Source organism: Xenopus tropicalis, chromosome 9 (genome assembly GCF_000004195.4).
Source record: "Xenopus tropicalis strain Nigerian chromosome 9, UCB_Xtro_10.0, whole genome shotgun sequence".
Lineage (NCBI taxonomy): Eukaryota > Metazoa > Chordata > Amphibia > Anura > Pipidae > Xenopus > Xenopus tropicalis.
Genome location: NC_030685.2, coordinates 27,842,710 through 27,914,798, shown reverse-complemented (window position 1 = coordinate 27,914,798; position 72,089 = coordinate 27,842,710). Strand labels below are relative to the sequence as shown.

Sequence of the window (72,089 nt, the reverse complement as noted above, 5' to 3'; positions counted from 1 at the left end):
GGCCCTTTCTGTTGTATGAGCTTGACATACCTAGTATAAAGGATAATATATACCTTCTGGCATATCCTAAATCTGTGATTTGACTTTGATGGGGCCTGACGCTGTGATCAGTTGGTTTGTGGTTTGATACATTCATATAGGTCACTTGACTAAATGGGATTCTTCATGTTATACGAATGATCTAACTGTTTCCCTTCCAGATAATGTTGGTCACAAATGATAACTCATGGAATGAAGGCTGGACATGACTGGACATGCCCTTTTATGGAAATGTACATTTATTAGAAGTCATGGGACAAAAAATTAGTATTATATTGTATTATTATATTGTATTAATATTGTTTATAACAAATAATGTACCCATCCTTATATTTTACAAAAGGGGGTACATAATTCACATGAAAGGTTGCCTACTAAGGTAATTAGTTATAATTGAGGCTTAGTGATGTTGTCACATGACTCAATGAAACCTGCGCAGTGTTCCATAAAAGCATGTCTGTCTTATGGTCATGGAACTCATTGTTGGACCTTCAACACCCTACACTGACTTGCTTTTCTTTTCCCTACACAAGTCACTTATACATGTTATTATTTACAGGATATTATAACAGTAAAAAGGGTGACGTATGGAAAGGATGGCCATGTGTCGCCCCAACTATCCCATAAAGAGAGAGGCAAAGGTTTTGCTCCATTCTAGGAGTAATATGAGTTGTGTGTCAGGAGCAAGTAGCAAGTTGGCAAGAGCACTTTGCACTGTCCTTATTTTACTCTTTGCTGTCCATTTGTAAATGAGCCTGAGTTTCCTTTCCTAGCTGAGTTAGGGGCAATTCCATATTGCAGAGCCCAACAGAGGAGAGCTTACCTGTAAGTAGGTGGGTTTCCAGGTGGATCATTGGGGTGTCTGGGCATAAGAGAGTTATAAATCAGCTACAGACATGACATTCTAAGCAGCACTGTAGTAAATATTAATAAGCCATTCAGATAAACAGTCCTGCTTTGTCTTGTAGGGCACCGATTCTTGGAGCATATCTAGAATTCCTGCTATAAAGCCTACTCTCATCTGCCAGAAAGTAAACAGAAACAGTCACATGAGTATCTAGTAACTTATTCTTATGCCCTTTTACATATTTTCTCTTGAGCCACCATTTTGTGATGGTCTGTGTGTTCCCCCAGAGATCACCTGACAGGAAATAATGCAGCTCTAACCGTAACAGGATGTAGTGTGGGAGTTAAAGAACTTTGTCCATTAATTGGCTGATGTAAGCTAACATGTAAGTGTGCCTAACATGGGCTGTTATGCAATATATTGCTATAGAGACCTTCAATGTTTGGGGTTATAGTTTTCCTTTAAAGGAACAGTAACACCAAAAAATGAAAGAGCTTTAAAGTAATAAAAATATAATGCACTGTTGCCCTGCACTGGTAAAACTGGTGTGTTTGCTACAGTAACACTACTATAATTTATATAATAAGCTGCTGTGTAGCCCCGGGGGCAGCCATTCAAGCTGGAAAAAAGGAGAAAAGGCACAGGTTACATAGCAGATAACAGATACGTTCTGTAGAATACAATAGTGTTTTATCTGTTATCTGCTATGTGCCTGTGCCTTTTCTCCTTTGAATGGCTGCCCCCATGGCTACATAGCAGCTTATTTATATAAATTATAGTAGACTTTCTGACGTAAACACACAACTTTTACCAGTGCAGGACAGCAGCACATTATATTTTAGTTACTTTTATACACTTTCATTTTTTGGTGTTACTGTTCCTTTAATAGAAAATAATAGAATGCAGGGAGTTGAAGTCAAGCAACATGTGGGTGGAGCAACACTGCTGTGGAAGGATTATTTATATCCCTTTGGGTAGTTTGCATAATTAGTAGTTGCTACAGAAAGTTCCATTGCTGCATCTTTGCATTTACATATAGTTGGTAATTTTACCTACCAGAACCTTATCTTATATAACAAGACTCAGCGAAAAGGTGATTTAGGAGAAATGGCTTCTCTATTGTAAATAACATGAGATGCACAAAGTTTCTAGTAAGAATCTTATAGGTTAATGCTAACCCACCCAAAGAATCCCATTGGTCAAATCTAGTCCTCCCAAAGACGTTCTGCATAGACAGCATTTACATCATGGCCTGCTAACTACTAAAACTACAGGGCAGAGATAAGGGGAATTAAGCTGTCGTGTCTGTTCTGTATAGGCCTTTTGCCTACACAAGAAAATGGTTTATCTATCCATATTATTTATGTAACACCTCTGTATTATTTAATATATTTGTATATTAAGTATCCCGATATATCTAACCTGCCTTAGGTTGTCTTTCAGGTGACACTTATGGGGGCCTTAAGCCAGTCTGGACTGATAGCAGAGGGCTGCTCTAAAATTCTGTAAACAGTTATATAGGCCCTTTGGGGCATTGTATACTTATAATACCAAGGCCTAATTTAAATTCCAGTCTGGACCTGGACTTAGGTGTCCCTTTAGAACTTACCTGTTATCAGTGAGTGTCTCCATCAATATAGGATTAGGAACTACCCTACTGCTTGAATTGTCTGAGGCATTCTCTGCAGACTGCACTGGAACAACAATCTCAGGTTAGAGGCTACTGTATGAGCACCAGCAGAGAGGTCTTATCATTCCCATGTGAAATATGATAATATTCATCCTGGGTTATATGTGTTATATACTAGCTATATTCATTCTTTACATCCACACGCAGAGTGTTTTGCAATGGTTAAAGGATTGTTATAAGATGCAAAATAATACAAAATACAATCAATATCTGCTCTGTGCGTGTCCTTGATATAGGAAAACTATATTTATTGCTTTATAAAATGTCTGTGAGACTGAAATTTGCTTTGCAATAATGCCAGTATGTGATGGGGTCAGCATTCTCACTATTTGGTTTTTGCTCTTTGTTAACATAATTGTTTTATAAAGTAGACTAAACTATGATGTAATTAAAGATATGCGCGGGTGCCCCAGGCTTCTGGGAATTAGACGTTTGTTGGGGCCAGTGTATTATTTTTTAAGATTAGGATAAAATTTCACATTCATTCCACGGGGGGAGAAGCAACAATTCATGAAGGAAATATAGAAAGATAATGGGACTCTTTTCAAAAGGCAAAGTAAACATAACAGCATGCTTGAAATGTTCCGGAGTGAAAACTGTTTCCTAAGCAGCTTCTCACATCAGTAGGATTAGGTCAAGTACTTTGGGTGAGATGTTTGACATCCCACCATGAAATAAAGGGCTAATCCGTATGATATTTACAACACAGCATGATGAATTGCGGGTTCACAAGGATTTAGTATTTCCTACCACTAAAAATTCTGACCCAGTTACAAGTTATAAAGCAGGATGGTCTAACTGTTTCTTAATGGGCCGAGCACGTAATCTTCATATATTTTTAAACTTTTAAATTGAATTTAAGTTATGATGTCTTATAGACCATGGGCCTACTATGCAATCTATGCAATCTGGGGGCCTTTATGAGGAATATGGATATTACAAATCACCATGTATTTCCGTGACCGTATACAGGTATAGGATCTGTTATCCGGAAACCCATTATCCAGAAAAGTCCAAAGGTAATCTCCCGTAAACTCAATTTTAAAGGAGAACTAAAGCCTAACTAATGAAGTAGGGCAGAAATGTTGTATATAATGTGTTAGGGTTCTGTACCAGCCCAGGGCAACCACAGCCTTTTAATAGGGAAGATCTGAGCCCCCAAAGATGCCCCAGTAGCTCAACATCTTCTTTTCTGCTGATTCACTGCACATGCTCTGTGCTGCTTTCAGTTACTGAGCTTAGGGACTGACTCACAATATACAGCATTTTCTGCTGGATAATTTGCAACAACCCCTAAGCTTAGCGTCTCAACAATTCACATAATTAAAAAAACAATTTCTTGTAATAATAAAACAGTACCTTGGAATATGCTCATATTGTACAACAGGGGCTGCATTTTTTTTTAACACACACACAGTGATGACACCACTAAGCTCCATTTATGAGGATATAATGGATATAATGGATATCATGGCTCTTGTGTATTATAAACCAATATCTTACATTTCTTGCTTCTGAAAAAATCTAAACAGTTTTTGCCTTGATATCAAACCTATTTATGGAGCTTTCATTTATCTCATATTTGTTTAGAATAGACATTTATAAAGAATGATTTCAAATATGACTTTAAAAATGACGCAAACAGCAAATTTCCCTCTTAGAAAAAAAAAGTCAAGAAATATGGCGATTTTGAAGGTAATGACCCATAAACATAAGGTCACAGCATCCAAAGAAAAATGTCCTCCAGGGCGGACTAGCGCTTAGGAATATCATTTGCCTTAAGGTTGGTGGATGAGAATCTAATCTCACTTGGGGTGGTCTCTCAAGATGCGTTTGGAGATACTGAAGACAAAGCAAGCAGTGACAGGCCTGACACCTCTCAAAGTCATCTTAAGAGATATCTAAACTGCCTTCGTAGTTACCATAGTCCGTTTCAGACCGTGCCTAAGAAAGTGTCTAGCATTTCGCTGAGTGGATTTCAGATGTGACACCAAGCAGTTCCGTCAGCTTCAAGAGAACACAAGTGGTCTGATGAGTGAAAGGTGACAGGAAGTTCTCAAGAACATTAGCACAAATACCCAGGGCTGAGCAAGTCAGACTTTTCAGCTTTCTGTAAAATGCTTTATATGCAGTGCCTGACTCCATGCATACCTCAAATTGTCTATATTGTTTCTCTGCAAACACAAGAGCGGCAAGCCATTCACTCCTGATGTCCAAGGCCACAAAAGACTTAATCAAGCTTAGACACTTCCTGAATCCCTTCCTATGAAATTTTACAAGAATAATGTTGCTGTCTCTAATTGTTGGTTGATTAGGCCAGCCCCAGGGCAATGTGTTTCAGGTTTAGAGCAGGCCACCACTTGCTTAATGTCTTTCTTTTTTTTTAATCTTTCGATTTTATAGCCTGGAAGGTGCATTTGTGCGAGTTTGATGTGATAATCCATCTGAAATCCCTTATTCTGTTCAAGCAAGAAATCAAAATGTGTCCAAAGTAGAAAATAAAATGTTGCTGCTGAACTACATTTGCTGGCCTCTTCTGAATGTTATGCAGCAGGATCTTAGTAGTGATCTCCGCTTACACGGCTGTAAATATTGCAAAGGTCCAGGTGGTTATTAATTGCTTAATTATTATTGCTACTCTTATTGCAGAACTATGAGGGGCCATTAATAATTAAAATGGTTCAACAAGAGTTGAGCGAAGGGAAGTACCTATTATAGGTAAATTACTTGTATGGTAGTAGGTAAAGTCCTGAAACCTGGACCCAACCCAGACCTGCAGTCTGAAACTCACAGCCAAAACCCACAACCCGCATATTTACCTGCATGGACTTGCTACCTGACCCAACCCGCAACTGCCTTATTCACACCCGCTTCTCACTGACCACCATGAAATAGACGTAAAAGGAGTAAAATATAGATATAAACTAAGAAATCAAGATAAGACCTGCAACCTGACCCATCTATATGAAAATCTTACCTGCAGGTTACCCACTTTTTTTGCAGGCGACCCACAGGTAACCACCCCACTGCAGGACTTTAGAGGTAGGTTTGCACAATGTATCGAACCCAGCATAGATGGTAGTAACACACTATTGTTATTTGAGTGCCTATATAAAGAAAAGAAAGAATTCTCAGTCATACCACCACCACACTAGGGCCTGACCAGTGTGAGACAAATTTACTAACATAGATTGATTGGGCCCCAGTCCTCAAGAAGAATATTAATGAGCTGGAATGAGTGCAGAGACTTTAAGAGAATAAAAGTTTGAGGTAGGGAGGGGTTATTTTCTCTGGAGAAAGGGAAATTGATTTTTAAAAGTACATAAGAGCACATTATAGACAGTTAGTAGGGGATCTTTTTTGTACATAATGCAGGACAAAGAACCAAAGGCAGCCCCTTTAGGCTAGGGAATCAGGGTATGGCACAGTGATGTTGTGATGGAAGATTCTATTAATACCCCTAAGGGTGGCTTGGATGATTTCTTGGACAAACATAATATCCAATGAGCCCCACTGTATTGGTACATCGCAACCCAACAGCCTCTTATTTTGGTCAATACAAATATCATGAAACACGATAACCCACAACAGGTGCTGCCCATATCTCTCATTGAAAGTCATTTTTGGATTCTTCCATAGGCCCCAATAAACAATGAGAAAAAACAGTGAAACCCAGTAGTCTAAAGCTGGCCGTACACGCACCGATATTATCGTACGAAACCTCGTTTCGTACGATAATCGGTGCGTGTATGGCATGTCGGCGAGTTGACCGATATCACAGGAAGCTGCTGATATCGGACGACTCGCCGATCGGACCAGTTTGAAAATTTTGATCGGGCGCCATAGAAGGCGCCTGACCAAAATTCTCCCTTCAGAGCTGAATCGGCAGAAGGAGGTAGAAATCCTATTGTTTCTACCTCCTTACCTGCCGATTCAGGCCTGAATAGTGTGTGGCGGATCTTACGATGTTTCGTGCGACCGATGGTCGTACGAAACATCGTCAGATCGCCATGTTTATGGCCACCTTTAGCCTACAGATAATGCTCAGTTAAGTCAATGATTCCATTAAGTTTTCCTCCTAAAAAGATTGAGCTCTAGTCACTTTGCCTGTCTGCAGAATCGTCACCAGATTGCAAAGCAAATTGCTTTGCTATTTACATTATGCAAATACACTAATCACTTCGCTAATCAGCCTCAGTAAATTACCACTCATATTTACTTACAAGTAATTGCATGCTGTTAAGTTTCAGGAATCTGAATAGCAAAATACACTTAACATTACTGACTGTTGTTAACCCCTGGCAAATCCAGTAACACCAGCAACGCATGACACTGTACAGCCTCGGGCTACTGTAGGGCTCACAGTCTGTCTATATGTATGTATATCTTATTTATATAGTGCTACTTATGTACACAGCACTGTACAGTAGAACAAAAACAGTAGAACAAAAAAACACAAACAGGGGGTCATTACAATAATAAGTGCAAATAAATACAAAGTACAATAATAAATACAAATATATACAAAGTACAATTGGATTAAAGATTCCACAGAGCTAAGTGACAAAGAGACAAGATGATGGAGGTTACAATCTAAGGCAGTGATCCCCAACCAGTGGCTCTTAGACCCCTGGATGTTGCTCCCAGTGGCCTTAAAGCAGGTGCTTATTTATGAATTCTTGGCTCAGAGGCAAGTTTTGGTTGCATAAAAACTATTAGTACTGCTAAACAGAGTCTCTTGTAGGCTGCCAGTCCACATAGGGGCTTCCAAATAGCCAATAACAGTCCTTATTTAGCACCCCCAGAAACATGTTTCATACTTGTGTTGCTCCCCAAGCCTTTTTACATTTGAATGTGGCTCACGGGTAAGAAAGGTTGGGGACCCATGATCTAAGGGCTCTGGCACACGGGGAGATTAGTCGCCCGCGACAAATCTCCCTGTTCGCGGGCGACTAATCTCCCCGTGTTGCCATAAGTCGCCGGTGGGATGGCAGACGCAGCGGCGCGATTTCGGCAAATCGCCGGAAATGCCTCGCGAGGCAACTTCAGCGATTTGCCGAAATCGCCTGCGCAGCGTATACCATCCCACCAGTGACTTACATGTTCGCCGGTGGGATGGTAGTTCGGGGAGATTAGTCGCCCGTGACAAGGGAGATTTGTTGCGGGCGACTAATCTCCCCGTGTGCCAGAGCCCTAAATGGAACGGTAATTTACAGACTCAAAAAGGAGGGTATGAGAGAGATGGGAGTTAGGGAGGCCAGTTAGTAGTAGGTTAAAGTAGTCAACCCAGGATAGGATGAGAGCATGTTTGAGCATTATAAACATGCAAAGAAATACAAACCTGTAATATGCATGTATAGCATGACAAATAAACCAATAATATGGGTCGGCATATACCTTGTCGGCTGTGATTTATGTGTTTTGGGAGGCTAATTAAAGGTATTTTATATATATCTTGTATAGTAACACTGAAGATGCTGGTATAAATGCAGTATAATACTCCATGCTACATGACAGGAGAAATATAGTACCCATTTAATTTATAATACATCACAGAACAAATGGCAGGATAAATGCTGTGTCTACTCCATGTTTAATGCCCCCAGAATACATGGCAGGATAAATATAGTGCTACTTTAATGTATATTACCCCAGGACACATTGCAGAATAAATGCAGCACCAATTTCATTCATAACTGCCACAGGACACAATGTATAGCCAGTTATATGAATAATACCTTCCAGAACTCTCAGCTGGAGAAATACACTGCCAACTCCATGCACAATACCTCCATCTTTCGTATTACAGGAAGTGTACTGGCATTGTTTTGAGAAACCTTAGCCTCTTGAAGACCTTATTAAAACCCACAATTGACACATATGGGAGACAACGTTTTAACAGGTCCAAAATATGCTTCCGTTATTGTAACCCAGAGCAGCCAATCAGCAAGTAGCAATTTCACTGTCTGATAGAAAGACATCTACTATGAGTTCCAACACCCCGGGGTACCATTGGGCCAATATATATTGAAGCATTTTACTATGCCTCCTATAGAAGCAATCTTTGGGATTTAAGGATTTATCTCATATATAAATAGATTGCTGAAGGTATTAAATGTGGAACAGGATGTGGTTTACATCCTCTGGGAATTCCATGACCATCAAAGTAGCTATACTGAAAGAAATGGTGCTGAAGTACCTGTAGGCAAATGATACCCTTTAGATCAGCTGTTTCACCTCCTCAGTATCTAATACCTTCCCTATTTGGCTGAGAACCTCAGGACCTGGGTGCCGTCTGGATTTAGTGTGAAGGTTGGAAGCCTACTTAGGACTAGCCCTTTGGCAGGTTCCAGTGTTTATACTGTGGAAGAGGCTGTGATGGGGAGACAAGAGCACAAAGTACAGTCAATTAACACAAAGATAAAGGCGGCAGACTAAGAAGCAAACAGACAATATCCAGACCCATGATGGAGTCTAGGAAGGAAACAGGCAGGATAGCACAGGTGCAGTTCTACAGAGCTGGGCACCGGCTGGGTGAGGAATAACCCCAGAAGGGCTTCCCTAGATCCAATGAAAAAACAGTGGGGCATTAGTTAGGAAGTAGGCAGTAACAGCAACCCCGAAACCCAAGAAATGACCAGGGCTCCCTAGCAGCACTACTTTTCTAACTCACCGACAAAGTTACAGCCTGTGTTATCCCTTGATGTGTGTTTATTTAGTTGAGCTTACAATCAAAACATAAGCAGCGGGGTTAATTCAGAGGCCATATCATAACTTGCAAAGGGATATTATAAATAAAAAAATGATGAAGCAGACCTGTGCATTAACAAATATGTGTTCAGAAGCTTTCATTTGGATTGTTTGGTAGCAACATCCAATATAGGGTAGTAGCAGCTACTTGTCGTGGCTACTAAAACAGACAATGCTGATCATTTACTGATAATTGTCTCTATGTGTTTTAGCAGAGGCAATTCTCAGTATTGTCTATGGCAGAGTATTTTCTGGTGTTTAGTAGCTGTGACAAGTAACTGCTATTAAGTAGCTCCATATGTCTTCACCCTTAAGGCAATGACACACGGAGCTACTTGTTGTGGCTACAAAATAGACAATAGTGTTAATACTAATAGTGTGTTTTAGAGAGACAATTCTTAGTTTTCTCTATGGCAGGGTATTTTCTGGCATTTTGTAGCTACGATAAGTAGTTGGCTACAAGCAGATCCATGTGCCCTAAGGTGGCTGACACCAGGTGCCACTAGATGTAAAATATCTGCTAAATAATATCTTAAAAAAAATAAAAGGTAAATCTGTGTTGCAGCAAAAGTTTCTTCCCATCCCCTCAGTATAAAACTACTGTACTCTGAGTCCTGTATAACAAATATTGCCTGTGCTTCAGTTGCCATGTAGAACACTACCCTTGCCCATTTATAACTGTTCATCATACAACATTTGGTTATGCTTTCAGGACACACGACTGGTTCCCATCTCAACCTTCCTTTTATTCCTTTCCAAAATCATCTTTTTTTTTTATAAAGACCACCCTGGGAGTCAGTGTGACATCCCAAGCAGTTGAAAGGCTGTGCCTGTGTTTGTGAGAACTTGCGGGCTGTTGCAGTGTGCACATTAAAAGCACAGGTTCCTCTCACACAAGCAAGTCCCAGCCAGCTGCCTGCTACCCCTCCAGGGCTCCCTAAAATACATTCCCTTTTGAAAGGCTCCCGTAGAAGAGAAGAGGAAGCTAAGATGAAAGGGCGGTGTTCCATGGCTGTGCAATTTCAGGCTATTGTTTTCATGGGTGATAGTTATCACTGCTCACTTGTGTTTTTTGTACCTAATCCACTTAAATGCTACTGGATTTTTTGCATTGGAGCTAAATTCGGCACTCCTGAGATCACTCTCTTTTGTGTCGGATGCCTCCCTTTATAAAGAGCTACTTTATTTTAAATTACAATGACTTTAGTTACTTGACAGCTTGATAAAGTCTATACCCAGTGGCCATTTAAAGCAAGAATTCCCCATTACCCCTCCAGGGGGGTTATCAGCTTATTTTGGGAATGAATATGGGCCTTGTTACATTTGAATATGCAAGAAATTGAATAGTAATGGGTAATCTGAGCATTCTCGGCTTGGGTAAAGATTTGTGATTAGCTAGGCAGGGTTACTCTGGCTCAGGTTGGATGCTTCTTGCTGAGATATTTGAGCTTTGGGTCTAATCTAACCACAGGACTGATATGGACCATAGGGGAGCAGCAGGCTCAATGCAGAGTGGGTACTCAGAAAGAGTGAGAGGGATGCGCAGACATGGGAATAACAGGCTGCACACAGAGCGACAGCAAGGAAAAGAGGATTGAATTGTTGCTAAACCTTTCAGGCCTTCGGTCTTCAGTAATCACAACAAACGTTAGTTTTATGTCTACGTTACATAGAGCCCTTGTGCAACAAATTATGGAGATCAAAACACCCTTCCCTATTTATTTATTTGTTTTTTGGAATAACTGCTTGCATGCCAAATTGACAGCAATATTGGACTTGCCCATTGGTTTTCCAGGAAACATTCCAATGGGCCCCAGGGCTGGTGGGGGTTTCCTTTGGTGGGGCAGGTGGCATTGGTGAGGTGATCAGCGGTGGCAGACCCTAGAGGTCAAATCCTCTGGTGGGCCCACAGATTCTCCACTCTGACACTGTCTGACAGCTCAGAAGGCCATTTGGTATGTCTGAATTCTCATACAATAAAGAGAAGAGCATAAAGCCCTAATTTTTTGAGCGCACAGATGGGCATACATTATTTCAAGCCAGTGGATCTTTACCAGACTGTGGCCACCAAGATGGTAGGCCAAAGTGCTATGAGCCTAATGATTGCCTAGGGAGGACCATTAAGACCACATTGATGCGTTGATATGGTTCTCTCCTGTTGTTGTTTTGTAACCTTGCAGGCTATCTGGGGGGCTGCATACACAGGTCTATAAGGTGCCGACTGGGCCATGAGGGTCTATGTTGGCAGCTTTTATAGGTCTATGTATGGCCAGCTTTTGTTCCTTGCCCACACAAAGCTGAAAGATGCTTTATTAGAGAATGGTTTATAATAGAATGGTGGGTGGAGATCAGTGGAAAAAATGAGCAGTTAACAAAAAGGGTTCATTTACCAAGAGGACAATCAGAGAAACAAATCTTCCATTTTCCAGTATATGTGTTCTGGAGACACTTCAAATGTTTGCTTAATAGAAAACAAATGTTCACTAGAAAGTAAAAAAATGTGCCACCTCTAAGGTAACAGTTATTCAAAAGTGTTCCAAACAATAATATTTCTATATTTAGTAGCTGAGCCTTTTTTAGAGGCAAGACTGGGAAAGGTCACCTATTAATTTGTTGGGGGTGACTGGGTAGGGTAAATCAGATTTTTCTTGACAATAATCTCTGCATTATCTTCCACATACAGATTTTTCTTGAGACAAGACTAATTATAATCACTCACTCTAGTGTATAGGAAACTTGCCATAGACTTTGCTATGACGTTTGTTGGCATGAAACCTGCTCCATAGCAGCCACTTCTTAATGAATGCCTATTGCTATATATTTGCTATTCACATATTAATATTACTAGGGATTGCTCCGTTTATATCCACCACTATAGTGCGCAGAAACCTTACCAGGAAATCCACCTAAAAACAAAAAATTAGAAATTAAAAAAGAATATTACAGTCCAGCATGTGCAAAACAGCCCTTTGTTTACCATCTGCACAAAGAGTATGGGCGGATGATAGTAGGAGGTATGCCTATGTGCCTTCCCATGCCTGCCCCCCATGAATACAGGGCTGTCCAACACAGGCAGTGCTGTATTCACTTGGCTGACACAGGTCCTTCACTCCATGTTGGATTGACAAGCCCTATGGCAATTCTACCCCTGCATAAAAATGCAGATGGCATAATGCCCAGAAGTACCCCTAAGGAATAGAATTGCAGTTTTTCTTCCTACAGACAAAAGTGCTATGTTGTCTTAAATCGCCTTCCATTTTCCTTCTGCGTGGCACTCCTTCCCTAAATCTTTGAGACCACAGTGAGTGCAGGGTAATGTGCTGAAGGAACACAGAAGGCAATTTAGGGTTGAATTAGGGGTGGAATAAGGGGCTTAAGTACCCCAGGCAGCTGGCTATGGGCAGCAGCACAGAACTCCAACTAGCTTTAAAAATTGTTGCCCTTAAGGCATATGGCACACAAAGAATTTGACTAATGCAGTGTTCTACAGATGAACTGTGGCCCTTTCCCTACTGCAAACCAGTTCTGTATGTGGGTCCATTGCTGCTCTTGGCACAGGACCTCCAACCGTCTGCTCCACTGGCCAAATGTAGCATTGATTATGGAAGGGAGGTGTACCAACCCCTTCCCTTCATATCTGCCATTGGATCTAGTGGCAAGTGTCTGCCAGCAGGCTAGGGAACATTATTTTTTTTCATCTAGGGCCTGTCCCCCTTAATGGAATACTGTCATGGTAAGACCATTTATCATTTATTAGAGCTTCTCCAGCAGAATCCTGCATTGAAATCTCTTTTTCAAAAACACAAACAGATTTGTTTATATTTAATTTTGAAGAATGATATTTAATTCTTTATTTCCCAGGGTGCCACAGCCATGTGACCTGTGCTCTGATAAACTTCAGTCACACTTTACTGCTGAGCTGCAAGTTGGATTGATATCACCCCCCTCCCAGCAGCCAATCAGCAGAACAATGGGAAGGGAGCAAGATAGCAGCTCCCAGTAGATATCAGAATAGCACTCAATAGAGAAAATCCAAGAAATCCAAGTCTGGCTTGGGACTCCTCCAGTTACATGGGAGTAGGAGAAACAATAGGGTATCTGAAAGCAGTTCTAATGTGTAGTGCTGGCTCCTTCTGAAAGCTCAGGCACAGCTAAAAGAAAAATACATTTGTTGGTTCAAGAATAAAATTTTAAACAGTAGAGTGAATTATTTGCTATATATACAGTGTTATTTAGAATTAAAAAGTACACCATAAAAATCATGACAGTATCCCTTTAAGCTACTGTCCTAGGCATGAACCCTTGGGTTCAGATAACCCTGCTACAAACGCTTCCCAAAGGTGTTCCCAACCAACATAATAAAGAACCCATCTCCCATTTATTTCTAAAAGGAATGACTACAAGCTCTTTGACTGCAAAGATGCCCATTAGAGGGCTGAGAAATGTCCTTAATGCACTATCTGCAGTGTCTGATGTTCCTATAACATGCACATAGCTAGGGTTAGTTCAGTCACTATGTTATAAATCAGCCCTAGTTGTTCCTTCTGTTCCTTTTCGCGATAAAACCGTACAGAGCAGGTAAGGGCTAGCTGCATAACGTGCTTCCTTTCCTTCTATAGCTGTTTAGTCAGCCTGGCACAAATGTATGTTAAAGGCTGTGTGTGAAACATCGCGCCCTTGCGTTTCCTATTGCTTCCGGCAGAGGGCGCGCTGAGCCCGAGTACCGAGCGCCTCTATCCGCACTGACCATCTGTTCCCAGCAGTTGTGACAGCTGTGTGAGTGCTGGAGTTCGGGGCAGTGTGCGAAGGTGTCTGTGCATCCCATGTGCTCACACTGCGCTGATAATAAGATCCTCACTGACTCATCAGTCTGGAGAACAAGGGCGTTAGCATCTTACTGTATATTGCACAGAGCTGATTCACTGTAGCACTGCCTAGCCCAACATCAGGACCACATGGTCATCCTCAGGGATAACAGTGATTTACTGCAATAATATGGCTAGCTTCTTCTGATGGTATAAATGCTGCTCATGCACATTCCGACAGATTTAGCAGTGTAACTACCAGTTATTATAGCAGCTGAGCCCAGAGTGGTGCCTTCCATAGTCTGACACTGGAATTATGTATTCCCTTCTGCAGAAGTGTTTTTAATCATAGAGAGTCTGTGGGGGGAGGAAATTAGTGGGGTTACTTTTCTTGTATGTATGTATGTATGTATGTATGTATATAACTTTATTTATAAAGCGCCACAAGGGTACGCAGTGCTGTACAATCTTACAATATACAAAATTACACACAGGGAAGACAAGTGTTATAATAAATAAGTATAAATACAGAGGGAGTGCCATGTGGTAAGAGACACAGTAGGAAGGAGGTCCCTGCCCCATAGAGCTTACAGTCTCCATTGCCAACAGTGTTTACATGTGTCCTGCTGGCAACAAAATCCCAATTTCTACCATTTGGATGAGAGCCCATACAGAGAAGCACTGGCTCCCATTAGCTGTGCCATGCAGGGCCTAAGGGCCTCTCAGGGGCCAATGGGGGACCCAGTTCCCACACTTATCCTATTTCCACTCTCTATACATTTCATATTAAACATTTCATTTGGCAAGTTTTAATCACACACTGCCCTGCTGCCTGTTCTACCAAGGCGTTGACTATATAAAGCCACAAGGCCAGTGGCCTTCATATGTAGATTGTAAGCTCTTTTGGGCAGGGCCCTCTTCACCTCTTGTATCGGTTATTGATTGCTTTATATGTTACTCTGTATGTCCAATGTATGTAACCCACTTATTGTACAGCGCTGCGGAATATGTTGGCGCTTTATTAATAAATGTTAATGTAAAATATAATGGAACTGGAACCCCCCAAGTGGGACATGATTTTTTCTAAGAATTATGGGAGGCAAGTGACATCACTAAGCACTGATGACATCACCCAGTACAGTTTATAAGGATATATGTTATGTAAAACACATAGCTAGGAAGGCAAACCCTTTGGAGTAAAGTAAAGCGATATATTTCAGCTAAATTGGGATGAATATATGTATATACACATGCATGGGCCAGTAGCAGGCAGTGACTATGCAGGGGGCCTGTATCTCTCGGCCACTAATAAGGCAGGAGAGCAGCCGTGACCCTCCCATATGTGAGTGACTGCCAGTCACACTTGCCGCCCAGATCCTGCCCACTGGCTGCCTGGAGCTTGTGTTGCTCAGTAGAGAGAGAGAGAGGGGGCGGCGCCTGGGAGCTGGCAGCGCTATAATCCCCACTCTCCCTAGCACAGGCCGTTGCTCTCAGAGCTGCGCTCAGTCCGACAGGAGTTTCGCAGCGTTCGGGATTGTTCGCATTGGCCGATCAGGTGCGACTGCGGAGCGCTCAGGCTACAGGCTGTTCCATCTGGTGCAAGGGGGGAGCAACCTTTGGAAAGTTCATTGATCCCCCCCTATTTAGCGCGGCCGTGCTCTTTGCCAGCTTTGTGCTAACGTTGGATTGAGAGGGGAGGGGGTGCAGAAGGAGCTCCGGCAGACAGGTGATGGGCGTTTCAGTGGATACGTTGGGCTGATCTGAGCGCTAAACATGCACATTCTGCGCCTCATCCACTGCTGAAGGCGCCCAACCATCAGCCAGCGAAACCTGGGGGAAAGGGGGTCTATAGTGGATACACCTAAAACAAACCTGCGCCTTATCTGCCGCTTTCCTGGGCTGTTGTTTTGCCCCTAAGGGATGGTACTGACTCCCCCAGCTACAGGAGCGGGTCTGCGGCTCCTACTGCAAAACGTTGCATTGTCATTGAGCAGAAATCGCAGCAGGACGCAATGAGGATCTGGGCTTGGATTCTGCTGCTAAGCGTCTGCTGCTACCTGTCTCCTTCATTGGGCGAGGTAGGTGTCGTGTGTATGAAAACCCATTTCTCCAGCTGTAACAGCAGCAGTAGGGCGGGGAGATAGGAGAAGCTGCTGCTGCAGAACCTCTTGAACAGGGGCTGAGCCCCCTTGGAAACACTTTTTCTTCCCACCTTTGGTGAAGCAGAACCGAATCCAGGTTGTCAGTCTCCAATCATAAAAGCTCATGTAGATATTTTTTTTTTTAATGTAATTTTTTCAGCAAAGAGGTTCTGCAGCAGCTGTGAGCATCAGTGCACCGGTCACATTGATGGACATGTGACCCTCTCAGGGTGGTCTGCATCATTAACAATGCCACCAAAGGCAGCCTTTCCCCCTGTGCAGCACAGCACATTCCCTCTATCCATGCCCAGACAAGGTTGGAACATGTTCTTGCACATTGCAGGGCTAAATGCTTCTATTTTCTACTATGTCAGTGGCCGCACACAAGTGCTAAATGTGATATATTCTCGCTGAGCACATCTGTCTGCGTGCACCCTGCCTTCCAGGACTAAAAGTTACACGCTGTAATTAATGCCTGGCTGTTTCATCTCAAGGCTGGGAAATGTAATATGGAAAAATGCAATTACAATTAAAATCATTCAAGGGGATAAGATATTTTTTTTTCTAATGAAAAAATTGCAGTTCTAAGCAACTTTCTAATATACCTTCACTTTGGATTTTCAGTGGTTATAAAGTTATTTGTAAGTGTTTATGTCCCTTTGCAACCATGTAGCAGAAGCATGCACGGCTGACTTCTACTACATTGTTTCAGAGACAGAACCAGCAGTGCAGAAGCCAGGTACATTTACAAATAACTTTAAAACTGTTGAAAATGTAAATATATGGGGAAAGTTGCTTAGCATGACATTTTTTTATATCCCCTTTACTAGAGGGCATTGAGTTTAATTCCATATGGGAGGGTTTGTGTGAATCAAGGCTGTGCCGAAAGCCCCCAAAAAGCTCATCTTGCTATTTTCTCTTAATGTTAGGAAATTAATTAAGGTTTAGTGAAATCAGTGAATTCCCCATAGACCTGCCCCTAAGAGGATATGCTACTTTATGTTTTAATTTTAAGAAAGTGCTAAGCTAATTTATTACCCCCCCCCCCCTCAGATTAGGGTTGGCAGGCTGAATACTCCCTTGGGAACAGGGGAACTGCTAACTAAGGTAATGACTGTATGGAATCATTAAACCCCAAATCTGCCTACTCATGGAACAAATATACACAGCAATATGTAACTACATAGCATGGTGTATAAAATAATGCTTTATTATTGGAATTTATTATTGTATTTTGCTCCAGTACTAATAGGGTTGAAGTTTAAGTGATGCCTCTGGGGACAGGTATATTCAGTTTCTCTTTTTAGGGACTCGAGGGGTCCCTAGTTAAGATGCAGGCTTTAGATCTCTCCAACTCCTACCCTCCACCTTAAATAGGATTATAATGAAGGGTAACAAATCCTCCAAATCTTCATGGCAACACCCAGATTGTGGCTAGTTCTCTGTAAAGCCCCCCAATATACCCGTTTCCCCCCTTGATGTGGATTTTCATGACTTATTGGGAGGCGGTAACCTGGCCTTTTTCAAAGGGCTTTGATTTACACACTCCTAGATACGGTCTTCAAAGGGACCAATCATTTGTCATCTACAGTATAATGGCAATTGTATGTGGCAGGGTCAGTCTGACTTAGCCTTTCAAGCTGGTTATGAAAGGGGTGGGGGGGGCCCTTGTGATTGAACATGCTGCTGGGTAGCATATACTAATTATCCATATACACTGGGGCACAGATCTTCCACCTGTAGCTCCCCAGCTGTGCTTGTACTTCTGTGAGGCTGTGGCAGGTTGTTGGGGCTGAAGGTGCAACAACAGATGGAGCTTTACTGTGCTAGGGTGGGGAGGATAGCGCAGGAAAATGGAGCAGGCATTAATATATTTCACCAAGACTTTGCTCTTACTTGCCATGCTGCATGGTGCTGCTATGTTGCCCTTCCGCTTCTTGTTGCATGGCAACTTAAGGGCATGTTTCTATAGGCGAATACATTAGGGGGGTCCAAGTAGGGGCAGATTCCCTCAGGTCTTTCTCGTGCAGTAGGGAGAGTGTAAGAAGACCACAAAGCTTACAGATACAGGCAAGATGGTGATATATGTTTAAAATAAATTTATACTAGTCTGACAGTTGAGTAAGTTATAAACCGTAAATGCCAATACACTCCCCATGCCAACTCGGTGTGCTGCCCTTTTTATTCTATTTGTTTCCAGACTGCCGACATCCTTTCTTAGAGGGGAAACTGATTTAACGCAGCCTCAGAGGCACTTTCCAAGTCTGGCGAGTTGGGGGTTTGTCTGTCTCTGCTGTCCGGGTGGGGGGGGGGGAGTGAGAAATCACTTTCCTTGCACTTGTGAGCAGCAGGCAGTTGCGGTTCTGTAGCACAATAACACAAGCCTGGTTACAAAGGTGAAACCGCGATAAGGGGCCATAAACACGAATGGCACAATTATAAAGCATTGCTGTTTTATTTTTACGTACAAACAGATGCTTTAGCTTTCCCTTTGTCACATGGGCCCTGGTGTAATATTTGGGTTTGGGGCACCAGAGCCTAGGTTCTCCACTTAAAGGCCCATTAGAGCATAAAAACACAAAGCTAGCTGGTTGCTAAATGTTAGTGGGTCGGTGCAAAGTTGCACCCATGTAACAAATAGTGACTACTTGTGTTCTCAGTGCATGAGCTCTGTATAACAGTTCTAGTTAGGCAGGCAAACTTATATTCTTGGCTGGACTTAAAGTACCTGAAACTGCTAGATCATTATCATTGACCCGAAACTGGTTAGCGGGATTATGCCAAGATTCTGTAACATTGTTGGGTTGGAGTTCACTAATGTTTGCATCTACTGAGAGTAAATATCAGCCTATTCCTTTTCCCCTATTGAATTGTTAATGGAAAATGGGCTTTAATGGGATGCAGTTAACTGTGCTACCCTCCAATTTCCCATCCAGATTGGTCCATGCCATAGGTTTAACCCCCAATTAAGTTTTTCTGTTCTTTTTTGTCATCAAGTTAAAGCACCACTGTCCCTTTATGTGAGACTTAATTAGGTTTGTCTCTCTACAGTAGAAATTCTGCTTTCTGCAGTATTGCACCTCAGATGAGCATGCTGGGAAGTGTAGTCTATGACAGCTATGGGTCAGTAATGGTGGAGAATACGCTGCAGTCATTGGTAGATGCTGGCGTAGTTTTTTGAGGATCTGTTAAAAGTGCTCCGTCATGCAATGTGTCTCACCCTGCAGCATGTTCAATAGGACGGGAGGGAGGGTCCTGCCTTTAATATTAGCCTGAGTAGTGGGAGTGGATTATGGTGGGGAAGTGTTTTTTTGTGTGCGTTTCTTTTTTAACATGTTTATTCCCTGATGGCCTGAAGGAAGCAGAGATCCCCCAGGAGCTGATCGAGAGGCTGGCTCACAGCGAAATCCGCAGCATCAGCGACCTGCAGCGTCTCCTGGACATTGATTCCGTAGGTAAATTCAGTTTATTTTTTTTATTTTAATGTTTTTCGTCTTCATCTTCCCCTGCCACACAAAAGGGTGGTGCCCTGCTCGTTTCCCATGTCAGGCTGCTGGCCCTGTGTTTGCCTTGGTCTCTGCCTATGAATGGCCAAAGAATGGGAAGAAAGGTCACTTTTCCGAAAGCAATAAACAGCAGCCAAGCTGAGTCAACCAATTGATAAACCGATGGGGCTCATAATGAGTGGGTGTGGTGATGCTTTATTGGGCCAGGGAGTCCAAACATCACTGCATGCACTAATAAGTCACCTATGTACAGCGTATTGCCTTCCCTGTATCCAGGAGTCATTTTCTGCTCCTCACACTGCCAACATTACAGTGCCATTAGCTGAAAAAGGCAGAATTAATCATATTAACATATGATATTTACAATCACTTCTGCACCATTTAGGCCATATACTATGCGGCAGATTTGTCAAAATGAATTTAGAGCTCAATACATTAAAAACTCACCCACGTTCTATTCATTCCTATAGGATTTTTTTGAAGCTTATTTATCAATGACTGAAAATAAGAACGCACCATTTGATAAATATACTTCTAAATATCCCATAGGAATGAACTGAACATGGGTAAATTAAGCTTTAAACCCACATTTTGATAAATCTGCCCCTATTAGTTGGTGTTTAACATGTTCTTAGCTGCATTGAAAATTTGAGTTTCAGTTGAGAACTATTGGTCACTTAGTGGCAAAATATATGGGAGCTATCATCCGGAAAGCTTGGGACCTTGGGTTTTCCAGATAAGGGGTTCTCCCATAGTTTGCCCCACCATTCCTTAATTTCTTATGGCTAGTAAACAGTAAGAAACCCAGTAGAATTATTTTGCCACCAGTACGGACATGCACTTATTGTCTTATTACAAAGATGAAGGAAGGCTTATATAGTACTGTATGGAAAATTACATTCTGGATAATGGGTTTCTGGTTAATAGATCCCATACCTGTACTTTGTTGGTAAATGATTTAACAAGTTATCCATAAGGCAAATCATTTTTGAGCATTTGTATCGATGTTATGGTTTCTCATTACTCTCTGTGCCTTGGAGACCCGGTGGCAATTATCATGGGTCACATCCTCAGGGACATCAGTGTTCCCAGTAACTAGGCCATAACAGATATAGAAGTTTGGGCTGTTCTTTTTCTCCACAGCTTATTCCATTTATCCTCAAGTTTCCATAATAAAGCAAGGATCAAGAGAGTGTGTGTGTGTTTGTTTGCTCCGCACATAAATAGGCTTATTCAGGTTACTGCTGAGCTATTGTGCCAAGGGATTGTGCTGAATGGAAAACACTGCCTTTTGTGTGCTTTTTTGGAATAAAGAAAAGGGCACCCAGGTTTATGTCTTTCTAGCATGTATTGTAGTAACTAGGGCTGCAATTCGCTATTAAGTCTTCTACATTACAGCATGCATATTTCAGCGCATGGTTGGCACAGACACTTGATAATATCAATATTATCCTTCTTTGATGGTTGTCTCTTGTGTGGATTTTATGTTGGTGCTGAGCAGTTGGAAATACTAAGAGATGGGGTGGGGGCAAGACTTTGGTAGGAGATAAGACCCATTCACACTACACACACGCAGTTGGTTCCTCTGCTGGATTGCACTTGCACCCTATATGTCTCAGGACTGATTGAAATCTGTTATAAAGAGTGATATAAGTAGAACACACCTTGGAGCTCCATTCCCTATATAAAACCCTTGGCTTGGTGCCATATGTTCCTTGGTGGCTTCTAAAAAAACAGGATATATTATTACTTACTTAGATTTGGCTAAAATTATGGAACAGACCCAAGTTAGGTCTGATTTTGGGGGTTGAATTACAGCATTGTAAGAATGAGGCATTACTTGGTGTAACCTTAATCCCTAGGCAATAAATAGTGTGTTGGACCCACACAATAGAATTGATTTTCATTTCACTAGTGAGTGGGCATAATCCATTCTGTGTATTATACTAAATTGGATCATGTTGGCTTAATATTAGGTCAGGAATTAGAAAAGCTATGGATTCTGGAAAATTACTTCTTTCAAAAGCCCTTCCATTAGTTGAAAGAGTGTGTCTGTAAATTGTAGTTTAACAACATCTGGAATTCCCGGCAGTGGTGCAACAATAAAGACAAACCTGGCAGGTATAGACAAGGGACTAAATGGGGGTCCTGACTAAAGAGCAGCTTTCAGTACGGCGGTACAAAACGTAATCTTTCCCACTGGTTGAAGGAATGGAGCATGGACTTACCAAGAGTCATTTCAATGCTTATGGCAGTACCTAAATTAAGCATTGCAACCCAGAAAATTGGTTCCTGTACCTCATTTTAATGTCTGTTTATAGTGTAAGTTGTATTGTAACAGGAGCTTTTACTCTAATCGTGGCCCATCATAAAGGGCACGGGGACCCATTTTTGGTCCTGACCCATAGAATAAGAATCCTTGTCTATGGGCAACAACACACAGCATAGTTTCTGGGTCTTTTGCTACCCAAGTGTCTATTAACTACATGGGTGGGTGGCAGTATACCCAGAATAGGGTCCGGTTGTTTACAGTAGAAACTGCTTGGCCCTGCAAGAACAAAATGCAAGAGCAAAATGACCAGAATTGCAGTGTTGCCTTTGCCCTTAAGCAGTGGCCCCTAACCAGTGGCTCCGGAGCAACATGTTGCTCACCATCCCATAGAATCCTGTGGCACTGACAAAGAGAACCTTCTGTAGGCTGCCAGTCCACATAGGTTATTTAATAGTCCCTATCACAGCCCTTATTTGGTACCCCCGGGTAGATTTTTCATGCTTGTGTTGCTCCCCAACTGTTTTCACATGTGAATGTGGCTCACAGGTAAAAAAGGTTGGGGATCCCTGCCCTTTGGGTTACAGCAGTAGCAGAACTAAGAATTTCACACATGCACATTGATATTTAAGTTATGGTAACTGGGTCTTGGTTGGTTCACAGATTGCCTGACAAATGAAGAGTGTCCTTAGTATGAGGAATTGTATTATTGCTAATAGTTTTTCCTAAATGGGGATTCCAGCCCTGCATATTACATGGAGGTCCATGCTCTGCATGTTATTTTGGCCCCCTGTTCCTCCAGCCCCATAGGGAATACAGATTGACATTTTCAGTTATAGCAGCAGCAGCAGCAATGCTTATAGTAGCAACCTGATGACTTCTTCCAAGAATTTTTTTCTTTTTACCTTTAGCGTTAGAAATAACGATTGTAATTATATGTATGCCGCCTCTACTCAGAAGCCCATATTGATAGTGTAATTGCAGTGTATATCCCGCTTAAAGCTATTAAATAATCATTCCAATTATTTGGGATTACAGAGCACCAGATATTTTAAAATGTTCACCTGTTGACAGGAGATGTTTTAGTGAGCTATCAAATAAAAACACATTATCCCCGGTGGTGAAAAGAGGCAGGAGACAGGGGCAGGCAGCGCTACAATTTAGCCTTTAATGAATAGGAAGGATTCTTTGATGACATTTTGGGTGGCACCTCTCTTAAATAATCGCCGCCAGCCATCTCCGAAGCGCTCCCTTTGAAGCTGCACTCAGAACTCCTAACTGTGGCCGTAGGCATAAATAATAAAAAGCAATTATTTGCTGGGTATTAGAACAAATCAATGGTACGTAATCAAGACCACAGGGCCAATTTCCTCCCTTTCCATAGAATAGTTGTTTAGCAGGAGCTGCACAGCACAGAAATCGACATCTCATTTGCCTGACTATGGGGGGATAATTGCTGGACTAGGGTGGGTTTTCCGCTCCACGAACTGCCTTGCACTGCATTGCTTTAAGCAGCCGATGAAGCAGCACTGCCGCACTCTGAACCGACTGTGTCAATTGAGGGACAATAAAAGGTGCTTTTATCTTGAAAGGGAAAAGTGATTTCCCAATTAACAATAGAAACATTTGTCATTTAAAATGGTGGAACATATGTTCATTGTCCACTTTTGTACTGTTTTATGTAAGTGTGCATGCACACACGCTGAGGAATACATCTGTAGGGCTATCTCAGGACTATGTGGGGGGCTTATTGTACAAAAACAACATTTAATGTAAGGGTTGCCATAAATGAGTTCTGCTAACCTGCTGTTCTACCATATACTGTATAGCAGAGATCCCCAACCAGTGGTTTGTGAGCAACATGTTGCTCACCAACCCCTTGGATGTTGCTCCCAGTGGCCTCAAACAGGTGCTTATTTTTGAATTCCTGGCTTGGGGGCAAGTTTTGGTTGCATAAAACCCAGTGTAATTGCCAAACAGAGCTTTCTATAGGCTGCCAGTCCCCATAGGGGCTACCAAATAGCCAATTAAAGCTCTTATTTGCACCCCCGGAACCTTTTTTCATGCTTGTGTTGCTCTCCAAATCCTTTTCCATTTGAATGTGGCTCATGAGTATAAAAGGTTGGGGATCCCTGCTGTATAGGGCGGTGTGGTTGCCACTGACTGCTAACACAGGTAAACGTATAGTGCAAGTAATTGTTATTACAGCCCCCCACATACGGCTGAGCTAAAACCCCCAGCTTTCCACTGAATGGGCCCCATAACAGATTAGTTTAAAAATATTGTCAGGTTCTTGCTCTGCTTATTACATTTAAACGACTATAGGACAGTTTGTTGGTGTATCTGGCTCTTTAAGATCCATTGGGGTTGCCCCCTTTCCTATCCTCAGCATTACTAAGGATGTTCACATTTAAAGTAGGGTATAGCTTGCCCTTTTATTAGCAATTTCAGGTTTTATTTTTATATTTTTCCTTCCTGCTTGCAATTTAAAATATTATTTGGATGTCAGGGTCACTGACCCAAGCAACCAAAAACCAATGGTCTGTGAGGCTTTAATATTATTGTTAATTTTTTGCATATATTCCCACAAAAGCCCTTTTCCTGCATGTTCTCCATAATGACTCTTGTGCACTGCCTCATTATTCACATCATACTAAGAGTTAATTTTAAATTGTCCCTCCCCTCAAGCTGTTTTGGGACTTTTTTAAACAGTGGTGTAGATATCCAGGGTGCCACCAGTGAGGTAGAGCTGGGTCTCAGAACAGTACCTAAACTGGGTCCCTCAACTGAAAGGAGGCCTGTCCAGTTCACATCCCTACGTTAGCATTGGCTGAGGATTCTGGGAGCTGGAGTACTCATCAGCAGAGCCATAAAAGTGTTATCTTTGCTTTATAGAGTTCCGTGTTTCTGTCATCAAGAATGAATGTAGGTGCGCGTCTTTTTATCCCTTTAGGAGAGAAGCGAGCGTTGTTATTTGCAAAGTGTTAAAAGAGAGCTTGCTTTGGCTTAGTCGGCTGATTCATGTCTCACACAGGATTTAGGGGAAGTAAGTGGTTGTTATCCCCTTTCTTTAAATATAAAAGTGATAGGAGAGCAGGAAGAGATTTAGGCTGAAATTGCTCGTGGTACATAATTACATTGGAGAAAGAGGCCTACCTAAATAGAACGGATTTTGTTTAAAATATTGGCAAGCATGTTAGTAATACCTGCCAGAAAATGCTTAGTGTAGTCTTGATAAATATTCTACCCTGTGCTTAGACCCTGGGTGCCTCATACAACCAGTACATTATTAGGCTCTACTTGTTCTGATGATGTATTATTATTTTACAATGGCTCTGTTATGTTAGAAATTGTGTCTTTTTCTGTCTCCGTAAAGTGGCTTGTTTCTTAAATCTTGTGTCTGTAAATCTGCCAGTTGGACAAGGGAGGAGTAGAAGATACATGACCATTGTAAATAAAATGCAAGCTATTTGTATATATACTCTGTGGGCAAAAGTACCCGGACATCTGCCTGTCCAATGTGTCTCATTCCCAAACCAAGAGGATTAATATGCTGTTTAGTTTACTCTTTGCTGCTGCACCATCCACTACTATTCTGGGAAGTCTTTCCATGGATGTTGGAACATTGTTGGTGGAAATCTCTTCCATTCAGCCACAAGAGCATTGAGGTTGGGCACTGCAATGTTGGAGATTAGGCTCACTGTTGATGTTTCAGTTCATTCCACAGATGGTCAGGATTCTGTTCAGGCCAGTCAAGTTTTGCCATTTCCATCTCTGCAAATCTTTTTTATATTGACCTGACTCCATAGTTAGGAATGTTATTGTATACTGTAGCCTCAAGTTTTACTTTCTTCGGAACAGGGAGACATAGCTTAAACCACGGAAAGTGGCCCCAAAGCATTGTTCGTCCTAGTGACCCACGTTTCCCATCAGCATTTTTCATTTAGGCAGGTAGTGTTCTGGAATTTGCCAAACCCACACCTTCAGACGCCATTTATCTCTCCAGAGGACACATTTGCAGTGACTTTTAAGTTACCATTACTTCCCATATAGAGTATCTGTAAGGCCTAGTGTCTGTATGCCAGTCAGTAGTTGTAGCAGGGAATTGATTTCTGTGGCATGGATACATTTGGATGTTGATTTAGCTCAACATGAATATAATGTACATTTTAATGTATGTGAGTGATTGTGATTCCTATCATGTTATGTCTATCTGTCGCTATAGATCAATTCAAGGAGCCTTCCTATCAGGCTTCTGAAACTGTAATTGCCTTTTCTGGCTGTTGTTCAAATGGAAGTCAATATCTGAAGCATTCCGTGCTGGGTTGCCTTATTATTTAGTTTACTTGGCACCCCTCCATTTTGCCATTTTGCTGGTAATGCTCGGATTGCATTTTCAGATACATTATGGAACAAGCCAGAACTAATTGTCATATATTTTATCCATTCTCTAAACATCGGCAGTACATCAAGGACATAAAAAATTCAAGTGAAACTCTTTGGTCCCTTGCCACAGGCGCATTCTAAATGAACAGTTGGCAACGTTCCCCCGGTCCGAAATGAGTTCAGTTCAGAAAATACCAAGGTATCTAGATTCAAGGATAGAGAAACAATAGGCGGCCAATCAAAGCGCTTATTCATGGCTTGAGTTCCAGAAATAGAGGATAGTAAAGTCACTCCCCACGCTAACGGATGTTAAATCCTTCTTTTCCATGTCTTTTTTGGTTCCAGCCCCAGATTGAGGTCCAACATTTGGTCTGTTCTCAATTTATAAGGTTACATTATATATATATATATATATATATATATATACACACAGATGAAACCAAATCTAACCCTACTTTTTGGATTCAGTAGTACCAGAACAAATAGACATTTCCCGAAATGTTACCCTGATTTATTCAAACTTGGGTCTCTTTGATGTTTTAGGTAGAAGGTGTTTTAGTGAAAAGAATATATTGATCTGCATTTTATTACATCCTTTCTTAAGCAATGACATCCTTACCCTGCATTAATTTATTATCTACCTCTGTGATAACAATGCTGATATAAAGGGTAATGCATCATTGCTGTGATTGTACAGTTACCAGTGATAAGTTCTGTGGCCATATAAAGGTACACGGGAAGGTCATGGAATATCATAGTGGTTTCTACCATACATTATTATACATCAACAGGACTTGTAATATCATTATATAATATATAATAGGAGTCTCGGCATGTGAAATTTGGGCTTTTTTCTATATTTTCCAGTTTTGGAGTTTTTTAAGCTCCTTTGTGGCCTCAAATATTTATATATAGGGAGTAAATTATTCCCTATATAAACTGCTTTTTTATAAGTTCACTTGTTCAGACTCCCATTATGTATTACATATGATACTACAAGTACTGCTGAAAATGATAAGGCATGGTAGAAACCACCATGGATTTCCATGACCTTTTAACATTATAACATTATATAATGCATTGTAATAACCTTATCTTTGCAGTGTGCTGTTTATTATCTATTTTGGATCTTGGTTTAATGGTGATGTCATGCAAAGAAGTATCTATAGGCTTTTTGGCTTTGGCTAGGGGCCAGGAAGCCTACATCACCCTTGGACTTGTCCAAGTAGGACATTTGTGCTACCTTTGCTTTACCAATGCCCTGTTCAAATCTAAGAGGGCAAATCAAATTATGCTCTGCATACCTATTGGTCAGGGTTTTTTGTATTAGATAAAATTATCTTTCAGTCTCATATGTTTCCTATGTTTCTTACCCCATAGGAGGAGGCGAGGATGCTTCTGGAGCCAACATAAGATCACAAACACGCGACTTTCGCCATAATAGGCTTGTGCCAGAGAAGCGTTCTGTTCCCAGTCGCAGAAAAAGAAGTGTTGGTAAGCTCAGAAAATAGAATTATCGCTTATTTTATGCCTTTGGATAATTTCAATGAACTTTTATAACCTGCAAACTTTTATAACCTGGGAGTATTCCTTTTATGTATTGCAAAGGGAAAGAACTTGCAGCGTGACGTAGACTGTGGTATTCTAAGACTGTTTGTTTTGTGATGTGGAGATGTCAGTCTTGGAATTGCTGTCTGGTTTCTAGGTTTTATTTACTTTAGCAACCATGCAACAATGTAAAAATGGAAGATGAATAGGAGAGGGACTGATTACAAATACAAGCAATAAACATTTGGCATAATGAAAGAAAATCTCATTTTAAGCAACTTTCTAATCTACATTACTTTCACATTTTCAATGGTTTAAGGCTCTGGCACATGGGGAGATTAGTCGCCCGCGACAAACCTCCCTGTTTGCGGGCGACTAATCTCCCCGAGTTGCCATCCCATGCCATCCCACCGTTGAAAAAAAGTCGCCGGTGGGATGGCACACGCAGCGGCGCGATTTCGGCAAATCGCCTGCACAGCGTGTACCATGCCACCGCCGACTTACATTGTAAGGATGGCAATTCGGGGAGATTAGTCGCCCGCGAACAGGGAGATTTGTCGCGGGCGACTAATCTCCCCGTGTGCCAGAGCCCTTAAGGGTGATTTGTAATTGTGGTTGAAAGCAGCAGTTGTTTATCTGCAACAGTGTAGTAGAAGTCAGGTATCCGCAAGGTCTGTTAATAAAATCCTGAAACAATTTAGGGTAAAGACACACAGAGCTACTAGTAGCAGCTACATGTCGTGGCTACTAAAATAGACAATGCTGGTCATTTACAGATAATTGTCTCTACGTGTGTTTTAGCAGAGGCATTTCTCAGTATTGTCGATGGCAGGGTATTTTCTGGCATTTAGTAGCCGTGAAAAGTAGCTGCTACTAGTAGCTCAGTGTGTCTTCATCCTTACTCTGTTTACACTAAATTGTTTCAGGAGTCTATTTGTGCATTTTCATTTTGGATCAACTTTTATTGACCGCTCAATGTCCCTTATTCAGTAATACGGAAGCGGAATGTAGAAGGCACAGTACAGGAAGTATCTGCTCGCTCCACAGTTAGTAAATGTCCTGCAGCTTAAATATACAAATACATTATCAAGTTTAATGTTACGTAAGCAGATGCCCTTGGTGAATCAGAGTGTTCACACCATAAGGTCAACTGAGCTCTTGGTTCTCAAAGGAAATGTACTCGATTGCTTACAATGCCCTGTTTTGTGAAAGGGGGGCACGGTGGATGCATATTTAAAAATGGTTCTGTCCCCGATTATGTTCATTTCTCTGTACTGTTTTTTCAGCTGCGTTTGTTAGCGGCAAGGGATACCATTATGCAGGTTCTGATATTTGTCAGCCTGTCAGGGGACTTTGCGGTAGGCAGAAGTTTTAGAGACCTCTATGTAACTGGAATACGTTAGCCATACGTACCTGACATCTCGCCGTTATTGGCCTTTAAACTGGGCCCCCCAGCTAATGCATTCTGATTCACTAGGAATTAAACATTGTAATGGCTCCATTGTTGGTTTTTAGATTTCACTCTTTACAAATCTGTTTTCCCTAATAGTGACAAGAACAGATTTCTTTAGTTGCTGCTGAGCATTGTTCTGCCTGTCTATGCAAAGCTGTTACACAACATGAGTACTCCAATTAACACTTATTGAGTATATATATATGAGTATATATATATATATATATATATATATATATATATATATATATATATATATATATATATATATAATATAATAAAGAAGTGGTGACATATTGCATAGCTAGAATTCCAGACAGGTGCAGGGATGACTCATGAACTCGAGTAGTGTGTGTGGAACGGGAGGTGCAGGGAGGATCAGCAGACAATGAGTTGTACATTTTCATAGGATTAAAGCTAAAATGTTTATTGTCTTGCAGTATTTGCATCATGAAAAAGAAAATGTCATTCTAACCAGCTTTCTGCTAAACATTTATGACGCATTTTCATTTGTTCTGACTACTAAAAATGTGTAGCTGAACCTGGAGGAAAACTAACTCCCGCTGGCTGTTTGAGACCCAAAGAACAGAAAACAATAAACCAAACAAATACAATTTCAGTAGCAATTAGATTTACAAATAACTTCAATGTTCAATTAATGTATATTGCAAAGTTGCTGTTTGGGTACTTTATGTTGCTTTGTGTTACTGTCGGTACCAATGTTGTTTTTTCCTATTTTCTTTGTGCCAGAAGAAGCAGTTCCTGCTATCTGTAAAACAAGAACTGTTATATACGAGATACCTCGTAGCAAAATTGATTCGACATCTGCCAATTTTCTAATCTGGCCTCCGTGTGTGGAGGTGAAACGATGTACGGGATGCTGCAACACCAGCAGTGTCAAGTGCCAGCCATCAAGGATACACCACAGGAGTGTCAAGGTAAGGAATACATGCACCGCTTTCCTCATATAATGAAGAATATATGCATATTTATGTTTCAATAGAGGAAGCCATATGGGCATTCCCTAACAGAAATATTAGCTGCTCCTATGAAGCTGGGATTTTTGCATTAACAACTCAAAGCATCCTATAAAGGGGGATGCAAACGCAAACATAAACTGAAATAATTTGTAATGATAAGCAACTTTTGAATATACATTACTTACACATTTTTAGTGTGTTTTAGGTTATTTGTATATAATTGTTGCATTGTGGGAACCTAAGTTAGAACTAACAGTGTAGAAAGGCAATTATATGTACAAATAACTGTAAAAGAGGGTTTCTTTAAATCACTATTGGCTATCGTAGACTGCAGGCTCTATCAAAGGGGCACACAGGGACCCATTATAAACAGCATGGGGACCCAATTTGGGGTCCTAGGAAACTAGGCAGCCAGTCTGGGGGGGGGGGGGGGGTCACTGATGACTTGATCATAGACCATGTGATGTTGACTTCATTGTAGGACATGATTGGCAAGTGGATATTCTTTCATACTGAAGGTTTCCTTGTCCTTTAAAACCATGCAATGCATATAATAAAGTTGCTTACATTTTTTTATTAATCAAGGCTACATTTTTGGGTGTACATCCTCTTTATGAGCTGAAGAGGGATAAAAGTTGTCCATGCACTGGCGGCAGAGCAAGCAGTATGGCAGCGAGTGCACCTCTTAGTAACCAGGCAAGGCTTATTATCCAGAATAAGTCAATGCCCAGGTTTTTCTAAGTTTTGCTTGCTTGGCAATATTGTATGGTTACTTTAAGGCTGTTTGTTGTTCTGTAATCTATCAGCTGGTCTCATAACTTAAACATAAAAATTTCAGACCCACGCTTTGCTTCATTTACTGATTCTTGTATCTGCCTCTCTGGGTTGCAAAAATATTTGAAGGATTGGAACAAGCAAGCGTTCAAGTCAAGTATAAGGGCAGGAGGTTAAAGTGGATGCAAGGAGAAGGCTGGTAATTGTTGAACTTCCATGCTAACCACATCAGCTCTCCACGGAACAATGGGACCCAGTGTGTGCTGCTGGCCCGGCGCGGTGCCCTTTTGTAGGCCTTTGATGCAGATGACTGTTTGAAAGGCAGCATTTTCTAACTCTGGCTCTGGGACTTAGATGGCTTAGTGTGTCGTCAGTTAGCAAATTGTAAGGGAGGGTCACGCAGGATGTGGTAAAAAGTGCTATATATTGGTGGCCTTCACGGAGTATTCTTGGAATGTTTCTCAGCTTGCTTTTGCTTGCACGACGTCTAGCTTTTATAAAGGCCTCTATTTTCGATGAAAATAGAAGCGTTTCTTTTTTCGGAGACCAAGGTACTGAGCTCATAGTGCGCGGGCAGCAGCCAGGAAATGGTATTTATATCTGGAGATCAATAAAAGATAACGCTAGCGAGCCAGACAAGGATGTCTAACTAAATATTATGCTTCAGGCTGGCAAAAAGGATTTTATTTCAAAGGCATAATTACCTCTATAGCTTCTTAAAGGGAAAGTAAAACTGAATCACAGATTGTCCTCGCATGGCATCCCTGTATAAAACAGCATTATGCAGAACTGAAATTAAAAAAGCTTGATAGTCCCCCATTTAAAAAAGTAAAACATTGCTTGTTCTGTCTTTAGTCAGCTGATTGACAGACCTGTGAGGAAGCATGCAAAGCATTCTGGGAATTGTAGCTAGACCTAGATGCGCTCATTTGGTGACCTGAGGTTGCATGTTTAGGAGCTAACCTATTGCCTCCGGTGATGGTGTACAATGGGATTATATGGAAAGCTTCAGAGGAGGAGACTCCCCAATGGTTACTATAATTTTCCTGTAAAAGCTGTACAATAGCTCTAAGGAGAGATAACATCTTACAAATGTTCAAGTTGTCGTAATGGAATGGTAAATGAGTAGTGCTGTGTTGGCCTGAAACCTGTGGGGGTTTTTTTAGCGGGTGGCTGGCCAGACTCTGCCCAATGGCTAACCCCAACCCCTTTGTCATTTATCTTTTGCCCATCTGCTGTCAATGATTTATATACTCTCACCTGCCCGGCTCACTCTGGCAATATAATATATGGATGGGTCTGATGCAGGTATGGAAGTACAACATGCACGCCATGTTGGTTTATGTTTGGGTTGGGAGAAGGAGGGTTAGGGAGCATTACTATGGAGACCTGTCAGACAAGAACCACATCAACGCTACAATATGGACCTCACCCACCAGATTTTTCAAACCTGTCCATTATAGATATTGGTCAGGCAGACCTGCCCCAGGGCCCCATACATGGACCAATAAGATGGCAGCTTGGTCTAAAGGGGCCAGGCTAGCAGCTTACATCAACTTGTGTTTAGCCAGCTTTAGTTTATATGTAACAGCAAGAACTCCCCTTGTGCATGTTCTTCTATTCTCATCTCCGTGTAATGGAAACGTGTTGTTGCTCATGGGCTTGGATAAGGATTAATAAATTCTTGCTTGACCTGGTACTTCAGACCATTCAAGGCACAGTATTGGGAACCAAAGTATTTTATGCTGCTTATTAGTTGTGTTCATGCCTGTGTGATGTGTATATAGCTGTGTTGGCCTTACACATTTAAAAACCTGCTGGTAGTGTTGTTTAGCGATGCATCCTCTCTTATGTGGCCCTCCCCGGTGAGCAGTCTTAGTCTTAGGTTTGTCTGGTGTGTGACCACGTGAAAAATACAGTGAACATGTAATTATTTCTGATATGAACAGACTTGACTGTAGCTAATAGCAAGAGAGTGGTGTTAACAAGGACCATGAACTGTCCTAATAACTAGAGTGCAGGTTGGTGAAAGCTAAATAGGTTCTTAGGAATTGCTGCATGTGAAAAGAAAGAAGAATATTTTATAAAGTTCAGATTTGCTGTGGCAGTTCCAAAGTTATGGGCCAAACCTGCGCTTCCTTTTAAACATCATAACTGCCTTGTGGGTTGCCCGAATATCTGTATGTCTCCCCCTACACCTACAACAATAACATTATGCAAAATTTCTTGACATAAGTCTCAAGTTATTGCAAGGAACTTTTCAATAATTTACATTACAGTCAGTCCATTTTTCCATTAGTAAGCAAATTAGAAAAAAGCTCTGCTGTTCTTTTCCCAAATGCACCGACCAGTGAAAATTGGCGGGGTGATGGGAAGGTTCTAAAAGACCCTGCCCAGCAATAGCCATGTCAGAGTTCCATTTATTCTAGCACAGCGGGTTTTGAACTATTCCAGTTCATGTACCCCATTATTTATGCAGGGCCCCCAAATTGAACACCGCAAGGTTGCAGATGTATGAAAACATTGCTGTATCAGCTATTCAGCCTTGGTTCCAAGAAAAGAATAGGATAACACATAAGTGTTTACTCCATATTCCACCCTAACTCGCACTGAATCAGCAGATTCCAGGAGTATCTAGAACAACTAGACACTCTGCAAAGCTCTTTGTAACTGGCCTTCAGACTGGGCTACATGCACAGATCCTCACGAGCAGGGCTAGTCGCTGTTCTAGAAGCTCAGACTGGTCTGTAAATAAGCAGATAGTGCTGGGGAACACTGGCCAGTGTGTGTCTGGCTCAGACTGCAACTGAATGAAAGATGAGATGGTGTGCACCTGACTGGGTTCCTGCAAATATATTCCAGTGTGTCTGCACTCGGGACCCCTTCTTACCTGCCCATGTAACTGAGACTTTGTTTGTGTGTGTGTGTGTGTGCACTTCACATTTTCTATCACTTTTTTTGTTGAACCATAGTCCCCATGACTTAAGAAAGGGCCCTGGTGGGTTCAAAATGTTATACATAATGTGTAGTGAGACGGTACTGTTAAACTACTATGTTGTGTGTGTGTGTATATGTCTATATAACGGCAAATCAGCTGTTACTGGTGCATTCTGGTGTTGATGGTGTACAGTACCCTCCTTCTCTGCGTAGTTGCCCAGATGAAAGCATGACTGTGGGATATGGTCCATCGGGGACTTCGATGGCTCCCAGTCTGCCCGAGGTACCTACAGATATCTGTGTATCATATTCAAACGTAAATGTATCTTTGTCTATGAACCTGAACTGTACTGGGTTAAAGGACCAGTACTACTGAAAATGGAAATGATTAACTGACCTGACCTTATATCTATTTAGTACTTGTAATCATTTTTTCTTTGATGTGTAAGTCCCGGTTTCTGTTGCAGTGTGTTATACTGTATTTGTATACCTCGTGCTTAAATAAAGCCCCACCTAGCCTATTGTGTTTAGGAAAACTTTAGATATTACATATTCATGAACTGCCCTGACTGGGGAAAAAATAATTTTATCTAAAAACATCTCCTACCGCGCTTTCTAGAAATGGAGGCAAATTGTCAATTGTGCAGAGTAAAGTTGGGCATACATTTCAAGATCTGCTCTTTTGGTGTGGATCTTAAATGAGAACTAATGAATATGGCTAAAAATGCTGTACTTTATATGGTGCACTTACTGCAGCAGCAAAGTTTCAGCATCTCTATAGCAGCAATGATCCAGGCCTTAAAAGTTGTATCATGGGCTCCCCATCTTGGAAAGTGCCTGCGATGCTCAGTGGGCTCTGGGCAGCTACTGGGGGCTTCTTCACTGGCACAGATCTTCCATGTTAAAGGGCTGTGGGTGCCTTGCTGTCGTATAGAATCTCAAACCATTATGTACATTCCTGCCCTATTTTTTTACTTCTTCTTCTTTAACTCTTAACACATCTGAATGGTCTGATCATTAGGCCCCTGGAGCAGATCACAGTTGGGGCCTATTGAGATCCTTTGGAGACCTTGTCTCATTGGTTAAATAGGCTGTTGGAAGAGTCTCATATACATTACAACAGAGGTCCCCAACCTTTTAAACCCATGATCCACATTTAAATGGAAAAAGTGTTGGGGAGCAACACAAGCAAGAGCTATGGTTGGTTACATGGTAGCCCCCGTGTGGACTGGCAGCCTACAGAAGGCTCTTTTGGCATTAAACTGGGTTTCTTTGCAACTTAAACTTGCCCCCAAGCCAAAAATTCAAAAATATTCACCACTGGGAGCAACATTTAAGGGGTTGGTGAGCAATATGTTGCTCTCAAGCCACTGGTTGGGGATCACTGCTGTACAATAAACTACTGACTTTGTCTAGAGGGCAGCTTTTATTGGCCTGTGTATGGCCCAGCTGAAGTGAAATGATAGAAATCACACCCCTTAGTGCTCATACAGAAATCCCCTCTTCCTCTGGTTTGGCTGTGCTCTGAACCTCTAGACTAGATACAGAATTGGGCATGGTGTGTGTGTATATATATATATATTTAAGTGGAAATGTGAATAAGGTCTCTGTACATACATCATGGATGTACACAAAAACTATGCTTATTTCTGAAACCAACGTCTGCAACAATCCGAAGGTTTTTGATGTGCCGCTCACAGACTGCAGGCAACAGACAATATAATCTTGTTGAGGTAATTACTTGGGTAGGCTCTTATTATCATAAACAAGTGATCCTTACCCGAAGGAGTGGACAAGTTCTCAGAAACAGAGTTTTAATTGGCCTTTAATTTGCAACCTCTCATTAGCATTTCTATCTGAGCGGCTACCTCACCTGAATCTGTGTCAACAAACACTCATGTTTATGTATAAACTGGATCGTTAGCTTTGTAGCTACAATTTGTTTTGGGTCCCAAGCTTTTTTTGATATTGGTCGGATATCTGTAGGGCGAAACTGAATGGGCAATTGTTGAGGCTACAGGTTTATTTCTTCAGCAAATTATTGGGGGAGGGAAATTGTTGGGTAGGTTTTACAAAGCATAGCATTTATACCGTTAGAGATATTTTCAAATGAAAGTAGACTTGTATATTGCTGTGTAGAAAGTATCATCATTCGTTAACAATTGTCCAATGTACTCATGCCTTTAGTGATTAGTTACTGAACCCAATGCAATTGGTTTGCCAAGGTCTTATTACTCAATCCTCCATGAAGCTTTCCTGCTTAAGGAAGACAAAAAAAAATAAACTTTGGAAGGCTACCACACAAAGAACCTCCCTAGAGCTCCTGTGTTGACATTGTTGTGGCCAACCTTGCTACCCTTTCTTATGACAGCAATGACCGGCAGCAGGCTAGTGTTGCACAATAGAGCTTTATCTGTTGGTATTTGGTAGGGGTTAAAGGGCAGACTGGAAGAGAGCACTGGGTTAGCTGCTGTATTTTGGTTGGATTTATAAACCTGCAAATCAAGTGGCTGATGTTTTTAGTGTGGTGCAAGGAAAGGATGCCCAACTTGTGTGCCTCCATAACTTTAGTGGCTCTTGGAAGAATCCTGGTATTGTGTTTTATATCAAGTTGAGACTGATATGCATTTTGGCATTCTTTTCTTTAAAATCAGTGGTTTTTCATGCTTCTTCGGTTTAGGATCTCCTTTGAGAACCAACATATGACCAAGGTTCCCATTTAGTTGAGGTTATGGACCTATGCAAACATTGCTTTACCAGCCCCATAAATATATAGAACATCACATTTCTCTGCAAATCCTTCTAACATTCAAGAAGGAGTATCTAGGGCTGAAAATAAGCATTCTTCTTCAAGACTCTGAGCTGCCCAAGAGCAGTCAGACACATTTTGGGAACCACTGCTTTAAAAGACCGTCTAGTAATTCAATGTCTCCCCCCTCCTTTTTTTGAGTAGGGGAAAACCCATGACTTCAAATAGTTTGGCTATATATTTTACAGGAAGGCAAAAATACTTATTATCTAATCAAAGTACAACTTATTAGAAGTTTCCATGAAAAAGAAAAAAAACAAACAAAGTGCCTTTTATGGTGATCGGCTTAAACTTGGCCAATGTGGGAAGAAGTGACTCATAATTTTACCATAAACTATTTTGAGGAATAGCAGACACTGGAACGCTGCATACATGATAATGACCATATATCAGAAGCATAAATTCCGCTGGATGCGGCTTTTACTAATAAAGGCATATTGCCACCATGGGTCGTACTATGCGCTAGTTATTAAAACAGGACAGATGCACAAGTTGGTTTTTTTTTGCCCAAAATTATTAATATCTTGGTCTTTTCTCCGCTTGTGAGGAAAGTCGATCACATAATAAGTTCATTTTTCTGCTTGAGCCTTAAAGGCTGGGCTTTGCTCGATAATTACAGATCCACTGAAGCGTCGGGCCTTTTACCTCCAGTTAGAAGTCTTAATCGTCGTTTCATCTTCTAGCGTTTTACAGATTAGCCGGTCTTTCATGCTGGATGAGTCGAATTTATCCAGCGTCTTGAAGAACATTAACAGAGGGAATTCATGATAAAAGAAACGAAAACATATTACTTCGACCCAAAGCTGACCCTTTTTTGCAAGAGCGTTCTTGCTTGTCACAGACGGCTTTGACTCGCTCAGTGGAAATCTGACAGCCTTGGAAAATGCCTTTAAGTTGGGGGGGTTCTGCTACTGTCACTATAGGACTTTTGTTTGCAAGTCTAATAAGCTCGGCTCTGTGTCCTGTTGACAGAAAGGGCTGTGATTGAGAGCTGAGGTTCATGATATTCATGCATCATTGTGTGAATGAGTAAAAAGTGAGACCATGGTTTGGATATTAAATTGTGGGGATCACATAGAACTTAGCTAAGTGGGGGAAATCTAACAGGGATCATGTCATTCATTTCATTTTCTTACTGTTAGAATAAGAAATTCATTTGGGATTGTCCAAATGAGGTTTGTTATAATTTAAATATGACTTGCAAATAAGGGTGTTAAAGTAGATTGTGTTTTTCCTAACTGGTGTGTATCTGTGGCAGTAGGTTCACAGGGTCTGCATTGTGCAGCTCTTGTTTATGCCAAGGACTAAAGGTGATGACCCATTGGCTGCTAGAGCCCCTCTGAAGCAGTCAAACATGTTGAACCTTTTCTTTGGTCAGGGCTCCGCTTGGCGCAGAACATGATTTCAGATATAGGAATATCATCTGTATATTGGGCTTTTCAGGTGTATCTAGGAGAGCAAATTGTCATTCTCATAAATCGTACCCCAACTGGCAATCTACAGCACTCTAAGACCCCCTAGAGGTCAGTAAGGGAACCGCTACTCTAAAGTCATATACATTTTCAGTTATTGGTTTTAGTTAAAGGGCCATTATAAAAATAGATTTTTTTTTACCTCTTTGCATTTTTTATATGTAAATATTTTTAATATTTAGGGAGAGATGGTGCCTATAGTAGCAGGTGGGGGATAATAGCCTCTGGGAAAGGACTGGGGCTGTGGGATAGCAGGTATAGTAGGGAGAGATGGTGCCTATAGTAGCAGTGGGGATAATGGCCTCTGGGAAGGGACTGTGGCTGTGGGATAGCAGGTATAGTAGGGAGAGATGGTGCCTATAGTAGCAGTGGGATAATAGCCTCTGGGAAGGGACTGTGGCTGTGGGATAGCAGGTATAGTAGGGAGAGATGGTGCCTATAGTAGCAGTGGGGATAATAGCCTCTGGGAAGGGACTGTGGCTGTGGGATAGCAGGTATAGTAGGGAGAGATGGTGCCTATAGTAGCAGTGGGATAATAGCCTCTGGGAAGGGACTGGGGCTGTGGGATAGCAGGTATAGTAGGGAGAGATGGTGCCTATAGTAGCAGTGGGGGGATAATAGCCTCTGGGAAGGGACTGGGGCTGTGGGATAGTAGGTATAGTAGGGAGAGATGGTGCCTATAGTAGCAGTGGGATAATAGCCTCTGGGAAGGGACTGGGGCTGTGGGATAGCAGGTATAGTAGGGAGAGATGGTGCCTATAGTAGCAGTGGGATAGTAGCCTCTGGGAAGGGACTGGGGCTGTGGGATAGCAGGTATAGTAGGGAGAGATGGTGCCTATAGTAGCAGTGGGGGGATAATAGCCTCTGGGAAGGGACTGGGGCTGTGGGATAGTAGGTATAGTAGGGAGAGATGGTGCCTATAGTAGCAGTGGGGGGATAATAGCCTCTGGGAAGGGACTGTGGCTGTGGGATAGCAGGTATAGTAGGGAGAGATGGTGCCTATAGTAGCAGTGGGGGGATAATAGCCTCTGGGAAGGGACTGTGGCTGTGGGATAGCAGGTATAGTAGGGAGAGACGGTGCCTATAGTAGCAGTGGGGGGATAATAGCCTCTGGGAAGGGACTGTGGCTGTGGGATAGCAGGTATAGTAGGGAGATGGTGCCTATAGTAGCAGTGGGGGGATAATAGCCTCTGGGAAGGGACTGTGGCTGTGGGATAGCAGGTATAGTAGGGAGAGATGGTGCCTATAGTAGCAGTGGGGGGATAATAGCCTCTGGGAAGGGACTGTGGCTGTGGGATAGCAGGTATAGTAGGGAGATGGTGCCTATAGTAGCAGTGGGGGGATAATAGCCTCTGGGAAGGGACTGTGGCTGTGGGATAGCAGGTATAGTAGGGAGAGATGGTGCCTGTAGGGTAAAATTATTTGGAAAGGGACAGTGGCTTTGGAATCAATAAATGGAATTGATTTTCTATGACAAAGAACTTCTGTAGAAATAATATGTTGAGAGCATGTCCCACATATATGTGCTCAATATTTTTGGTTGCTTCTAGATGCACAGCTGCATCTCATTCTAATAGAAGTGTTAAAAACTGTGTATGTATATTATTTATCCCCCCCCCCCCATGCAGCTATTACAATTATTGTTCTCTAACTCTATACATGCTTTGTGCCCCTCTGGGTTTCCCCTGGCTGTGGCAAATTTTAGTTTTATGTCTGTGAGCAAGAGCAAAGCTTTATTCAGTATTAATATTCCTTAAGTGCACCCTGTGCATTCTGGAGCAACTCCCAGCATCCTTGTGTTGATGAACTAGAGGGTTGCAAGTTTGACATTCTTAGACTTTAAGCGACACTGGGGCAGGGACTGGTGTAAATAATGGGCGATCTCTGTAAATCAGTGTAAACCTTGCTGGCTCTATAAAAATGTAGAATAATAAAATATGTTTAGCATAAATAACCTCAGAGAACTTAGTAAGTAGACATTAAAATGGCCAGTTTTGTTGCCAAGCAACCGTTTCTGATATTATGGCAGGATTCTGTTTTTGGAGTGACATTTTGTATTCTTTAAAACTATCCAGGGGAAAATTATAGCACAATAACCTCTTGTTATTATGGTTGTAACTTGTAACAGCAATGCTTTAGTTTTATTAAGAAGTGCAGGAAAATCACCATGATGTTGCTATTCTTTTTATTAAGCCATATAAAGTTGCAAACTCTCTACAGAAGGTCTAAAGCTAAGTGCTGGTTGCTAAGCTGTCTATACATATACCAACTATACTTGTTTTGTACAACTATTTGCTTGTGTATAGTGCTCTGCCGACCTTCCCGAAATTCATGTGCTATGAGTATTGGCTGGTTTTGGAATATTTCACCTGCTGATGCACCATATTTGCCAGTTAATGGTTTATCAATAGATGAGAAAGTGAAGAAGAGCCACAGCTCCTCTTCACTCCTTAGTCTCCCAGGTCTTGAACAACATGACCTGGGCAATAGGAAGGAAGCCATACTATGTTGGGATCCCACATACCCACCCTGTCCATTTGGCTTATGGGCCAATTAAATGAAGGGTTTACCTGGTTATCCCTGTATTGCTGCCTTTACTTGTCAGAGACAACCATTATGATTTTTCCTAAGATTTCAGCAGTAATAACCCTGAGGCTTCTTCCTTGCTACCCTATGCCCTGGACCCAAGTCAATATAAATTAAAACTATCACTGGTACTCTGTAGAGCAGGGACAGTAGAGGGTTGAAGTGCCTACATAAATTGCCTATGTGACACTAGTTTAAAGAGACCTTATTATCTAAATCAGTGCTGTCCAACTGGCGGCCCGCGGGCCGCATGCGGCCCGCGACCCCCCTCTGTGTGGCCCCCCACCTGTCTGGCTGCTTTGATGGCTTACTCTTGTGTAAGCTTTAAATGGTATCAGTACTGAGATTAACTGCCCCCTGCATGGTTCTCACCTCAGATTCAGGCTGTAATCCCTCTGTATTGTTTAAATATGTAATCCCCTGTGTTGTTCACACCTTTTAATCTCTGCATTGTTCACCCCCTGCAGTGTTCACACCTCAGGCTCAGGCTGTAATCACCCCCATTGTTCCCCTGTTCACACCTCAGGAGCAGTAGAAACCCACAACTAATCCCTGCACACTACAAAAAGAACATATACTGAGGTGGTACTGCAATTAAAAAGTTTTTTAATATATAGTTATTGTGCAGACTGTAGGAGCAGTGCCAGCATTGTGTCACTGTATGCTGCCTGTGTGTGCCATACAGTATGGCACACACAGGCAGGGTAAGGAAGGCTGAGTATGGCACACACACGCAGAGTAGGGCAGGCAGAGTATGGCACACACAGGCCAAGTATGGCACAAACCAGCCAAGAATGGCACACACAGTGAAAGTATGGCACGCAGGCAGGGTAGGGAAGGCAGAGTATGGCACACACAAAGGCAGGGTAGGGTAGGCAGAGTATGGCACACAGGCAGGGTAGGGCAGGCAGAGTATGGCACACACAGGCAGGGTAGGGAAGGCAGAGTATGGCACACACAGGCAGGGTAGGGAAGGCAGAGTATGGCACACACAAAGGCAGGGTAGGGTAGGCAGAGTATGGCACACAGGCAGGGTAGGGTAGGCAGAGTATGGCACACAGGCAGGGTAGGGCAGGCAGAGTATGGCACACACAGGCAGGGTAGGGCAGGCAGAGTATGGCACACACAAAGGCAGGGTAGGGTAGGCAGAGTATGGCACACACAAAGGCAGGGTAGGGTAGGCAGAGTATGGCACACAGGCAGGGTAGGGCAGGCAGAGTATGGCACACACAGGCAGGCAGGGTAGGGCAGGCAGAGTATGGCACACACAAAGGCAGGGTAGGGAAGGCAGAGTATGGCACACACAAAGGCAGGGTAGGGTAGGCAGAGTATGGCACACAGGCAGGGTAGGGCAGGCAGAGTATGGCACACACAGGCAGGGTAGGGCAGGCAGAGTATGGCAGGTTTTTGCTGTACTACAACCATTAATATGGGTATGGTCATGTGATAACATGGGTGTGGTTTCAAGTGGGTGCGGTTTCAAAAAGGGGAGTGGTCAAAACTGGCTTCCATTATCGGCCCTCCACCACGTAGGTCGGAAAAATTCCGGCCCTCGGTACAACAGAAGTTGGACAGCACTGATCTAAATAGTGTTTATTTTTAATTTTATTTACTTTAATTCTACTAATAGTGCATTTTCCTGTCTTGATGTGTATTTCATGATAGTCCTGTTACACTGTCTATTTTGTTTTTGTCAAAACACTAGCAGCAGGGTCATATTTTGGACTGTGACTTTTTTTTAGCCAGTTTTATAATATAGAGCATGAGTCAGCGATGCCCCATCTGAAAGACTCAGTGTTTATACTGTTTACACATCTGCTGCACGGAAAGGAATTAAAGGAACACTATATCCTTCAATTTGCCTGTAGAATTGTGCTTAGCACAGGGAAACGCCTGGGCTAATATTCTGTTGAAGCTATTCCTTTTGTATGTATATTTTTTATCCAATCATGTTATACCAGTTTAGCCAATTTCAGATTTAGCGAGTTACATTTTCATAGAAGCTAGGGGGACAAGACAAGATAATAATTATAAGTTCAATTTAAGTTATTAGACAAAACCAAAGAAAACAATAAATAAAGGTATCGTTGCCATATGGCAACCAGTGGTGGGAGAATCAGTACTGTGCTGAGCTTCCCAGTGTACACAGTGGCAGGACAATCCCCTTTATGTCACTGCACACACAGTACACAATGCACTAAGTGTTCATTTTTGGGCCACTCAGACTTGTGTATGCAGTGCTAATGTGCTCTTCAGTTTGACATTGTCGTTTGCCTCACCAAAAGAGTTGGCTGGTTAAATCCAGATAACTCATTAATGTGCTTGGGCCCATTAGTTGGATTGAAATTTTGAAATATGAGCTGCTGGCCGTTCATTCATGAGCAGCCCATCATGGTGACCTGTCAGCATTGACATATTAGGGACTCAACTCATAGGTTAAATCAGTGGCTGTCAAACTTTTTCAGTTTATACTTTCACTTGAAGTCCAACTTTTGGTTTGGGTTCCCCTTAGCTCAAGAAATTATTTCAGATATAGGAAAATACTGGTGTATTTCTGTATGTAGGACAGCAAATCATGTTCCATGTGTATCTAGGAGAGCAAATGGTCATTCTCTTCAGTTCTTACACTAAGTGGTCTTCAGGTTGAGCCGCTGCTTGAAACCCACCCAGAGTGGCAGCCCCATAGTTTGGGAATCACTGGTTTATAGTCTATAAGTTTAAAATTCCAAGTTTTATTCATGATTAAATATATACATATATTTAATATATTAAAAAAAAAAAAAATATATATATACATTTTCATGGTAAGTGGTCAGTACACCACAACTAAATGTTTATGTGTATGCAGAAAGGTATGGTATGAATAGTGTTATCTAAATAATAAGATCAGGAAAGATATAAATATGCTGGAAGTTTTCCTGGGAATTGCAAAGTCCTGACATCATTTTCATCATATTTTAAAATACAAAAATACGTTACCTGGTTAAACTAAATATGAGAACTGTAAAATGTGACGCCCCATCCAGCATATACTGATGACCATAATCTCCTAAGCAGATCCTTGGCTAACTGCCTAACTCTAATACTGCTATATCACCTATAAGACCTACTATAATTGAATAGAAGCTGAATAATTGCAATCACAGTCACAGTCGTACCAACCAGATATACTTTATTACTTTATTACGGCCACAATCAAACTGTAAATATCACCAAAACCAAACATGTACCTAATTCCACCGCAGACCGGTATGCTGTTTTACTTCTCTTATGTTAATTTTGTTCTTTGTTTTTGATTTGATGTAGTTCGTTAAAAAAAACCAATAAAACATTACCTATTAAAAAAAAGTAAATATGAGAAAATATGTTTATCTAAATATGTGGTCTCTTATTTTACCACAGGTGGCAAAAGTAGAATATGTAAGAAAGAAACCCAAATTAAAAGAAGTTCTTGTGCAGTTAGAGGAACATCTGGAATGCACGTGTACAGCAAACTCTAATTCAGATTATCGAGAAGAAGAAACCGGTAAGTTCCATTAGGTGTAGATTGACATGAGATGATGAGCAGGAAAGGTGATCTTGGAACAGCTTGGGTGGAGTTCAGATTTTCTCTGTGTGCAGTTCTAAATTTGATAGTGACCAAATGCGGGAAAATTACCAACAGTCTCTGAAGCTAGAGTTTGAATGAAGAGGAGAAGACTTTAGAAAGGGTTTGAAAAAGTGTCCAAACATTGGGCAAAAAGTATCACTTTACACTTCCCCCCTTGACATTTCTTTCTGCCCTGTTTTTCTCTTGCTATTTACATTTCATCATAATTTTCATTAAAATCAGCATTCCATTTTGTTTTCATTTTCTTTCTCTCTTGTTTCTCGTTTCTGTTTGAGAAAAGTCTCTTGTCTCTCAATATATATTTTAAAAATGGAATATGATTGGGGAAAAGTGGTTCTCAGACACAAATGTTGCCTCCAAAACTTCTCCCCTATATCCTCCTCAGATAGCTTATAACCTAGTTGTTGGTTGATTTGTCCAGAAGGTGTTTGATGTTTGTTCCTTAATATATTTATTATTCTACCAAAATTGTTGCTAATTAAGAAGTTGTGCAAGACTTTGTTAATGTGGTAGGTGGCATAAAGTAGGATGTTTTTATGTGAGAGTATTATTAAAACGTAGATAATCTCTGATCTCCAGAGTTATCATCAATTACCATGAATTTTAGCATATTGACATAATAAGTAGAGGTGTTCATAAATATTTAAGTTTTTCAAGCATTGTCATGCCACTTTTAGATTGTTTTGGGTTGAAACAGCCTTGTGTAGTGGTGGTTCCTTTCAGACATTTGTTCTGCTGTGTCTTACCTGGCAAAAAGAGGTTAGAATAGGGGATGAGGCTTCGTTGGCTGCAGATGGACCATGGTTACATACTGTATTTTGCGGCTTCGACATAAATAAGTTAATAGTTACATATAGTTACATAGTTACATAGGGTTGAAAAAAGACCAGTGTCCATCAAGTTCAACCCATCCAAGTAAACCCAGCACACTTAACCCACACCTACCAATCTATACACTCACATACATACACTATATATACAACCACTAGTACTAACTGTAGATATTAGTATCACAATAGCCTTGGATATTCTGATTGATCAAGAACTCATCCAGGCCCCTCTTAAAGGCATTAACAGAATCTGCCATTACCACATCACTAGGAAGGGCATTCCACAACCTCACTGCCCTCACCGTGAAAAACCACCTACGCTGCTTCAAATGGAAGCTCCTTTCCTCTAATCTAAAGGGGTGACCTCTGGTGCGTTGATTGTTTTTATGGGAAAAAAGAACATCCCCCAACTGCCTATAATCCCCTCTAATGTACTTGTACAGAGTAATCATGTCCCCTCGCAAGCGCCTCTTTTCCAGAGAAAACAACCCCAACCTTGACAGTCTCACCTCATAGTTTAAATCTTCCATCCCCTTTACCAGTTTAGTTGCAGTCTCTGCACTTTCTCCAGCTCATTAATATCCTTCTTAAGGACTGGAGCCCAAAACTGCACTGCATACTCAAGGTGAGGCCTTACCAGGGACCTATAAAGGGGCAAAATTATGTTCTCATCCCTTGAGTCAATGCCCTTTTTTATACAAGACAGCACTTTATTTGCTTTAGTAGCCACAGAATGACACTGCCTGGCATTAGACAACTTGTTATCAACAAAAACCCCTAGATCCTTCTCCATTAAGGATACCCCCAACACACTACCATTCAGTAGATAGTTTGCGTTTATATTATTTCTACCAAAGTGCATAACTTTGCACTTATCAACATTGAACCTCATTTTCCAGTTTGCTGCCCAGTTATCTAATTTTGTCAAATCGCTCTGCAAAGCAGCAGCATCCTGCATGGAACTTATAGTTATACTTATACTTGTCTAACTTTCGTTGAGACAAGTATGCTCAAACAAGGAGTCTTGCCTGTGTCTGGCCACCACTGAGAAACCCTGTGGAAGAGCAACTTTCCTTCCTTAAAAATATGTCTTAATCAAAAGCAAATGTAAATTATTAAATATTCTGATCATTTATTTATATACACATATCTATGGGAATTTCTTGGACTTTGTTATGCAATGATTAGTTGTTTGGCTGAAAGCTTTCACTATGATTGAACATCAAAACCACTTTCCAGCCAAGGTGGCTTGGAGCACGTCCTTCTTGTATGCTTTTAGCCGTTGTGTGGGCAAACAGAGAATAACCCACAAGCTAACCAGTTTTATTTCAGGACATCAGGAAGTATTTCTATCCTTAACTGAGCGAAAAATACATTTCCTTAGGCCTTTTCACCAGCCCTGCCCTTGTGTTAACAGGAAGGACTAGGGAAACAGGTAAAAAACGGAAAAGAAAAAAACTAAAGCCAACCTAATAACCGTCTGGAAAATAATTTTGAACGGCAGGTAGGAACCTCAAGCTGAAAATAACAGCACCAAGCACTGACAATTAAAGCCTTTTAATCAATTGCGTATCACATCAGCATAATCACTTGTTTCAATCTTGACACTTTGTTACCTGAAGGCTGCAAAGAGATTAGATATGATTGGCTTTGATAATTCTACCTGCTGGTATTTGTTCCTTCAAGCTATACATCACCCTAAACATCTCGCATTCCTCGGCTGTCTCACCCCCTTTTCACAATTCTCATGCTTCACCTTTTATGATCTGGAGAGTCCTGCACTCCTTCTCAGTGTGTCATTATGGCTGATTTGTGGGGTCATTGTGCATGAATGAATTCCAAGATTTATCATTGTTTTCTTGCAGGATAAACAATATGCAATTTTTAAGTGGAAATGGGAAAAGACATTGAGCAGACCTAAAGCTTACTCAGTCCATAAAATATGTTTTTTTGTGTCTTTTTGTGATATTTTTGATAATGTCTTTATTCAAAAACAATAATACATAGTTCATAGTAGATAACTGAAAAAAAAACAAAACGACCCACCAAAAGTAGAGTGTGGCCCAGGGGCACAAGCCCCAGACGCTTAGCAGGGGTAAAGGAAACAGAACATGCCAAAAGCTTTTTGATTGGCTAACCCCCTTTTTCTGGTGTGTTTTTATATATATATATATATATATATATATATATATATATATATAATATCTAATGGGCAAGAATATAGGAAATATTTTTGTATAAAATTAGAAATAGTGATTTTTGTGGGAAAAAAAACACAGCAAAAAACACCCATTGACTTTTTTTGTGCTAAATAAAACCCCATGCAATAAACACCTAGTGATTTCTATGCATTTAGTGGAAAAAAACAAAAAAAAATGCCTATTGACCTTGAATTTGTATTTCGCTCATCGGTAACTAGAAAACCTCTACGTCTTTAAAAAATTTACTTTCTAACAGCATTACACCATTTCTTTGAGGACTTGCGGCACATAGAGAAGCCTTTTATTTAGATGAATATCTCTTTAAAGCTATTTGCTGGAGGTCGGATGGATCTCAAAGGCATTGAATTAAGCTTCCCTGTGCCAGGAAATGAAAGGATGATATAGAAAATGTGAGCTAGCACATTAAGAGTTTTCTCAGGAGTCACATATTAAATATATATTAGATAGGATAGAGCTTTGCCAGGGGCAGTATTGTCAGCCCATCGGTGCCCTGTAAGTACGACTATGGTGGTCAGATATTTCTGTGAAGTCTAAAAATAATTTCAAAGAGGATTAGACCATCAAGCAGTTTGTGAGAAAGTAAATATTAAGAATCGACCTAGGAAGCAACATTCATTTTAAAAAGAGATCATCTAAACTCCACTATCATTTTTTGCAGCCTGCTTAAATGGGAATTATTTCCCCTTTTATGAGAAAATATGCAATGTTCCCCTCTCAAAACTGTATAATGTTGAACTCTTTTAGCTGAACAACACATTTGCCTACAGCAGCCAATCAGATATTTGCTTTCAAGCGGTAAAATCTGCTAATTGGTTCCTTGGAAGCAAGTTTAGTTCATGTTGATGAATTTTTATCTCCAGGATAGTCAGCCGATTTGGCTGCATACATATAAAGTGTTTTGATAACAATCTCCCAGGTGTTCTCAGGTAACACTCCTACATTGAGGGCTTGCCGGAAAAATTCACAAGTGTTGCAGTGGAAAGTGTCCCACGGCAATAATGAGTTTTTTGCAGCTGCTACTTAGAAATTGGGATGAATGCATTGTATGTTTCATGGCCCTTATGGTGATTCCTTGATATATTAAACAAACCCCCTGTATTTTTCATTGATATTGGTGGAAAATATCCAAAGTAAAATCAGAATGCTCTTTGGATTATGCCTAAAACACTTGTAGCCACTGACATGGCCAAACCACGTGTAGAACCGTATGGGCATGCTTCTGTATATGGTGCAGTATCACCTATATAAGTCTATTTAAATGTATTTCCACCAAACTTTATATAATTTTTTTCCATATACAAATCATAATAATTAGAAAATATTCATGATACATCTGTTGGGGAATTCCTAAAAATAAAAGCTGGTGTATCTTCAATTTTTCCAGATTGAACTTGAAAATCCCTTAAAAGTATGGTCTACAGTCTATCGATTATTTGTTGTTTTGTAACAACATTTATATGAAGGAACAAAGCCCTTGCCGTATGTTTAGATGGAATCAGGTGTTTTTTTTCAGTCTTTTGTATTCCTTGAGCATAAGCGGAACTGATTGTTAAAAGCACAAAGCGATCCAAGTTTTTGCAGCACTAATCTCCTAATGCACACTTTTTGTTACTTAATGTTCAAATATTTGTTTTAGATCAAGGAGAGAAAGCCTTTTAGTCCAGTGAGGGTGGGAATATTTGCGTGCCATGAAACTGAACTTAAGAAAAAAGTTAAAATCAAGTTAATGGTGCAAGATTGTTTAATCCCTTGACTCTAATGAGGCCTGAAGAACCAGCAGTATAAAAAAGGTTAAATTAAACTTGGGTTTACAATTCCAAGTCATAAGATAAGTAATGTTAACTTCTGAATTTCAACATGGAAAATGTTAGGGACTATATTTTTTTGAAGCAGCCATTGCAGATTAACAGAGGAATGCTAGGAGTTGTCCTTGTGCAATAGAGTGTTGCTTACTCTTGACCTCAGAGCTCAAGAGTAAGCTGGCCATACACGTTCAGATTCTTCCAACGAACGTTCGGATATCATGCGTACATTTAAATGTTGCATCTAAAACTAACATTCAGATTGAAATTGTTGGATAATGTCCTAAAAATAACAAATCAGAGGATGTTCTGAACATAGAATAATTGGCAGACAACAATCGAAAGTGACTTCCATTGTAGGTCCCCCAAGGATATCGTCAGATAGATAATGCATGCACAGATTTTATCCTTATCTAACCAAAATTGTCTAACCTGTCCGACTAAATGACCGATCGGCATTGTAGGGAAATTATTCTGAGCCCACACACGGTCCAAAGATCGGACAAAACACATTATATTATATCGGTGTGTATAGCCAGCTTAACTGATACGGAGAAATTGATGACCTCTGTGATGATTGGAATGACTGGCAATACAATTCCAGTTAGCAAACTATTCACTCACGTGTGAATCACAACTCATTTATGGGTCACATGGTGGGCTTGTTATCGCCATATCCATAGCAAATAGTCACTTTTTCAAAGGTCGTCTTGAGTAGAGCATGTGTCCATCCTCTGAAATCCACAACTGGTAACTCAGCATTTCATAACGGGAAGGGATGTCATCCAATTTATATTTGCAACTGGAAATGGTCAGGTTTCACTTGAAACCAAGTACAGGTGCGGGATCCCTTATGCGGAAACCGGTTATCCAGAAAGCTCTGAATTACGGGAAGGCTAAAATGTATTTCCTTTTTCTCTATAGTAATAAAACAGTACCTTGTGTTTCATCCCAACTAATTAATCCTTTTTGAAGGGAAAACAATCCTATTGGGTTTATTTGATCTATAAATTATATTTTAGTTGGTATGGAGATTCAAATTATGGAAAGTCCCTTTATCTGGAAAACCTTAGGTCCTGAGCATTCTAGATAACAGGTCTCATACCTGTATTTCGCTGTTCCTCACTATTTGTTCTTCTAGAGGACATAAGGCATAAAGAAACTTGCATATCCAAGGTTAACATTACCGAATAGTTGCCCTTTTTATTGAACAACAACAGGGATCACCTGACAGAAGCTGGGAATGATAGGAGCTGGCCACTGCTCTTGGCACAACAGCTATGCTTCAAGCTGCAGAGATCAAAACCCCTCTGATCACCATGAACGTTTTAAACTCTCTTGAATAGAAATAGGGTGTTGACAGTTTTTATAGACATATTTCAGAAAGGAGAATGTGGAAAATGCATTCTTTTGTTCCTTTTTTTGACAACTATTGTGCCATGATTAATAGAAAACAATACCCTGAGGGAATCATTCTAAAAATTCATCTGAGGTTTGTTAAAAGTACAAATATTAATGGCGTTCTATTAGGGTAAAGTACAAATTAAAAACATTGCTGAGGATAAAAAAAATCATTTTTAAATAGAAATATCAAGAAAGCAAACACTGATATTGATCATTTTGTGGACTGACTAAGCAATGAATGGGCTTTTGCAATTTCCACACATTTTTTTTCTTTAGAAGTGACATTAAAATGTGTTCTGATTCTTTACTTTTTTTTTCTTCTTCTTTTTTTTTAAATTTCATTTGCAGATGTGAGGTGAAAATAAGCTAGACAGGATCATCTGGGACTCGGATGTGTACTCCATGTTACATTCCCGAATCTTCTACGTATGGTGCTTTATTGACTGTTTCGTTTTTGTTCTCTTGTGCAGAAAGACAGGAAAAAAAAACTTGTTCAAACGACACTCTGTGAGAACAAAGGAACAATGTACATTTCTTTAATGTGACATCAAAGCAAGTATTGCAGCACTCTTACAGAGAAGAGACCGCTTCCCCTGTCAGAAAAACTGCAGCAACAAAACAAGATGGCGGATGGCTGAAAGAAGGATATCACATTAAAAAAGTACTGCAAACCATAGGGATTGAATAGAGGCCTGATGTCCAAGCAACGGTGCTTTATGTCAAGAGATGTGCCTGCTTTTGCTGTTTTCAAGATGGATGTTTATTGATAGAAACATGGCAAAGAAAAGCCAGGAATGTATCAAATGAATGTGTCGACGCAGAAGCTACAAAAACAATGCATCCTTGCTCAGTGGTGTTTAAAGTCTTCACAAAAACCTGGGAAGCCTTAAGTGGACTTTTTTTTTTAATTAAACATAGCGTAACTATTAAGCTTTGGGGTAAATAAAGTATAACAGCACCATCCTAGCACTAAGCAGCCATCTGCCTCTATAGTGGTCGATGACTGCTAGACATAGCCTAGTCCTATTGGGCAGAGGAAGAGCTCTCTAGTGTTGGATTTGTTTTAGGTGGATTCACTCTTGCTGGTTATGCAGGTATAAAATATTCGATTAAATAATATTTCTGTTATTTTGTAATTATTTGAAAAATTCCAACTCAACAGTTTCCGGGAATACAAAAAGCTGTCAAATGATAAAGTTGACTATTATTGAACAAACTAACAAATGTTGATGTGCAATGTTACAAAAGAGAAATAAGACCCAGCATAGCTGTTTGAATGCTGATCTGTGAGCACCTATTGCAATCATTTTAGGTTTTGTTGTGTAGAATGGGATTAGAATTACTCTCTAGAGTAGTAATTCCCAAACTGTGGGGCTGGCCCCCAGTGGGGACATGGAGTAGTGCCGGGGGGCCTGAAGTAGAGATTATTAGGGTGAGATTTGGGCTCAAGAACATATTTGCTGCCTAGATATTCATGGAACTATGGCTAAAAGAATGATCTACCAAGGTTTTACCAAATCTGTAACCTTGTTATGAGATAATGGTTGGACTTCAAAGGAAAGTTTAAACTGAAAAAGCTACCAAGCACTGTTCTAGAGCATTAGAAGTTTTTTAGGTGAGAGATCTAACAGTTCAACAAAAAGTAAATATGATGTTTTCTGTATTAAAATGAGCAGACTCCATTGGTCCAGTAACCTGTAGAAACCAATCAGAAGTTAGCTTTTACTGGCCTAGCTCAGATAAAATGACAAAAGCAAACATCTGATGTGGGTTACTCCAAATATGGTCTAAACCTGGAGGCAATCAGATAATAAAGAGGGGAAATCAGATAAGAAATAGGGTGCATATTATACTTGCAAGAGTGAATCTACTTAAATTGTTCCCTAGCCACCTTCTCCCTTGTTTTAATGTCCAATGGCAAATATTTGCAAGGAACGTGTAGAGGTCTGCTATGAATCTATAGTATTATTTTCTAGCAGGATGCAATCTAATGAACTGTATTCAAATATAGAGAAGCAAAGGTATATATATATAGCTGATATCACCCCCCCCTACTTTTGTTTCCGTTGTGTCTGCATAATTTAATAATTTGAAATAAAATGTACCTTAATAAATCATGGGATATCCGTGAAACATCACACTTGTGCCAGTTGCCTAATAGCGCTAATTTTTCTTTCTTTTTATTTCTGGCAAGTTATTATTTTATCATACACAACCAACATTTTCACATAGCAAAAAAAACAAAACAAAAAAAAAGCGTGAAATGGACATTTTTATTCTTGTAAGTGCATTGTACAGTGTCACAGTAGCAAGGGAAAAAGATATTTGCTACATGTGTTTGAACAAATCCTAAAATTCTTTATTTTTGGTAAAAAAAAGTATGCTTATGTGTATTCAACAGAATTGTGTTTTTTTTTTTTTTGTAAAGTTGAAGTTTGTATTTTTATCTAAAATTAACATTTTTATATAAGTAAGAAAGCCTGCTATGTTTTCTTGAACCAAAAAAAAAAAAAATATATATATACATACTGTGGTCATATTTTTGTAGCACCATGTCCTAAACATAACAGATATTTTTAGCTATATTGTAGCTTTTGCCAATAAGTGTTTGAGCACAAGGTGTATGATATCCTATGTCTTACTGCTGTTTTTGAAAAATTCCTTTGGAAACTGCTCCTCCCATATGGCAAATCTACAACGAAACTTCTCTATCTCTATATATATATTTATAAAACTATATTTCCAAATGTCACCCTGCCTTTGAACGCCATTGAGCCTGGCATGGTTTTAAGTGAATCTGTAAAGGTTTCACTGAATGATACCGTTTTTTCGGCTTCCGCTAAGATTGCATCCAGATTGATGTGGGAGATAAACTGTGTCATAAACATCAGGTAGTGAATAACTATAGTCCTGTCCTATCTTTATATGCTTGCTGGGCATACTCTGTCCTCAATCTTGTTGTTGCTCCATTCAGTCTCAAAGGGTGGAACTTAATAACATAGGGACTTTGTAGCTTGGATCAAGACATATCGATCCAAATTGGTTATGATATTAGTACAGAGTTGCACTTATGTTCAAACTTCCCCCTTCTAGGTTGCACGTTAAAAAAATGACCAGGGACCTTGTAGAACTGAAAATAATGAACGGGTATCAGTACACCTAACATATTAACCACTTGATGCACATTATCCTTTGTTTCTATCTAAAAAGATTGTTTCTTCCTCCTAATACTGACACCAAGATTGTTCAAATATCAAAAGGTCCAACTGACTCATCCCCAGCAATGAAATCCATACAAACTAAAACTCCATAATATCCCATTCATTCAGTGGACCGTATTCTTGTAAATTTATGACAACTTTGTAAAGAGGCAAATTGGTCTATGGTGAAGTAAGGCCTTATGGGGGTCAAAGTCAGTTTGGGAATGTCAACTGCGAGTTGTTACTACATAATGTGTCATTTGCATTTAGAGACTTTGATAAAGGAAAACACTTCTAGAATGGAAACATGGCAGTGTGAGATGCAAACATGAACACACAAACAAATACACACAAATAAACTCATGTTTTATTATGCTGGCTGTGTGAGTAACTCAACAGAAAAATTACACCCTGTTTATAAACTTTAATGGTATTTTTCCTTTATGTATATACTCTATGGTTATGTATAAAGCTTAGCCTATTCTGTGTGCAGAATATTCCTTCTTCGCAAATTTGCCTTTATAAATGATAAAAAAGGGGTTCATTCCACGGGCCTCAATATCAGACATTCTTGTTGTCATTATAAAAGTCCCATTCGGAAAGAGAAATCTGCCGTGGTAGGCAGCGTGGCACCTTAAATGTTTTGGTGATAAGCTGCAGAGGAGGGATATTTTCTACAGATAAATGGGTTTTCGTTGTTATTTTTGTATCTGGTTTATTGTTTATAAATAGGGTATAATTTCACTTTCAAAACAAACGTGAGCAAAATAGGGGGTCAGGATCTGGATCTGTAGGTTGCTGCTAACTGGACACATGAAACAATATTTCTGCCATCGCAGATAAATAAACAATTTCATACTGCAGTAGACCTTAAAACCTAGAAAACTAATTGTGCTTTTTCTCAGCAGGGTATAGAAAATCCTTTTTTCATTCTCTGACCCCTAACATCAGGAGGACCATCTGTGCTCTTATCATGGTATATAGAGTTGTATGCACAAACCTAAATCATTCACTATATGGGTGTTTGCTCAAACCTCTCCAATGTACATCTGTTCCCATAGAGGAATATGCTCTTGCATGGCATCTCTTCCCTGTAGCAGCTATGTATTCTGTAGACAGCGCGTTTTGCATAGTTCTCCAAGGGAAGAGGGCACTGCCACTGTTTTTAAACTATTTATAGTATGAAAACATCCCATATGCCATGGCCCAGTTGAGGGGTATAAGTTTTGTGGATACAGTTGTGCATCACATGATAAGTATACGTACAGATCTCCTGTTATTGGGGGCCTGACATCCAGGCCTGGTAACCAAGGCAATAACATGTGCATTAGACAGAGCAAATGCTTTCAGCAGGTGTTTTAACTAATGTATAGTCATAGACTGAGTCGAAGAACACTACAAAAAAGTAAAATATATAAGGTTGTGTTTAAAAGTTTTTCCTGGTCTGTAACTCATAGCAGCCAATTAACCTATAGATTTCATTGGTCTACTGCAATCAGAAGAGAGACAGCAAATGGTTGATTGGTTGCTATAGGCTACTGGGCTAGGGAAGTGTTTGCCATAACCCTGGTAGTTTTGTTTTAGAGCCCATCCCCAGTTTTGATGAGATTTATATTATTTTTCATGTTATGGGGGAAGATGATTATACAGTGTAAATTGGTTGATTTTTAAAAAAATATTTTTATGCTTCCTACTGGAAAATAGCATGGCTGAGTTTGCACATCTTATGGGTCTATTGTAGTAGGGAAACTGTCATGTATATACATGTGGCAAATTTCACATGTAAGATTATATATGTTAATGTGTCTTTAAAAAAACTGTGCCTGTGTGAGCCAAAAATGTAGTTTAATCATTAAAAGCCAAAATGCATTGTTGGCAAAAGAAACCCTATAGTAAAGAAATATAAAACTGACAAACTTTATATTTAAAATCAAAGCACCTCTAGTCATCGTATTCTTTAGAGAACATTCCCATAAGCCATTGCCATTTTAAGTTTCCACAACAGTCTTAAAAAAGAAAACCAACAACATGGAGACTCACATAGCTCTTGTAGCTGTAATTGACTTACAATCCTTGCATCCTTTCTGGGGGCTTCTGAGTTGTAGTTTATAAGCTAGAAGTGTCAGTTTGCTTGTGCCCCTAGTTAACCTGTACGTAGGGGTGAATACCCTATGGACCTCTGTAAGTTTTCATCACAGTTAAAGGGACGCGGACTGGTCGTTCCTGCCTTACGCTGTAATCATTTTCTCACAAAGTTGCATCCAAAGCCCAAACTGGAAATACATGTATTCAGTTGTGTGTGCTCTTCTGCAATTAAGTGTACAATTCATAATGTTATGCACATGAATGTCTGTGTCTGCGTAAAGAAAAAGAAACCCTGTATAAAAGTGTAATTTATATATTTATGTTTCGATGGGATGCCAATAATGTTGCTCAGTTTGTTTATTGCCTAAAAATATCTAATGAAGATTTGTATATCCATTAAACTGATGTAGATGGAAACTTGTGCTGCACCTGCCATGCTCTTGTACTGTGTGTGTAAAATATTTCCTCGCTGCTTTATAGTTACTCATCAGCTGGGCAGTTATGTAGGGTAGGCCGGGTAAATACAGGAAAAATCCTACTGACCAATCAGCTTATATTTTATACCATATTAAAACAGGGGGCTGATTTATTAAAAAAGTTCAATCTTTTGGCAAAAAAAATTGCAATCTTTTTTTCCCCTCCCAGAAAAAATGCAGTTTTATAAAAAAAAAAATGGCATTTTTGCTACTTTTACACTTTTTAGAAAATAAAAAATCTTTTAAAAATTCAAATCTTGCCAGCAAATACCTGCCAAGATGCCATAGCGGTCAACAAGACTTGCATTTTAAACATTTCAGCATTTTTTACTTGAGTTTTTTTTTTTATTTCATTTTTAAATGAGGAACTAATTGCTTCACAGGTAAAGATGAATTCCAAAACACTTTTGTATATCATAGTAAAAAGATGGAGGTTGATAGTGTGTCTACATTAGAAAATGGAAATTATTTGGTGAAAAAGCAAATATGCTGAATCAGTAGAAAGCGTATACAATAGGAGTCATAGCTTCAAGACCCACTAGGTAGGGGCACAAATGGATTCACTCTATAAAGGCAATGGCTTACAGAGTACAAAGTACTTCAATATATGTTAAACTAAACAATGCACGTGGGACTGATGGAATACATCCTAGAGTACTTAGAGAGCTTCATTTAGTTTTAGCCAGGCCACTTTTCCTGATTTTCTTTCACTTTTTCACTTTTGTCTGGTATAGTATCTATAGATTTGAGGAAAACTGATGTAATTCCACGATTTTAAAAAGGATTATGATCTCACCCTGGCAATTATAGGCCTGTAAATTTGACATATGTGGTTGGCAAGTTATATAAAAGTTTGCTAAGGTATCCCAATGAAGATTATGTTCTGGAGAATGGCATTATAAGTAGTAGTCGGCATGGTTTCATGAAGGATAGATTGTCTCAAACAAACTTTATTGCTTTTTTTTTAGTAAGAAGTGAGGTTTCACTAGATTCACTATTGGACAGGGGTCCCCAACCTTTCGGATGGAAAAAGTTTTGTGGAGCAACAAGCATGATAAAAGTTCCGGGGGTGCCAAATAAGAGCTATGATTGGCTACTTGGTAGTCCCTATGTGGACTGGCAGTACACCTGATTTTGATGCAGCCAATACTTGCCAGGAATTCAAAAATAAGCACCTGCTTTGAGGCCACTGGGAGCAACATCCAAGGGGGTTGGGGAGCAACATGTGTATTAGGATTTTGCCCAAGCTTTTAAAACAGTGCTGCATAAACTACTATGTTTGAAACTTTAATTGGTTCATTAATGTTGGACAAGTATCTAGAGTTACTAATAAAAATGGAAACCAAAAGTAAACAATGCCAGTCAGCAAGCAGTAAGGTATTGCCCTGTATTGAAAGCAGTACAGAATTGCAGGACGTGGGGGTCATTCTTCCCCTTTACAAAGCACTGGTCTCAAGTGCTCAAATGGATATTATTGAATTATTTAGTTCAAAGAAGGGCAACTAAGCTGGTTAATGGTATCTAAAGTCTGACTTGTGGAAGAAAGGATCACTAAGTTGGGTCTGTTTACAAGAGGCGCTTTCCAGTCTGACCTCCAATCCGCTCCATTCTTTGTGCCCACACTTGGGCTATTGCCATCGTTTTTAATGCAGACACACAGAGGAACGTAGACAAGTGGATCACTGGCTGAAAAACGCAGAGCTGAGAGAAGCAGATATGCACACTGCGTGCCCTCGCACTAAGATCAATAGCAATTTTAATTGAAGCAGCTTGAAAAAAAAAAATGTAACGTTGCCTATAGATTCTATAAAAGTGGGTGTCCCAAGTCAGTCATTTTGCTTTCTTTTTGTTTGGTAAAAGGAATCCTGAAGTATAGGACATCGATATACTTGATGTTGATAAATATAACAATTGATAAATAATTTCTGGCCAAATGCAATTAATTCTAATTAAATGGAAACTTGCAGGATTGCTGTCTTGAATTTTGATAAATCAGACCCTAAAGGTGACCATACACGTTCACAATTCAGTCTTCTGCCGATGAATGTTCGGATATCGGTCGTACGTTTAAATGCAATGCTCTAAAACATTTAGACTCAGATTATAGGATAAAGCCCTAAGAATAACAAATCAGAGGATGTTTTGAACATGAAGTAGTTGGCAGACACCAATCGTATAAAAGTGATTTCCATTGTAGGTCCCCCCTAAGAGATTTTGTCCGATACACAATGCACCGATTTTATTGTTATCCGACCGAAATCCTGCTCGATCGTTTACATGACACACAATCCGAAAATCGTACTAAACTAGGTTCCATAGTATTTTATTGGAATGTGAATGGCCAGCTTAACCCTCATATGTCATAAAAGGCGCTAAGTTTGTCCAGGTGCATAGTAACCAATAAAATATTTACTTTAAACAGGTGGCTAGTAAATAAGCTACCTGCTAATTGGTTGCTATTGGTTACTGCACCTGTGTGTTTCTTGAACTGCTTCTGGCCTAGTTGGTTTAACCACACCCTCCAAATTGGAGCTTTTTATATTATAAGTGGAAGTATAACAGATTAAGGTTTAGTGACCAACAGTGGTTTTGTTTTTCATGCTGTTTCTTTCTGTTCTTCCACAATCTCACCCTGGTAGTGAAAGTGCTATAAACTGGATTCATGAGATGTTTTCCCCCTTGTAAAATCTGATTTTTGTTATGTCTTAGGCTAAACTGGTAAAACAGGGAAATTAAGGTACTCCATGTTTGGTCGTTGCAAGGTAGAAAATTAGATTACAAGCCCACTTGCGTAATAGGCTCTTGAATATGTGTGCCACAGTAGCTTGCAAGAGCAAAACAATGTAGCAGAAGTCAGTCGAGGTCTGTTAATTGTTAATCTTCTACTACATTGTTTGAGGAGTCAGACCAGGAGTGCAGAGAATGTAAACGTTAGAAAAGTTACATTTTCTTTTAGTATGTGATAGGCAAAGTTCCCCTTTAACAGCCCAAAGAATAAATAACTTCATATAGAAAACGGTTAACATGCATAGCAAAATATGTAACCGAGGCTGTAGTGTTTTAGGGTCATATAAGGGCTTTTTGTCCCCCCCCCCGCCTCCACTGTTGGTTGATTTAATAGGCAACATAGCCTAAACTATGCATGCTACTGGCAGCATCATATGGATTTAATATTCCATCAAAAGGAAAGGACAGAAAAGCGTTGAGTGAGGGGCTTTTCTCTCAAAGTGGGGAATCAAGAAGTGTCTCAGACAGAGACAAATAAAGCAGGACCATGGGATTGTGTCTGCCTGTCTGAGCCAAGAATGAGTCAAGTCCACAGTAAAGATTAAGTTATTTCTGCTTCTTTTGGAGATCTTACGAGCAGAAGGCACTTTGTTGGACAGAGATGTGACACAGAGGCGTGACTAAAGGGCATCTTTCAGAGCCCAGGATTCCCTCAGAGACTTTCATAGTGTTTCTCAGAGTCCACAGGAAGAGTCTAATTATATGCTTGTATCTGATCTTATGGCCTCTTTATAAAGGTGCCCTACTTATATATAGTGCATTATAGCTAAAGAAACCGGGGCCCCAACAATTTAGATATGTTAAACCCCACATCTGCGGGTACAAAATTGTCAGTAAGGGATGCCCTGGCTGTTGTTAAACTCATTTATGGACATCTTTAAGGGGAAGATCCCCATTAATAAATATTTGGTATGTTGTTAATGATTGCTTCTTAACCTTTATATTAAGGAACCCAAATTTATCTGTGGAAACTAGCTTGATGACCCAAAACATTTTTATATACCTTGTGTTATGGCATATTTTGTATTGTATTTTCTACTGTAGGAGAATATTCATATATACCCATCCTAAACAGTATGGGGTCCATTTCTGGGCCCCAACCCACAGGTTAAAAATCACTGTAATAAATGGCCCTATCCTTAATGAATTTAGGTATATTACCCCATATATGTAATAAAAGACACTAAGGGGCAGAGCTTTAGCAATCATAAAGAAAACATTGCTTGGGACTTGGGAACTTGGGTGGGGTTTTGGGGTAAAAACACCTAAAAGCTGCTAAACTTTATCTTATTCAAGAAAGCCCAGCTGGCCAAAAGAAAACTCATTTCCCTAAGACCCTGCTTGCTCACGTGGAGTTTCCTTTATTATTGCTCGTGCAGTCATTAATCTACCCCTAAGTTTGCTGTAACGTATAGTTAAGTGATTAGACCTGTTGCAGACTTTGCACCTATTATTAAATAACCCCTTAAATGTTCCCTTTCTGCCTACTTCAGACCTGAGGATGAAAAGGGCGTCGCTGACCCTGTCAACCAAGGCTCCATATTTTTTTCTGGTAAGATCATCTTCTATTCATCTTACTTTCTGATTTTTAAAAGGCCTTGTGGTTGCTAGGATAATTAATATATAGCAACCAGTTTTCATTCCAGCCCAAACTTAAATAATTCAAAACATATGCACACACACGACTAGTCTTTTACAACTTCTTGCAACTTTGACACAATATAATATATTGTACTTTTATCTGTGTTTTTTTTCCTTCTCCCAAGGGGCTTCTTTAACGTTGTGGGCCCTGGGAACCTTAAAGTGGCATGTCAGACCAGCTTTAAAGGGATTAGCTGAAGCACAGTGAAGCAGAATCAAGAGTCCTGCGGCTGTCGCGGCTCTTATTGAAACTGTACAAAATGCTCTAAATTTTGATTACAGCAGTTATCGTTCCGGAAATATCAGTGACACGCGAATGTGTAGGTGAAAGATGACTGGGCGATCAAAGGAGCTATTGCTTTAATAAATTAGCTACGTTTGTTAGGGAGTCAGAAGCAAGCGGCCTCCACATCTGGAGCTGATTCATTCTGTGGCGCAGTGATTAGCCGACTTTATGAATCGCTTAGTAGCACAATGGAGATTTCTCCATGCTTGAAATGGAAATTCTCCCCCCGCCCCTCAATGTGATTTTTGTGTGTAAATCTATACTTTCAGTCTCTCCTAGACGAGCGTGCTTTTAGGCTGTCATGCTTGGATACCTACATAATTTTTAAATGGTTTAGAAAATTTAATCTTCCAGTAAAACATCTGCGTAAAGTCCGAGGTCACCTGTCCTTGGCTGGAATCGTTCATGGTTACAGAGCATGAAAAAGCGGCATCTTTTTTATTCCCATGAGAACATAGAGGGGATAATTTCGGTCAGGACAGGTTTATCAACACATTCCGGAGTGGCGGCACATCCCAGTACTTGGGATGCAGTTCTAATCTCAGACTCAGTTGTCCATTCCTTTCCCCATTCTGATGGATGAACAATGGCCCGTTGTTAGCAGGAACAAATCCCCTCGTTTTAAGAGTTATGCAGCATTTGGAAAATGTAACTGCTAATTATTTCAATTAGGCATATCCTGTATGTGATCCATAGGAAGAAATTGTTTTAATGTCTTATAAGAAGCCATTGTATCCGTTCAGCCCTGTAGCCACAGACAAAGAAATGGTCTCCAGTCCAAACAGGGGCCAATAATACAGACCGACACCTAGACATGCCTTCAAAACCCCCCTTAGCTGGATTGTGGGAATTACAGCTGGAATGCTATTGACTGACGTGGTCTAATATTACATACATATTGCATAAAAACATTACGAGTCAAAGTTGTTGCCGATGAAATAGTTGCTATAATTCAAAACGTAGCTATTTTACCAAGGTTGCTTGATGATGAATTTCCCATCATTCAGAAGTTTCATCCAGGATTGCTTCCCTTGAAACCCTTAGAAACACAGTAGTGGTTAATGTAAAAACGTGCGCCATGCTGGCTCCAGGTCTAGTAACCCATAGCAACTATTCAGCAAAAATAGACCAAATATCTAATTGCTTGTTGTGAAACAAGACCTGCACCTGTTAGAACATACTAGAGCTTTGATAGATGAGTGAAGGGCCCACCATGCTTCCCCACTGTAATTACCGCCACACTTTGCTTCCTCAGTGGAATGCATGGCTATCTTTAATTTGGTTACAGTATATTCATGGCTGATGTGTTATTTAATTTTATATATTTTACAGGTTTTTCATGGCATCAGTATCATATTTCCCATCGGATGCTTGAGCCTATAGGCATGAAGCAGGTCAGGGATGACCATGTGTGCTCATAAATCAGTGAGGGCATAATGCCACATCACATGCACTGAGGCAGCCAGGAGTCCAGTCAGGCTGGAGTACAGTTAATCTCTGTATGAGATGCTGTCTAGGCTAAGGCCAGATAATGCGGATTATCTACTTCTCTCCTCCTACATTTTATGCACATATGGAAATAAGTGGATCTGCTTCAATCCACTCCTTCTTTGGATATTGGGCCAAAAATGCTTACTTTGTGTTTCCACATGCAATATCTGTTCTGTATCCCCCTTATTTAGCCTGTGTATCTTACTATGCAACTTGTCTCAAAGAAATTTTGACCCCCCCCCCCCCCCCACATACCATCAGTAGGGCGACCAATATTTTAATCTACACTGAAGCCATCAGTTTCCATGTCAAATCACAGGACATTCCCCATTGTTAATAAAAATACTGGCCATTTCATTGAGAGAGAGAGTTGTGCTGCAGTCCCCTGTTATAAGGCTATCACATGAATGCTGTGGGGTATCCCCTACATAACTAGTGCCCCATCTTATCTTACCAGAGACGCCCACAGACGGATATTTTTAGACAAAAAAAGTCCCACATCATTAAGCTTACATTTACATTTAGAATCTTACAGCAGTGAGGTGAAATAATCTAACACAATATCAGATTTAAGTAGTTTGATACTGTCACCTGTCTTTCAAGGAAGGTTAAAAGCCAAAAGCAAAACCCATTGAAATCCAGAGCCATTTACTGGTTAAAGAACATCTATCATGGCCTAGTTGTGTGTACATTCTTTTCATCATGTCCGTATGCTTCAGTACTTCAGTTCACTTTAGTATTTTACTAACATGATATTCTCAATGCATCTGAATGTATTGATTCTATGCATGTTTATTTCATATGGGTGAGGTATGTGAGTAGTTCTGAAGCCAGGGCGGGAACTAGGGGTAGAGGCACCTGCCCAGGGCGCAATGATAGGGTGGTGGAGTGGGTGGGAGGAGGCAAAGTGGCCAGTTGGTTTGCCTAGGCTGCCCGGACAGCTTGGCCCTGTCTGAAGCTGATCAGTTGTCAGCTTTCACTCTTTAGCAGCATAGTTGGCTGTACACAATTTCCTGCAGGCAACAATATGGCCCATTTGCACTTAGCTAAGCGTTGAATACCAGCAAATATCCCCTTATCTGCCCCCTACACATTTACTGATACTTCCATCAGGGCTGTCCAACAGGAGGCCCATGGGCTGGATGTGGCCTTCCAAAGGATTTTTATGGCCCCCAGCCTGCTCAAAGACTCCATAGACTTCACTTAATGCCATCAATATTTTAATTGAAACTGGCTCTCCCACACACTGTATGAGATAATTGGCATACTTCGTGCAATAAGTTGGACAGCTCTACTTCTGTAGTTAGGTCAGTTTTTCTACATAAGGCAAGGTGGTAAATGGCCGGCCTGGCTTCCGTATGTAATATACAATACAGGTAAGGGATCCATTATCTAGAAACCCATTATTCAGAAAGCTCTGAATTACAAGAAGGCCATCTCCCATTGACTCCATTTAAATCAAATAATTCAATCTTTTAAAATTGATTTTCTTTTTCTCTCTAATACAAAAGGAGTACCTTGTACTAGATTCCAGCTAAGATAAAATTATTGCTTACTGGAGGTAAAACAATCTTATTGGGGTTATTTAATGTTTAAATATTTTTTAGTAGACTTTAATCATGGAGATCCCAATTATGGAAAGACCTCTAATCTGGAAGACCCCAGGTCCTGAGCATTCTGGATAACAGGTTCCATACTTGTACAAATTGTGAATTATTTTTTTTTTCAAATCCATTCAGTTAGCTGTGGTGTATTTTGATGAAGGAGTCACTATAGGAGTAACTATAGGCGTAGAACATTACTTCCTATGTGCAAATGTGCTCTGAAAAAAAGTAAATTAAAGCTCCTTGAGACATTTGTAATTAAAATACAACATAGTTCCCCCCTAACAGCCAAATTGTCTTGCAAAGTGGTGGTAACCATGGTTGGTGTTAGTAATTACCTTTAAACTATGGGTCTCTCCAACATGATTTATGCAGCAAGAAAAGCCGTACAGTTACCCGAGTTGTTTTTTAGTATCCATAACCGATCAGCCTAATGTCCTTTTCATGGATTCTCTTGGTTTATTGCCCTCCAACAACCAGTGGGAAACAGAAGGGTTGCCTGTGCTGCAAGTCATGTGCATATTTTGTTTTATTTTATGGCAAATGTTTTCATTTATTGCCATGTAAAGGTGTGTTACTTTGCCATCTTGTACTCCACCGTAAGAATTCACATATTTATAAATCTCTGGAGTTATTTCCCACAGGGGTGTCGCTGTGATTAATAACTAGTGTAAAAAACTGCCACTCAAGTATAAACCATTATTGGAAAACTTATGTGGTATTTTTGACACTTTTTTTTTAATATTGGTCACATTTAATTTTAGTGGATTTCACCAAGTTCTGAAAGGTGTAAAATAAATTCACGTGCCATTCTCTGCAGGGAGAGTGGATGCTTTTAGATACTCACTATATAAATATGTATAGTATTCCTTATTGCTCTTTAGTTTGACTGGTCAAAACTACATAAATCCAATCATAAATATGACTGCTTCTCTTGTGCTTCTACCAGAATTCCAGCGGAATTTCAGCCTTTTAAAGAGCCCCCCAGAGAAGGTTTTATCACCCTAATACTATCTGGCCCATAGTGTGAACTTCCCAGCAAATATAGAAGAAGCCTAGTTAATTAGTAAATTGCACTTACCGGCCTCGGCATGACCTCTTATCCATCTCTGCGGAGGATATGTGAATTGCTGGGGAATATTAAGAGCTGACAAAGTTCATCGCTGCTGTCAAACATAACTGCGGGCTACTGTCATTGAGAAATGTAAGAGTTTTGTAAATGTGAGAGATATTCTCTCCATGGCTTGGGTTGTTACAGTGAAGTCTTTAAGTACCAGAGTGACTTCTTCTTAGAAGAACATTATGCCGACCAGTTGTAGATTTAGAAAACACTAACTGCATTGTGTGGCTCACTGCTTTGGAAAACAATGGTAATTTCATGTCTGAAAGATGCTAAAGATGTCCATGCGTGGTTCAGTTTTGGGGTTATCCAACCTTATTAGATCATTTGCTCTGTGGGTTGAAGGATTTCAAGGTGAGCAGGATGGTGATACTTTCCCTGCCACCGACAGAGCTGTTTATTCCCCCCCTTTTTACCTGGTTTAGACCACTTTCCCTTGGCCCCTGGGTTCTGACATTTCCCCCAGACCAGAACTGCGATTCAATACAGGCCCTGGCATTTCAAGTACACAGAGGCCCACACAGCCCCCACCAGCCCAATACATAGTGACTGTCTCTGGCATCTTACGGTAGCCCCAGTGACTTCTAGTCCAGGCCTGTTTCCCCTGTCTTAGTGCTCACTTCAAATGTATTCTGTGGAAAGGTTGGTGCGCACGCGCAATGAGCATTTAGTGACATCAGCAGGTTTGTGTCATTGTGTAGTGATGTCATCTGGGACCCCAAAGAAGCCATGCCCACATTTTTAAGGGTTGCACTTTGCTTACAAATTCTCACAGGAGATTGAAGTTCTGGGTTGATGTCTCTGTTGCCACATGTTGTCCACATACCAACCCCCACTCATCATTGGGAGGTTAATGGCAACTTGGCATCTGGGATCATCTAATTATCTATAGAATGGGCATTTATAGACTTAATTCCATCTGAGGTGGCTTTCCCGATGCTGCACCCTCCTTGGACCCCCCCCCCCCTTGCTTACCTTTACAGTGCCGGAGGGGGACCAGGGGGACCGCAGCGGGAGTGCAGTTGTGCTCCCTCCACTAGAAAAACTGAAATGCTGGTTACTGGGAATGGCTTTTTGCCCCCCCTGGTAACTTAGGGGGTGCTGCCACCTGAGGTGAGTTTCTCAACTTGCCTTATGGCAGCAGCACCCCTGGAATGAGTAAATAATAATCAGAACATTTTGCCAAAATTGGCCAAACTGCCCAACCCAATTCTTTGTGCAAAGACACCTTCATTAACGATTTTGCCAATTTGAAATCAAACAGTTTATCCACATTTCATGATAACAACTATTAGTAGAATTTAGGGCTCATTTATGAACTAGAGTCTATTTTGGCAGCGTTACATCCAATTCACTTGGCGCAAGTCACTAACGCTTAGGGAACCCTGGATTAACGCCAGGTCCAGGCTGCCAGTAGTTCCTTTGCATTCCATGTTCTCAATGTCATTTGAAACATGTTATTTATAATTTAAAAAAATGTAAATTTGATATTTTCAGCTTTTTTATTACATTATTTTTAATGTTTGGGAACTGTTTAGAAAGAATTTGGACGGAAATGTAAATAAAGTCTGTAAATACAGACCTGTTTCACATGGGAAGCTGAAAATTTATTTTTGACAAAAGATTGTGAAAATGAATAAAATGTAACGCCATTCAGCACCTGCGGAGATGCACCCGGCAGGGGTACCTTGGGGGGTGCGGAGCCCCAGGGGTGGTAGTCTGACCCTGTTAGCACCCACACATACCCTGGAAGATTGGGCCTAGTTCCTGCAGACCTCACTCTCCCTGCCTAAAAAGCTTCTTTCCCACTGTCAGAAAGGCCAACGCCCCCTTACTTTGTCCTGGGGTTATTCCCTTCAGCAACAAACTTTATTACAACCTGAACAATTTAAACAAAACAAACTGCACCACTTTACAAATAAGTGCCATTCTATTTTACTTAAGAATCGTAACAAATGCCAAATATATAAATGCAAATAGTAGGGTAACCCTCATATTTATTAAAAGGCACAATGTTTGCCCAGAAGCAGTAACCCATAGCAACCAAGATGCTTGCTTTTAAACAGGTGATCAGTAAATGCTCCTGATATAACAGTACATAACTCCATAAGTGTCTTTAAGTATCTTTTTTTCATGCCAGGATAGTATGTGTGAACCAAAAGAACTTGATAGCTAATAACAATTAGTGATACTAATATTAGAGGTCATTTATCAAGGACTAGGCCAAGAACTGGAGCAGGGGCATCCAAACCAAAGCCCTTAAAGCTCCATAAACAAAACCCATTTTCACCTACCCCAAGATACAGTGCAATCCATTCCTGCAGCTCTTCCAAGTGCATACACACTACTGCATACTGACTGAGGAACAGCTATTTACTTTCCATTCTAAAAATTGCACTTAATGCCTCTTTTTTGCACCTCGCACCTACATTTGTAAGGAACTAATAGTCAAGGCACATCACACTTGACGGATTGACATCTGTGTGGTTAAACGTATTAGACATATAAGAAAGTAATAGTGAACATGGCCGGTAACCTATGGGGATGGACCTAAATTTATTGCCTACCAGGGTTGGGTGGAAAACCTTGTTGGATGGCATTCACATGGGGCTGCAACCAATGACTGTGCAAGGGTGGAAAAATTAAACAACTTATGGAAATCTATCTTGCACTTTGTCTTGGTTTCATTGTCAAACCATTCTTTGAGAACTTTTGTAGGTTTTCTCAAGGTTCAATACAATATACATTTCAGCACTTTCTAACAACAATATGGAAGCCATAACAGAGGTCCATGATTATATTAAAGTTTTGGGTGAGACAACCGACTTTAAGGTTGGGCATTTACTACAACGTGATTTTTTTGGTTTGGGATTTTTGACGCCAAAATCTGATTTTGGCATGGAAAAAAATGCAATTTTGTAGCAGAAATACACCATTTAAAATCTGTCAAGATCATGTAGAAGTCAGTGGGAGATGTCCCTTTTACAATTGGAAGATCTTTCTTTGCTTTTCTTCATGGTTTTTGGATTTTTTTGACGCTGGCTTTTGCACAACAATACGAAAAGGTTTTCGTATGACACAATGAAAAAGTTGCGTGTTTAGTGTTTTTTCTGCTTCTTTTTTTTGTTTGTGCTTTTTCAATATGGATCTTTTGATGAATGACTGACATTTGTGGAAATTAGTTTAATCGTGGTTTCAACAAACTATTTTTCATTATTTTCAGGACCAAATAATTTGGGCCAGGTTAAATTCATGAGAAAATGTTATTTTATGGTTTATCACATGAAAACTTGTGGGAAAGATACAATTTTAGGACAGAAAACATTCTCCTAAAGGTGGCCTCGCGCTATCCCCCACCTACGTGTGGGCGATATCGGGCGAATCCAGGCTAATTTGGTCGTTTGGCCCTGGGGGCCGGGGGCCAAACAATTGAATGACGGGTATAGGCGAAGTCGGATCGGGAACTGCATCAACGAGCCGATGCGGTCCCCAATCTGACTAAATTTTTTAACCTGCCCGATCAATATCTGCCCAATTTCAGGCCACATATCAGTCAGTCAGGCCCGTCGTTAGTGCCCTTACACGACCCGATTAGCTGCCAAATCGGTCTAAGGGACCGATATCGGCAGCCAGTCGCGGCCCGTGTATGGCCACCTTAATTTAGGTCCAGTTTTTTTCCATAGACTTCAATAGAGTTTTCATGCGATAAACAGTGAGATAACTTTTTTTTTTAATTGCTTCTGACTCTATAGGAAAATCTGGATTTAAATTAGGAGATTAGGGTTCCAAAAAGGTCTTTATTAAGAAGTTTTATGTTTTCCAAATGGCTGTGTGGGCATCTTTTGGGAAGGCAGGTTAATTAATGAAACTGAAAACTGACCTTAGTGTCTGTGTGTGTACAAAGTATGAAAATAAGACTATAAAATCACCTGGGCAGAGACTTATGTCAATAATGAACATTAACCTGCTAAGCACTGCATAATATGTTGCACGATACTGTTAAAAGAGTAATGATAATTGTCTAATCAAATCCATGTCTGGGTTACAACTGATCCAAGGAAACAAAACATTTATATGTAATACTGTAGGTATCTACTTGAAGTTATGGTACCTAATCACAGGCAGACATTGGCTGCCAGCTAGGCCACTCTTGACTGATCCAGCAACCTACATATGGGGCCAAAACAATAGTCTCTCTGATCGATATCTGATCTAGGGTTGTTCAGTTAATGATTCGGTCAAGTGGCAAATAATATGAAGGGTCTATTGCAGATGGCTCTGCCCAAAATACTTTGCTTTATATGTTTGCCAAATAGTAACATAGACTACCAATGAACTAAAAAAATGTTACTTACAGCAAACAGGTATTTATACATTCAGCACAAGGCCCGATCGGGTCTGCTAATTTCTTTTATTGCTGCGGCGTGCAGTAATAATTTGCTTGTGTGTTCTTTCGGCAGAATATCACTTTACAGTATTTCAGTGGTTTGGTTACTTTTTGCAGGAAGGAATGCCCCAAGGATGTAAATTGGTTTGCTGATCACAGGGATGTTATTTCAGTAGAGTAACATAAACCACATTATCAAAGTCAGCTACAAATTGTTACATGAACAATCTGTATCAATTAGTCACACATTAATCCAATAGGCAATAGGAGATTGTAAATGTTCTGGATTTTTTTTTTCTGTCTGCCGGCGTGCAATAAAACATCAAATAGCAAATAGTAAATAGTTTCAATCATGCATAATGGCTAGCAGAGCGCTTTACAAACTAGTGAGGAGATCTTGAAAACCATTCTGAGAACCAGAGTTTTAGAGCATGATTAGCCAGACCCAGGGTTGGACTAGCCTAGGAGACTACAGAGGATCTTCCAGGGCCTTCCAGCCTAGAATAATTCCCATTACTTTGGGCCTATATAAAAACTATATACTATTTATCACTATGTATATCTAATTGACATGAGAGTGGGCCCAGAATGTCAGGTTCTGGGTTGGTCCAAGAAGACCCAAACAGTGGGCAGACAGTCAGTCAAGGATATAATGAGGTATTCTTTAATTTTAAGTTAAATCAGAATTTGCTCACACCTTATAAAAAGCTTACAGATAGATTAAGAACATTATGTCATTATGTCAATCTTGTAAAAAAGAAACCTATTCGCCACCAATCTTATTGTAATGATAAGGAGGGCTTCCAACACTGCTTTGGTCTCTCCTAAAGGGAAATGCCCAATTGTTTATGCAGTGGTTGCTGCACTTTTCCAGTTCATGCCCAACTTAAAGGTCCAACCTTTGGCCCGGCCCTGTATTTGCTCATGAAATATAGTAAAGTATCAGTCATTAATTTTAAGAATATCTAGGATAGGAAATACATGTTCAGGCCTGATCACAACTCACCCTAACTGGGCTTTTATTATATTTAATATTTGTAAATGTAAAGTTGGGAGGAACACGTGTCAAAAAATTTCATTACAGTAATGATGCTTCATTGTTATTTGTATATGACAATAAAACTTGAAACTTTCAGGTGTATCTAGTACTTCTCCCCAATGTCCATGCTAACTAGGCTTTAGCTTAGAACCCCATCACACTGCTGCAATGCCCTACACCCCTGGGGGCAGACTAACAATTCGGGAACTCCTGTTCTAGAAAGGTTTTCTAACTTGATTTCCTACTACCTTTCACACATTAGATCATTATAGCATGAAACATTCACGCAGAACAAGCACAATAAAATATAATAATAATAATTAACTGAACTAAGATTCTCTTCTAAAATTCAATATTTTAACTTCTATATTTCCAAAGTCTGGTATGCTCTGTTTCAGCTTACTGATAATTCTTTCATATTGTGTAGGTTATATAGAAAATAAAGTAACACCCATTTAAGTTTAAAAATGATTGGCCAGAGAATGATGTTACTCCTTATGTTTGCTGTGCAAATATTCTATTCATGTAAGCAACTATACAAATTAAGTATTTATTTTTGTGTGGTAAAAAGTACTAAAGTTATTTAAATGTCCTGAAAGGGATGCTGACACCTTACTTCTGTAAATTCTGACTTTTACAAGTTAATAACCCAAGGCATGTTGAGAATTTTACTGCAAAAAAGATACCGTCAATTCTACACATTATCAACATACTGTAGAGTGACACTCTACATTTTTGTGCACATTTGTGTGCACTGATCTGTATCTTGGAGCGTCTGGGGAGCTGTGCTAGCAGGCCTTCTGGTGTGATTACAACACCAATTGAAGCATGGGACATTGACCTGGAATCCTGTGTGCCCCTTCCTACACATGCACTGTGGGCCAACCCACATCACCCCCCTTTCCTCCCATCTTTAGGTCCTACAATAATGGAGAAAGATTAAATATCTAGTCTTGTTGCATAGATTTCCACGCTGTGCTGAAATCAAGAGATTCTGGAAAAAGATCAAAGAATACATGGTCACTACTGGGCCCTAAATACTTCCTCCTGGTTGCTGTTGCTTGTGAGCAACATATTGCTCACCACCCCCTTTTGATGTTGCTCCCAGTGGGC

General features: G+C 40.4%; 1 protein-coding gene across 6 annotated transcripts; it reads left to right on the top strand.

The window, feature by feature from the left end:
* The first annotated feature begins 15,530 nt into the window (after positions 1 to 15,530).
* On the top strand, positions 15,531 to 56,562 carry pdgfa (platelet derived growth factor subunit A). Of its 6 annotated transcripts, none has more exons than XM_031892436.1 (7): positions 15,531 to 16,209; positions 19,631 to 19,727; positions 27,814 to 27,927; positions 30,188 to 30,372; positions 44,395 to 44,518; positions 46,817 to 46,936; positions 51,209 to 56,562. In XM_031892436.1, exons 1-6 carry the CDS (start codon positions 16,144 to 16,146, stop codon positions 46,903 to 46,905), a joined length of 675 nt encoding a protein of 224 aa, XP_031748296.1. In that variant the 5' UTR covers positions 15,531 to 16,143; the 3' UTR covers positions 46,906 to 46,936; positions 51,209 to 56,562.
* Positions 56,563 to 72,089: the final 15,527 nt, after the last annotated feature.

What these genes read in the sequence shown, in the direction of transcription:
- pdgfa (XM_031892435.1), top strand. Translation starts at nt 16,144, where the DNA reads ATGAGGATCTGGGCTTGGATTCTGCTGCTAAGCGTCTGCTGCTACCTG. An exon ending in TGTCTCCTTCATTGGGCGAG is followed by an intron (nt 16,210 to 19,630) that starts GTAGGTGTCGTG and finishes GATGGCCTGAAG; the next exon opens with GAAGCAGAGATCCCCCAGGA. An exon ending in TACACCACAGGAGTGTCAAG is followed by an intron (nt 30,373 to 44,394) that starts GTAAGGAATACA and finishes ATTTTACCACAG; the next exon opens with GTGGCAAAAGTAGAATATGT.